Below are 60,612 nucleotides of genomic sequence, written 5' to 3'. Positions count from 1 at the left end.
GAACCCAGCATTAATCTTGTTGACCATCCCCATCAGAGCTCTTGGGTGACCAGGTGCATTGTCAGTGAGCAGTAGTATTTTGAAAGCATTTTTCCCCCCTCTGAGCAGTAGGTCTCAAGAGTGGGCTTAAAATATTCAGTAGTCGTGTTGTAAAGAGATGTGCTGTCACCAGGCTTTGCTGTTCCATTTATGGAGCCCAGGCAGAGGAGATTTCGCATCACCCTCAAGGGCCCTGGGAGTTTCAGAATGGTCACTGAGCACTAGCTCCAACTTTGAGCCAGCAGCTGCATGAGCCCCTAACAGGAGTCCGCCAGTCCTCTGAAGCTCTGAGGCCAGGCATTGACTTCTCTGTAGCCATGAGAGTCCTACATGGCATCCTCTGCCAGTAGGAGGCTGTTCCATCTACACTGGAAATCTGTGTGTAGTGCAGCCACCTTCACGGATCATCTTAGCTACTAGCCCTAGGTGACTTGCTGCAGCTTCTACATCAGCACTGGCTGCTTCCCCTTGCACTTGATGTTATGGAGATAGCTTCTTTCCTCCCATGTCCTGAACCACCTCTACTAGCTTCAAACTGGTCTTCTGCAGCTTCCAGCCTCCCTCGGCCTTCACAGAATTGAAGGGAGTCAGGGCCTTGCTCTGGATGAGCACTTTCAATATCCTTCACAAACTTTTCCTCTGCATTTACAGCTGGGCTGTCTGGCACAACAGACCTGGCTTTGGGCCTGTCTTGGCCATCGACCTATCTTCCTCCCTCAGCTTAATCGCTTCTAGCTGTTGATTTATTTTTTATTTTTTTAGCTGTTGATTTAGAATGAGAAACGTGCAACTCTTCCTTTCACTTGGACACTTGTAGGCCACTGTAGGGGTATTCACTGGGATAACCTCAATACTGCTGTGTGTTAGGGAACAGAGAGTCCTGAGGAAAAGGAGAGAGATGGGGAACGATGGGTTGGAACAGGAGTGAGAACATGCACATATATTAAGTTTGTCATCTTATGCAGGTGTGGTTTGTGGTGTCCCAAGCAATGACAATAGTAACATCAAAGATCACTGATCACAGATCACCATCACAATATAATAATGAGATTAAAGCTTAAAATATTGGGATTATTACCAAAATGTGACTCAGAGACAGGAGGTGATCAATGCTGTTGGGAAGCAATGTATTTGCTTGACGTAAGGTTGGCACACACCTTCAGTCTGTAGAAAATGCAGTAATCTTGGAACGTCATAAAGTGAAGTATGATAAGATGAAACGTGCCTCAATTGCATGGAGTTCCAACACCTCCTAACATTTCGTGAGCTCTGGGATTTAAACTAACTTATCCTTATATCTTAAAATATTGGTAGATTAACAGAAGGTAGCAAGCATCATCGGATGATAATTGGTGTATGTTGGCTTTCCCTTGCCTCAACGTTTAAAATAATGTGCTGTGAATGCTCTGAAGGGAAAGGAGCCTTGCAGTTTCTGCCTTTCTGCCCTCATGCTCTGCTGGTGACCCCATCTCTGCTTTCTGTTCCTGATGCTCTGAAATTCCTGGTGGTACCACTTTCTTTCCAGGTCAAGAACTCCCTTTGGCTCGTCGTCACAGCAGGTCTACTTGTGATAAATCCTCTTAATTCCCTTCACCTAGAATGCCACCTCCTTCCTGCCTCTGGGTGTCTATGAGAAGCCCGCTGTGAGGTGCTGGTTCTGTCTCACTGCATTCAAGAGACTCCCTAGTCTTTTGTTTTCCTTACTTGGATTCTGATGCACCTTGACACAGGTTTCTTCGGCTTATCCTGTTTGGGGTTCACTGAGTTTTCATGAATGACCATTGGCACATTTGGAGAAATTAAAGAAAGACTTTATTTCTTCTTCTTCTCCTCCTCGTCCTTGTCCTCCTCCTCCTCTTCTTTTTCAGATTTTATTTTTAAATAATCTCTACACCTAACATCAGGCTCAAACTCACAACCCCAAGATCAAGGATTACATGCTCTTCCAATGCAATCTGCCAGGTGCCCCTCAGACATTATTTCTTTTTTGTTTTTGTTGGAGTTCAGTTTGCCAACATATAGCATAACACCCAGTGCTCATCCCATCAAGTGCCCCCCTCAGTGCCCATCAACCAGTCATCTCCATCCCCGGTCGACTTCCCTTTCCACCACCCCTTGTTCGTTTCCCAGAGTTAGGAGTCTCTCATGTTCTGTCTCCCTTTCTGATATTTCCCACTCATTTTCTCTCCTTTCCCCTTTATTCCCTTTCACTATTTTTTATATTCCCCAAATGAATGAGACCATATAATGTTTGTCCTTCTCTGATTGACTTATTTCACTCAGCATAATACCCTCCAGTTCCATCCACGTCGAAGCAAATAGTATTTGTCATTTCTAATGGCTAATATTCCATTGTATACATATACCACAGCTTCTTTTTTTAAAGATTTATTTATTTATTTATTCATGAGAGAGAGACAGAGAGAGAGAGAGAGAGAGAGAGAGAGAGAGAGAGAGAGAGAAGCAGAGACACAGGCAGAGGGAGAAGCAGGCTCCATGCCTTGAGCCCGACGCAGAACTCGATCCTGGGTCTCCAGGATCACGCCCTGGGTCAAAGGCAGGCGCCAAACCGCTGAGCCACCCAGGGATCCCATATACCACATCTTCTTTATCCATTCATCTTTTGATAGACACTGAGGCTCCATCCACAGTTTGGCTATTGTGGACATTGCTGCTATAAACATCGGGGGCAGGTGTCCTGGCGTTACACTGCATCTGTATCTTTGGGGTGACTCCCCAGCAGGGCAATTGCTGGGTTGTAGGGCAGATCTATTTTTAACTCTTTGAGGAACCTCCACACAGTTTTCCGGAGTGGCTGCACCAGTTCACATTCCCTCCAACAGTGCAAGAGGATTACCCTTTCTCCACCTCCTCTCCAACATTTGTTGTTTCCTACCTTGTTAATTTTCCCCATTCTCACTGGTGTGAGATGGTATCTCATTGTGGTTTTGATTTGTATTTCCCTGATGGCCAGGGATGTGGAGCATTATCTCATGTGCTTGTTGGCCATGTGTATGTCTTCCTCTGTGAGATTTCTGTTCATGTCTTTTGCCCATTTCATGATTGGATTGTTTGTTTCTTTGCTGTTGAGTTTAATAAGTTCTTTATAGATCTTGGAAACTAGCCCTTTATCTGATACGTCATTTGCAAATATCTTCTCCCATTCTGTAGGTTGTCTCTTAGTTTTGTTGACTATTTATTTTGCGGGCAGAAGCTTCTTATCTTTTTTTTTTTTATAAATTAATTTTTATTGTGTTCAATTTACCAACAACAGAATTAACACCCAGTGCTCATCACCCGTCAAGTGTACCCCTCAGTGCCCGTCACCCATTCACGAACCCCACCCCCCACCCTCCTCCCCCTCCACTCTACCCCTAGTTACATTTCCCAAGTTGGAAGTCTTATGTTCTGTCTCCCTTTTCTGATATTTTCTCACTAGTTCATTTTTGCTTTTGTTTCCCTTGCCTTCATAGATGTATCTTGCAAGAAGTTGCTGTGGCCAAGTTCAAAAAGGGTGTTGCCTGTGTTCTCCTCTAGGATTTTGATAGAATCTTGTCTCACATTTAGATCTTTCATTCATTTTGAGTTTATCTTTGTATATGGTGTAAGAGAATGGTCTAGTTTCATTCTTCTGCATGTGGATGTCCAATTTTCCCAGCACCATTTATTGAAGAGAGACTGTCTTTTTTCCAGTGGATAGTCTTTCCTGCTTTGTCGAATATTAGTTGACCATAAAGTTGAGGGTCCACTTCTGGATTCTCTATTCTGTTCCATTGACCTATGTGTCTGTTTTTGTGCCAGTACCACACTGTCTTGATGACCACAGCTTTGTAGTACAACCTGAAATCTGGCATTGTGATGCCCCTAGCTCTGGCTTTCTTTTTTAATATTCCCCTGGCTATTCGGGGTCTTCTCTGATTCCACATAAATCTTAAGATGGTTTGTTCCAACTCTCTGAAGAAAGTCCATGGTATTTTGATAGGGATTGCATTAAACGTGTAAATTGCCCTGGGTAACATTGACATTTTCACAATATTAATTTTTCCAGTCCATGAGCATGGAATATTTTTCCACCTCTTTGTGTCTTCCTCAATTTCTTTCAGAAGTGTTCTGTAGTTTTTAGGGTATAGATCCTTTACCTCTTTGGTTAGGTTTATTCCTAGGTATCTTATGCTTTTCGGTGCAATTGTAAATGGGATTGACTCCTTAATTTCTCTTTCTTCAGTCTCATTGTTAGTGTATAGAAATGCCACCAATTTCTGGGCATTGGTTTTGTATCCTGCCACATTGCTGAATTGCTGTATGAGTTCTAGCAATCTTGGGGTGGAGTCTTTTGGGTTTTCTAGGTACAGTATCATGTCATCTGTGAAGAGGGAGAGTTTGACTTCTTCTTTGCCAGTTTGAATGCTTTTTTTTTCCTTTTTGTTGTCTGATTGCTGAGGCTGGGACTTCTAGTACTATGTTGAATAGCAGTGGTGAGAGTGGACATCCCTGTCGTGTTCCTGATCTTAGGGGAAAGGCTCCCAGTGTTTCCCCATTGAGAATGATATTTGCTGTGGGCTTTTCGTAGATGGCTTTTAAGATGCTGAGGAATTTTCCCTCTATCCCTACACTCTGAAGAGTTTTGATCAGGAATGGATGCCGTATTTTGTCAAATGCTTTCTCTGCATCTATTTAGAGGATCGTATGGTTCTTGTTTTTTCTCTTGTTGATATGATCTATCACGTTGATTGTTTTATGAGTGTTGAACCAACCTTGCATCCCGGGGATAAATCCCACTTGGTCATGGTGAATAATCTTCTTAATGTACTGTTGGATCCTATTGGCTAGTATCTTGTTGAGAATTTTTGCATCCATGTTCATGAGGGATATTGGCCTATAATTCTCCTTTTTGGTTGGGTCTTTGTCTGGTTTTGGAATTAAGGTGATGCTGGCCTCATAGAACGAGTTTGGAAGTACTCCATCTCTTTCTATCTTTCTGAACAGTTTTAGTAGAATAGGTATGGTTTCTTCTTTAAACGTTTGACAGAATTCCCCTGGGAAGCCATCTGGCCCTGGACTTTTGTGTCAGACATTATTTCTTGGTTTGTTTTTCAGTCCTGTCCTCTTGTCTGCTTCTAGGACTGTGATCACATGGAGGGTAGATCTCCTGTTAACACTCCAAGGGGCCCATCTCCTTCCCTAATGTGTTCCATCCCATTGCCAGTACTTTCTATTATTCGTCTTTCATCATCTTTGTGCTCTCCATGCTGTCATCAAGTCCAGCCATCCATGGAGCCTTTTATTCTGATTACTGTATTTTTTCCCATCTAAAATGTCCATTTTTGCTCTTCTTTATATATCTTCTATTTCTTTTTTTTTGCTGAGATCTTCTATTTTCCCCTCCTCCACTTCCTTCTTTTTAGATTTATCTGAAGCACGTGTTTGTGTCTAACGGCTTCTTGCAACATTCTATTATGGCCACTTTATAGTCCTTCTCAGGTAACAGCACCTGTGGCATCTGAGAGCTAGCTCTGTGCACAGTGCTCTTTCCTCACTCCACAGGTGATTTTCCTGGTTCTTGTTATGATGAATGATTTTTTAAAAAATTGAAACCTGGGCATTAAACATTATTTATTCATTTATTTGATATAGCGAGAGAGAGCAAGAGAGAGTGAGACAGAGCTTGGGGGATGGGCAGAGGAAGAGGGAGAAACAGACTCCCCGCTGAGCAGGAAGCCTGATGCAGGACTCAATCCCAGGATCCTGGATCATATCCTAAGCCAAAGGCAGATGCTTAACCGATTGAGCCACCCAAGTGCCCTGAAACCTGGGCATTTGGATATATTTTGAGGGTCTGGATCCTATTTAAATCTTCTATCACAGAAGTCTTTCTCACACATTGCTGGGGTACTGACTCATTACTGCCAGGTGGAAGGCACAGTCCAGGTCCCCATGTGCCCTCCTGTGACACCTGCTGTGTTATTCCTGGGGTCTTCATGGTTTTAGCTGGGCAGCCACCTTTGTTCTGCTTTTTGGAGTATTCTTATGTTTCTTGTTCATATGATGTAGGAATTTCAGCTGTGCTTTATGTAGGGAAACATACATCCACTTCCTTTTGGCCCCACATTGAACATCTGAAATGCAATAGATTTTTGTATTTTTTAAAAAAGATTTTATTTATTTATTGATGAGAGACACACAGAGAGAGGCAGAGACATAGGCAGAGGAAGAAGCATGCTCCCTGTAGGGAGCCTGATGTGGGACTCGATCCCAGGACCCTGGGATCATGACCTGAGCCAAAGGCAGATGCTCAACCACTGAGCCATCCAGGTGCCCAATCACGTTTTGTATATTGATGGTATTTCCAGTGGCATGGTGTAAATCCTTTTCAGATTAGAGTAATAACAGATCTTTATATCATTTTGGATAGTTCATGCACACAATTTTGTCATCCATGAATAGTCAATACCATTTTATTCTATCCATTCAGTGCTTATCACATTTTTCCCCTTTTATTTAATTGGTTGGTTCTTCTTGTCAGGTTTTCATGTCAATTTCTGTTTTTCTGGCCTGATTAAATGTGCTAGGGAAGTGTTCTTTCTTTCTTTATTCTCAAGGGAAGCCTGTGAAAGTTTGGTACGTGTATGTGTGTATGTGTGTTCACATAATCATGTGTGCAGGTGTGTCTGTGTGTCTGCACATGTTCATGTGTTCATAAGGCCTGTATGTTCATTGTGTGCTCATGTGTTCCTGTGAGTGTATTCACATGTGTTTGTATGTATGTGTCAGTGTATTCCACATGTTCACGGGTGCAAGTATGTCATGTGTCTGCATGTGTTTGTGTGTTCATATGGGTCTCTGTGTTCACATGTGTGTTCATTTGTGCAAGTATGTCTGTGTGTCCATATGTGTTCACATGCTCATGTGTGTATACGGGTCTTGTGTTCATGTGAGTGTGTTCACATGCATGTGTGTGTTCACATGTATTCATGTACTTGTATGCATGTGTCAGTGTGTGCTCACATGTTCATGCATGAAGATGTGTCTCAGTGTTCACGTATGTTCATATGTTTGTGTGTATATAGATGTGTCTGTTCTTGTGTATGTAAGTGTATCCTTGTGCGTCCATGTGTGTTTATCTGTGTTCCTGTGTTCTGCATATGTAGGTGTGCTCATGTATGTGCATGTGTGTTTGCGTGTTTGTGTGTTTTCACATATTCATGTGTATGTGGCTGTGCCCATGTGTCTGTGTGTGTGTGTATTTCATGAGTGCATCAGTATTTGGAGGCATTCACCAGTGGAATTTTCTAGACTCAGTTCACTTTGTCAGAAAAACTTTAATTACATATTCACCATGTTTTTATACATACAGCAATTCTTATTTTTCTATTTATTCCTGTGACCATCATTTTGGTAATGTAGATTTCTTTTTATTTATTTATTTTATTTTATTTTTTTATTTTCATTTTTAATTTTTAAATTATTTATTTTTTGGTAACGTATATTTCTGTTTCATCTACATTTTCTAATATTTTGTCATAAAATTGTTCATAATATAACAATCAATAACAAATGAACATAATACATTCTGTTATTGATTTAAAGTCTGTAGGCTGAGATGCCATACTGATAATGGTGATGTAAGCCTTCTCTCTTTATGTTCCTTGGGTGTTGTAGCTAGGATTTATACATGTGATTAATATTTGCAAAAATGAAGATTTTAGGTTTATTGATTCTTCTCTATTTTTTGTTTGTCCTAATTAGTAGCCTCATTGTGTATCACTATAATTTCCCTCCTCTTACCTTCATTTGGAATAATTTGCTATTTTTTCCCCTAAATTCTTGGTATGATACCTTGGGTCATTGATTTGGTTCTTAATTTTCCCATTTCATAGGTTTGATGTGTAACATTTACATTATCCCTCAGTGTAAACATTCTCTCATTTCCATTTTGGTTTTCTCATTAAATTCCTGGGTTATTGAGAAGTCCACTGCTTTAATTTCCATAGTGTAGGGATATTAGCTATCTTTGAGGGCAGAATTGGGTGACTTGCAAAGGGTCCCAGGAGTTCCTAGTGGTCTGTGTGAGGAGTCCAGGCTGGCTGGTAGCACCCACTATGGGCAGGTCCTGTGCCTTCCTTGGGTCCGTGGAGTCTGGGTCCTTCCTGGGCTAGTGAATGGCCAGAGCAGCATACACGCTGGGCTCTGCTGAGGGCTCCCCTGACTGGGAGGGAGAGGATGCACTTGTCTTCTGTCTGAGGGTCAAGTGGTTCAGCTGAGCGTAGGTCACATCTGGGGGGGTGTCAGATGCAGCAGCCTGCAGCAGGGGAGAGTGAGAGGGGAGGTTGGCATTGGGGTGGGGGGAAGCCAGGGAGATCAGAGAAGACAGGGCCCACCTGACTGTCCATCCACCTATCTTCCTCTGCTTGTCTGTCCTCTGAGTCCTGCAATCCTCCTGAAAGGGAGGAAGGAGGAGTGGCCAGGACCTGCCTGGGACTTGATCATGAGTAGCTCACCTGGGCATACATGTCTCCCTGGGGTTCTTCATCCTGTGTGTTCTTCTGCAGACAGACAGTGAGGGGGAGGTTTGTCTCCTTGAATTCACTCCATCACTTCAGTCAATTTGCCACACTGTGGCCAGAGTAATGCTTTCAAACTTTCAGGCAGATTAGGTCACTTTCCTGCTGGACTCTGCAGGGACTTCCTGAGCCTTGAAGCATGTGATGTTTTCTTTCTATGGCTCTGGTTCTATTCCTGACACCTTTTCTTGCCCATTTGGCACCAGCCATATGACCCATGTTCCTGAAAAACCATGTTGTTGCCTCAGGACCTTTGCACTTGCTACTCCTATATCTTGTTTTATATTTCTTAGCCTCACTTTGTGCTTGAGGATGCCGCAGCTTCTTTGCATACTGTCTGACACCCACAAGGAGAGCTCACTGAGTATGGTTCAGTTTTGCTTACTGTTGAGCTTGCAACACTAGGTGGGGCCTGGTAATATTAGACTGCTTGTGCTCCTCTGCTGAGTGAATGAATGAAGGAGGCCTAGAGACTTGTGGGTGATTCACTTCTTCATGCACCCTGTTGAGATCTGGGTATGCATCCCAACAACAAGAAGTCAGACAGTGGATGGGTAGCCAGACATGGGGAGGAGGGCCCAGGAGGTCACAGCGGGATGACCTAAGTGCCCAAGAAGGGAGAGGGTACACGTGGGACAGAGCTGAGACAGGGTGGTGTGAGGACAGAGAAGCATGTATCGGATTAAGTTTGGCACCAAGAGGACCCTATGGTCCAGATGGGAGCGGGGGTCTCACCCGATGGTCCAGCTCGACCCCTTCCTCAGGCCATGTGTCTTGCACAGCAGCATCTGTGGAGTAGAAAGGGGTGTGTGTCTTGGCGGGTTCCCTGAGCTCTCTCAAGGGGTGCAGGCCCTGACCTGCTCCCAGACGAGGAGGCTGTGACCCAGGGGATCCAGGGGTGAGGTTAGGTGCTAAGGTCATGCATGTGGGAATTGAGTCCTCACCCCTTACCCCAAACCTTCCCAGCCCACCCCCAAGGCAGCCCCTTCCTCTCACAGAGGGTTTCCTCCTGGGTGGTAGCAGCTGGGCCGGAGCTGGGGAGGAGACATGGTGTCAGAGGGCATGCAGGGGGCGGGTGGATGGGAGTCTAGGGGTCTGTGGGCAGGAGTTACCTGTCCTGCAGGCCTCTGTCCTTGGGCTCTGGGTCTGCATCCCCTGCCGGACATTAGGAATCAGGATCCCTCAGGAATGGGAGGTTACAACCTCCTGCCTCCATGTGATACCAGGGAAAGGAGCCCTTCACCCGCATTGCCTGTGTGTTTCTCCATCTCCCAAGATTGAAAAGAGGGGAGCACCTTCTATTGGCACATGGGAGCCAACCTGGGTGTTTTCTGTCTAGACTCTCTGACTTGAGATTCTGTAGAAGTGTCCTACATCGGCCTTTCCCACCTCTCTGGGTTCCCTCTGGCCGCTGCCCTGAGTCCACCCTGGGTCAGCCCACAGAGCACCACTACCCCTGGGGTGCCTCAGCCCCTTCTTACTCGACTTCCTGCATTTGCCCCGATGTTGCTGTCGGACCAGGAGGAGGATAAGGAGGCAGAGCATCAGGATGAAGGCCACCGAGGCCCCGATGAGGATGTAGAGGTACCAGCTAGGACCTTGGGCAGGAGCTATACCATGAATGAGCCAGTGATTCCATTTTACTGAGCACCTACTGTGTGCCAGGCACCTGCTGGGCTCTGTGCTTGCACCTGTGATTCTGACAACAATCATGCAGCAGGGGATTGCCGTCCCTCCCACCTGCTCCACAGACTGTAAACTGAGGCACAGAGGGGTCAATCACGTGTCCCAGGTCGTCCAGTGTGGAGGTGGCAGGGCTGGGACAGGAAGTTGGGATGAAGGTGCTCTACTCATGCCTCCCCTGTGAGGTCACCACTCCGAGGCTCTGGGCTCCTCATCTGGGGCAGGATCTGTCCCAGCATCTTCATCCTGAGCTGAGGGTCCTTCCAGACCTCAACACCCCCAGCCATCAACTTCCCTCCCCCCTCCCCCTACAATATCACTGTCACTGCTGCAGAGGGACAGACACCTCCCCTAGAATCATGACTTGGGTAACTTCCCCATGAGCCCTCCTCTCCCAGGAGGTCAGAGCCATGGTTAGAACCGAGGACAAATCTAATCTGGGCCATGACTCTCTCTTTTACACTTGGGGAAACTGAGGCCCACACATGGGAGGGGCATGTCCAAGACAAGGAATGTAGAGGGTCATGAAGTGAGGGTGTAACTCAGCCCTGATCCCCATGACCCACCCACCACCTCCTGACAGAGACCCTCACTTACCCTTAGAGCCTCCTGGGGTCAGTAGAGGGTCAGGGGAGGGCCTGTGTGCTTCCACTGCACCTGCTGCCCCTCCCCCAGATGGGTCCCCACCCCTCCCTATCCCATGAACACCCAGCCTCCTCCACCAGCCGAGACCCCAGGTGCTCATCGGCCCCCTTTCATCTCTGAGAGACTGGAACCAAAGCCCCTGGACGGATGCCCCTGTGACTCACCAGCTGTTGGGCTGGATATTGTGGGTGGGGGGCCATGGTGTCCAGAGGATCCTGGGCAAAAAGACAGGAGAGGGGGCAGGAGCTTCCCTTAAAGACCCTGTCTATGCTCACACCCCTCCTCTTCATTTACCCTGAGGTCCCCAGGTACTCCTCTGCCTCCACGTGGAAAATTCTGGTGATGGGGGTGAGGGAAGGGGCAGGAGTGGGAGGACAGTGTGAAGGGTGGACTCCCTCAGAGCCCCTCTCCTCCATCCCAGCCCCATGCTCTTGTGGGCACAGGGCCCTGAGGACAATGTGGCATATGAAGGAGACAGGGTCGGGGCCCTCACCTGAGACCAGGATCTTCACGGGGACACTTGGGTGTGACAACAAGTAGGGGGAGGTGTTGAATGAGCCATAGCACCTGTAGGTGCCTCTGTGGGCTGAGGTCACAGGACTCATGGAGAATTCCGCCTGGTACAGCCCAGAAGAGTATTTTGATCTAAGACGCAGTGGGGGATTGGCTGCCCCTTCCTTGGACAGAAGGAAAATATCCACAGAGCTCAGTGACTGACACAGCAGGGTCACATTCTCTCCTGGGGCCACAGTGGGTCCTGGCTGCACCCGGAGGGAGGGCATGTAGGGGAACTGTCCTAGAGAGAGGAAGGGTGGGTGAGGGGCTGTCCAGCCCTAGTTCTGACCTGAATCTCTCTGTGTCCTCTGAGTCTCTCCCATCCTCATCCCATATTTCTGTCTCTTCCCTCCCTGGAGACCCCACCTCCCAGGTTGGCCACCATCACCTGGGCTTCCCTCACAGGGACCTGTGTAGAGTCTGGGGCTTTCCCTGCACTGTGGCCCCTCACCTGCGACCAGGATGTCCAGGGGGCCACTGGAGGCTGACCACTGGGAGGAGAGGTTGTGTCCACCGTAGCATGTGTACCGGCCCCTGTGGAAGGGTCTCACTGGGCCCAGGGTGAAGTCTGCCCCAGAGAGCCCAGCCTGGGACTGCCGGCCATGACGATGAAGAAGGTCACGTGCCCCCTCCTTGGACAGAGCAAATCTGTCATAGCTGACATCAGAGAGACACTGGAGGGTCAGATTCTGTCCAGAGGTCACAACAGGGCTCTGCTGGATCCGGAGGGAGGGCTTCCCCAACACACCTAGGAAAGACCAGCCGTGGATTGTAGGGGCTGATTACCTCAAACCTCCCTTCTCCTGTCCTAATCCCCAGGTCTTATGTCCCTCACCCTCGGAGTCTCTGACCTGTGACCTCTGTGGTCCCCTGACCCCACTCTCACATCTGGGGCTTCCCTGGTAGGTTAGTCCCTGAAACTTGTTTGGTGCCTCAAACCATGGATGGGACGAAAACCAGGCTTTCTCACCTGAGATCAACAGCTCCAAGGGGTCACTGGGGAGTGACCACTGCTGGGGGGTGTTGCTGTAATAACCATAGCATCTGAATGTCCACATGAGGCTGGGGATCACAGGCCCCACAGGGAACAGGGCCCAGAACCCCATACTAGGTGCTTGCTGGGAGTTCCGGGTCCAGAACAGCTGGCGTTGTCCTTCCTTCATCAGGACGAACCTGTGGAATCCTGTCCATGATACACACTGGAGGGTCACATTCCCTCCTGAGGGCACGATAGGGCTGGGAAGGACTGAGAGGCTGGGTTTGCTGTGCATCCCTAGGAGAGGGGAGGCGCTGTGTTAAATGGGGCTCAGATCCCCCCACATGATCCCCAGGGATGGGCTGTGAGAGGGCAACACCCTGAGAGCAGACCCTCTTCCTGAGGGCAGAGCCTGGGCTGGAGACCTGAGTGGGCTCACACCTGTCACCACCAGCTCCAGGGGGTCACTGGGATTAGACCAGGCAGTGGTGCTTCTATAGTAACAGTGATATTGTCCTGCATATACATCTGTCATGTGTGTGATGGAGAACTTGGCCTTGTCTTTGAGCTCCAGTGCAGGCTGTCTGTTCCAGGTCCCTGAGTGTCTTTCTTTATACAGGAAGTACTCCTGGGCCTTCAGGCTCCCCTGACACCAGATGGTCACAGGTGCCTCCCAGGGGACCACAGAGCCTGGCTCAGCCCAGATGGTGGGTTTGGGGAGGGTCCCTGGAAGGAAACAGAGGCTGCGTCACAAGACCCTCCCCACCCCCAATTTCCAAACCCCCAGAGGGGGACCCTCTGTCAGCCCAGAGCTGCTGATCTCTTTCCTCCCTGCCTGGTGGGTGTTCTCTGTCCCCAGTGAGGAGGTGGGAGTGGGATCCCTGGGGACAGACTCACCTGCCTGCACTTGGGTCCTGGAGCCCACACTCAGCCCTGGAAGAGAGTCCCTGTGAGAGGTTTGCCCCAAATCCTGAACAGAACACCTCCTCTCCATGAGCCTTCTGAGCCTGGGATCTCTGACAGGCCAGGGCCTGGCTGTGGGGCAGGTCCCTCCCAGAGTAAGGCATTCCCTCCCCCCCCTTGGCTCTCACCTAGACAGAGCAGAACTGTGAGGGTGGGGGTCATGGCCGTCTCCTGTCTCTGGCCCAGCTGTAAAGATGGAGGGACCTCGGTGCCTGCAGGACAGATAGACACACAGGGTGTGGCCACTCAGAGCCCAGTCCTCACTGTCACGGGGTTATCACATCATCAGCCCTACAGGAAGGGGAACAGCCAGTCCCCAGAGGCCTAGCCTGGCTCTGGTGTCCTTGAGGCCACTGCAGTGGATCCCGAGTCTTCCTGAGATGTCCTGTCCTGGTGAGGAGATCAGAGCAGGTCCTTCCCTCCCAGAGCCTCCCTCATGGGGTCTCCTCCATCTTCAGCACATCCCTGGGGTCCTCACCATGGACGGGGTCCTGAGGCTGAGGTGCTGCTGGGGACATGGGTTCCTGCTGTGCTATGGAGCTCATGTCAGCACAGACAGATGTGTGACATCTCTGCGTAAGTCAGGTGAGGTCACTGAGACAATGAGCCCTGAGGAGAAATACAGGCAAATAAGGAAGGAAATACAACACCTCTCCTGTCTCCCGAGCATGGTATTTCTTTCTCTCACAACTTCCATGGACTTCTCAATTTTCCTGTGACTTCCTCCACATCCCCTTCCTCGGAACACACCTCCAAGTCTATCCAGCTCATTAATACCCCTTGTTCCTGGGGCAGAGCCATTCTCGCATAGGGGGTCCTGTGTGTAGGTGTTAGGGGACATTTATTTGGGTTATGGCTCTGATTTTGAAGGAAGTGGACCTTCTTCTTTTTTTTTTTTAAGATGGACCTTCTTTGAAACAATTCTGCATCATCCACTGTCTGCATGACCTTGGGCAGTAATATCCTTGCTCTGAGCCTCAGTTCCCCATCTGTAGGATGTTGTCCTGAACTGCACCCCCAGTGTGGTTGTGGCAATTTGGTGTCAGGTCCCAGAAGGGATGGGTTGCAGTGAGTTTCCAGATCAGGTAAGACCAGCATGGGCTGGTTCCTGATATGCTGATGGGATCCCATGGCAGACTCTGCAGTCCAGTGGCTGTTTCGTGTGCCCACTGGAGACCTTGTCTGCTCAGAATCCCAGGACTGCCACTTACAGTATGTGTGGAGTATGCAGTCACAGACACATGCAGAGAAGCAGGAAATGAAATTTGCAGATAGAGGTGGAACCCAGCAGGGAATAGGGAACTCAGCTGAGTCCTCATTGGTTTCTGGGACCTCGGAGGAGTTGAAGGGAGGGTGTTTCTACACTTATGGATGCAAAGGGGGATCCCAGGGTCTTTTCTGTGGGAAGGGCTCCAGGAGAAGATTAGGCTGCATCCTCTTGAGAGAGAAGGAGGGCTTTGGGGTAGATTCCTGAACCACCAGATGTAGCTTCCTCTCCAGGACTGGAGTCATACTTGCACAAAGAGATAAGAAAAGGTTTCCAAGCACCTTACCATAGAGAGAGCCTGGGAGGAAGGCATTTGCAGAACTACATGTTCTTAGGTAGTTGACTATGTTCACTCTTAGTAAGCAGAATGCCAAAAGTTGTAGTTCAGGTAGAACAGATACCGAGGGAGTGCCTGGGTGGGTAGTCCTTTTAAGCAACTGCCTCTTGTTATTGGCTCCGGTCACGATCTCAGGGGTTGGGATCAAGCCTCACATCAAGCTGTACGACAGACTCTGTGCTAAGCTCAGAGACTGCTTGTCCCTCTGCCTTTACTCCAGCCTATCTCTCTCTGAAAGAAGGAAAGAAAGAAAGAAAGAAGGAAAGAAAGAAGGAAAGAAAGAAGGAAAGAAAGAAAGAAAGAAAGAAAAGAAAGAAAGAAAGAAGAAAGAAAGAAAGAAAGAAAGAAAGAAAGAAAGAAAGAAAGAAAGAAAGAAAAAGAACAGTAACCCAGGATGGATAAGATGAGGTGCAGGATGAGGGACAAATGGCTAAAACATAAGTATTGGAAGATATCACAGACAGACACACCTGCACGCACATGCATACACTACACACGTGTGCACACACATGTACATAGACACACGGGTGTACACACATAGAGAGGAGCACTCAGAGTACAGGTGATGCGTGACTAGAGCTCCTGAAGGGAGAGGGTAATGAGCACTTGTTCAGAAATGTAAATACAAAAAAAAAAAAGAAATGTAAATACACATATTAAATTTGAGTGCGATTCTCTAAAATGAGAAATGACATGACTTCCAACGTGCTTGGTGTAATTCAGTGAAACAGTATTGTCTCAGCCTTATTGAGCTAAAAAGGACAAATAGCAATGGTATAGATTTCAGGTACATAACGCGGTGTTCTGATATACGTATACGTTGTGTAGTGATTCACCACAAGGAAGCTAATTAATATGTCCATGACCTCACATGGTGAACATTTGTGTGTGTGTGTGTGCATGTGCGCGCGTGTGTGTCTCTGTATGTAAGCATGCATCTGTGTGTGGAAGGAACATCTTAGACACATCTTCTGAAAAATATTCCATGCTCATGGACTGGAAGAATTAATTTTGTGAAAATGTCAATGTTACCCAGGGCAATTTACACATTCAAGGCAATCCCTATCAAAATACCATGGGCTTTCTTCAGAGAGTTGGAACAAGTCATCTTAAGATTTGTGTGGAATCAGAGAAGACCCCGAATAGCCAGGGGAATATTAAAAAAGAAAACCATAGCTCAGGACATCACAATGCCAGATTTCAGGTTGTACTACAAAGCTGTGGTCATCAAGACAGTGTGGTACTGGCACAAAAACAGACACATAGGTCAATGGAACAGAATAGAGAATCCAGAAGTGGACCCTCAACTTTATGGTCAACTAATATTCGACAAAGCAGGAAAGACTATCCACCGGAAAAAGGACAGTCTCTCTTCAATAAATGGTGCTGGGAAAATTGGACAGCCACATGCAGAAGAATGAAACTAGACCATTCTCTTACACCATATACAAAGATAAACTCAAAATGAATGAAAGATCTAAATGTGAGACAAGATTCTATCAAAATCCTAGAGGAGAACACAGGCAACACCCTTTTTGAACTTGGCCACAGCAACTTCTTGCAAGATACATCTATGAAGGCAAGGGAAACAAAAGCAAAAATGAACTATTGGGACTTCATCAAGATAAGAAGCTTCTGCACAGCAAAATAAATAGTCAACAAAACTAAGAGACAACCTACAGAATGGGAGAAGATATTTGCAAATGACGTATCAGATAAAGGGCTAGTTTCCAAGATCTATAAAGAACTTATTAAACTCAACAGCAAAGAAACAAACAATCCAATCATGAAATGGGCAAAAGACATGAACAGAAATCTCACAGAGGAAGACATACACATGGCCAACAAGCACATGAGAAAATACTCCACATCATTGACCATCAGGGAAATACAAATCAAAACCACAATGAGATACCACCTCACACCAGTGAGAATGGGGAAAATTAACAAGGCAGGAAACAACAAATGTTGGAGAGGAGGTGGAGAAAGGGTAATCCTCTTGCACTGTTGGTGGGAATGTGAACTGGTGCAGCCACTCTGGAAAACTGTGTGGAGGTTCCTCAAAGAGTTAAAAACAGATCTGCTCTACGACCCAGCAATTGCACTGCTGGGGATTTACCCCAAAGATACAGATGCAGTGAAACGCCGGAACACCTGCACCCTGATGTTTATAGCAGCGATGTCCACAATAGCCAAACTGTGGAAGGAGCCTCGGTGTCTATTGAAAGATGAATGGATAAAGAGGCTGTAGTCTATGTACACAATGGAATATTCCTCAGCCATTAGAAATGACAAATACCCACCATTTGCTTCAACATGGATGGAACTGGAGGGTATTATGCTGAGTGAAGTAAGTCAATCAGAGAAGGACAAACATTACATGGTCTCATCCATTTGGGGAATATAAAAATTAGTGAAAGGGAATAAAGGTGAAAGGAGAGAAAGTGAGTGGGAAATATCAGTGAGGGAGACAGAACATGAGAGATACCTGACTCAGGGAAATGAACAAGGGGTAGTGGAAAGGGAGGTGGGCAGGGGTTGGAGTGACTGGGTGATGGGCACCGAGGGGGGCACTTGACGGGATGAGCGCTGGGTGTTATGCTATATGTTGGCAAATTTGACTCTAATAAAAATATACAAATAAAAAAAAGACACATCTTCTAAGTGAGTGTGCAGTATACAGTCGGGTCTTGTCTGCTGCAGGCACATCCCTGTGTGTTACATCTCCAGAACTTACTCTTCTGCATGGCTAAGACTTCATATCCTTTGACTCACATCTCCCCATCTCCCCCTTGCCCAGCCCCTGAAACTACTATTCGACTCTGCATCCAGGAGTTTGCCTATTTTAGATTTCACATATCAGTGAGATCGCCCTGCCCTTGTCCTTGCATGTCTTGCTCATGTCACTAGGCATAACGTCGTCCTGGTTCACCCATGTTGTCCCAAATGACAGGACTTCCTTTTTCAAGGTGGAATAATATTCCATTCACATACATACCATATTTTCTTTATCCAGTCATCTGTAGACCGACATTGAGGTTGTTTCCATATGTTGGCTGTTGTGAATAATGCTTCAATGACCCTGGGGTGCAGAAGTCTCTTTGAGTACTGATTTCATTTACTGTGGACATAGAATCAGACATAGGATCTCTGGAATATGGATCATAGGGTTGCTTTATGTTTCATTGTTTGAGGAGAGTCCATCTGGCCTTCCACAATGGCTGCACCAATTTTCATTCCCACCAGTTGTATACAAAGGGTCCAATTCCTCTCCATTGTTGCCAATGCTTGTTATAACTTGTAATTCCAATAAAAGCCATGCTGGCAGGTGGGAACTGGTGTCTCCCTGTGGTTCTGACTTGCATTTCCTTGATGATGTGTGATGGCTGAGCACCATTTATACATACCAGTCACTTGGATGTCTTCATCTGAGAAATTCCTGTTCAGGTGCTCTGCTCATTTTCATGTGGGTTAGGGTTAGGATTATCACTATTATTGAACTGAGTTGTGTGAGTTCCTTATATATGTGAAAGCTATCCCTTATCGCATGAGTGGTTTGCAAGTATTTTTTTTAAACTTTCTTTTTTTTTAATTTATTTATGATAGTCACAGAGAGAGAGAGAGAGAGAGAGAGAGAGAGAGAGAGGCAGAGACACAGGCAGAGGGAGAAGCAGGCTCCATGCACCGGAAGCCCGATGTGGGATTCGATCCCGGGTCTCCAGGATCGCGCCCTGGGCCAAAGGCAGGCGCCAAACCGCTGCGCCACCCAGGGGTCCCGGTTTGCAAGTATTTTATTCTATTCTCTAAGTTGCCATTTCACCCAGTTGACGATTCCTTGGCCAAGCAGATGTTCAGTTTGATAATCCCACTTGTCTCTTTTTGCCTTTGATGCCTACGTTTCTGGTGTCATATCCAAAAAGTATCATTGCCCACATCGATGTCAAGAAGCTTTTCCCGTGTGTTTTCTTTTAGTAGTTTTATGGTTTCAGGCCTTACCTTTACATTTTTAATCCACGTGAGCTGATTTTTGTGATGTGGCTTGTGGACATCCAGTTTTCCCAACACCATTTATTCAAGAGCCTGTCCTCTGTCAGTCGTACTCCTGGTCCCTTTGTGTTAGATGAGTTCTCAGAGGTTCTTTAAGCCAATTACTTTGAATTGTCAGGCAGACCCCTGAGTGGCTCAGTAGGTTGAACATTGGACAATTGATCTCAGGGCAGTGAGTTCCAGCCCCCTGTTGGGCTCAGTACTGGGCACAGAGCCTACATTTCAAAAAATTAAAAAAAAATCAGAGCAATATGAATTGTAAGGCAGTTCACAGATCTCCACTGTTTTCATGGTCAGCTAATGCAGATGTGATTTTTCCTATGGCAGTGTCGCAGTTCCCTGGTTCTTTGTGTTTTTTGTAGCTTGGCTTTGGTGTCTATACATCAAAAGAAGTGATCACCTCTTCCAATCTTTATAGAATATTTAAGAAAAGGATGGTTGTCACCAGAAAGTTTGATGAAGGTCATATTAGCTGCTATAGTAGATGGAAATGAGACTAAATAAAATTAAATAAGTAGATAATTAAGCACAATAATTGAAGGCAAAGTGTGAGTGTCAGCTGGTATTCAAAGTGACGTATGTGGATTTATCACAGGAAGCTCGCACACCCCTCATGAGTTACAATCAGGCTTAAACAGGAGACGGAATGCAAACATTACCTTTGCCTCCACTTTCACAGGAGCTGGGGAGGAAGAGTTTCCAGAAAGCTGATCCAGGAAATCAGGGTCATGTCCTCAGTCCCAGCATGGTTGTGTGAGTGTGTGTGCATGTACATGTGCATGAGTGTGTGTGTCCCTGGACACTGTCCCAGTCTTGTTGGAGGGAGGCCGAAGGGCAGCTGAGGTTGGACCATCACATCTGCACTGACCGGGAACAGCCTTGGGTTCATTTGGAAGAGTGTGGAGTTCATCCTAAGGATGGCATGGACCATGGATGGACTCTGGGCAGGGAAGGGACAGATGTTGAGGGGAAGTTGCAGAGATGGGTGTGTGTGTGGTAAAGTGGAGAAGGGGGTGGCCCTGGAGCTCAGAAGCCCAGGAAGGTGGTGGATGCAGTTGCATGGGTCAGCTGTGTCCAGGTGTGCACTCAGACTGGGCTGTAGGGTGGACAGGACAGGGGCGATGGAGGCTGAGTGTTTTCTTCCAGGTGGTTGGCTGTGAGGTGTCAGAGACAGGGATGGAGGACAGCATCCCTCTTCCCAAGGCTTGGCTGCCTGGAGATACCAATAGTATAGTCCCCAGAGAAGCCATGAAGAAGGTTGATAGGATGGAATGGGCTAGGGTTGTGAGTATTCCTCTGCTCCTACGGGAAGGCAGAAACCTCCTTCTGACCCGCAGATCAGTTCTCTGTTCTCACAAGCAGTGCCCTGCCTGACATACTCCCTCCTATGGGTAGGAGGACCTCTGGCTCTACCATCTCGAGACAAACCATCTTGTTCAATCTTCCTCCTCGGAGCAGATGTTGATGCTGGACATAGCTCTGCACTCAACTGTACAGATGCTCCGGGGTTCAGAGGAGAGAGTTCCTCACCAGAGCTCCCCCTTGATGACAGTGATGCATATTGGAAAGTGGACCAGGAGAGGAAGTAGTCTGCAGATCACCTCCAGTCAGCAATGGTGGTGCCACATTTTGCGTGTAAAGTGTATATATAATGAAGAGTGTTAAGGTCTCTTCCTGATTGTACAGTACCTGATTTCTCCACCATTTAAAAATTAAAAAATATTTATTTAGGGATTCCTGGGTGGCTCAGCTGGTGAAAAGCCTGTCTTTGGCTCAGGTCATGATCCCAGAGTCCTAAGATCCAGCCCCACATCTAGCTTCTTGCTCAGAGGGGAGTCTACTTCTCCCTCTGCCTCTACTGCAGTTCATGCCCGTGCTCTCTCCTCCTCTCTCAATGAAAAATAATATCTTTAAAAACCTTATTTATTTGTTTATAAATTTTTCAAGAAGGCTCCTTGCCTAAAGGGGCTCAAACCCAGACCCAAGATCAACAGTCTCATGCCCCGCCAACTGAGCCAGCCTCAAAACCCCCTACATGTTCAAGCAGTTTTTGTCTCTTGCGTTATAAACCTATTCTTTAGGTGGGTGCACTTTGAGAAGTCTTATGCTTTCCTGCAGATGAAACTCTTTGGTCGTGCACACCACTCTGTTCCTTCGATTATATTGTTTGCTGTGAGATATACCTCTTCTGATATTCATGTGACTGCTCAAGCTCTCCTATGTCCCCCACTGTAGAGTTAGTGTTTTCTCGTCCTGCACTCCATCCTTTGGATGGAGTATTTTCACTGCCCTTCATTGTGGTGGAGCCTATGTTCCTTTCTGATGTCCATCCTGTTCCTTGATTTTATAAGTAAACTGGACGTAGTTGGCTGACAGTTGAGACCCCTGTCAATGAGATGCATCATATGTGTTCTCATCCTGTTTTGTACATCTCCATCACCTGGACAGTATTCCAGAAATAGTCTCCAGGGTAGTTAGAGATTCATGATGCAAAGCCTCGTCACACCCAGAATGTCAATCAAAGACAGTGCATGATTTGTGGAAGCTAACTAAGCAGACAGCTGAATGAGACTCAGATATTTCAGCAGGTTCCTGATGCATGAGCAACATAAGCTTACTATTTCATGCCCCAATTTTGTGAATAACTAACTGATAGAGCAAGGACAAGATTCAGATTGGAATAAATCTGGACTGGTTACCCACGCTCACCAGGATGAACTCTGAATGCCTGACTCAGAAGGGAGGACCATCTCATGAGAAATAAATGGAGATCCTTGGAGGATTTTCCAAAGCCGTGGCAGAAAGTCAGCAATGACCATGAGGACATACTCTCTGGGGACAGTGCAGTGTATGTTGTGTGGATCTGCTCTGCTATATAGATCTTAGGCTATTTTGCAGGTTAGGGTTTATGTTAGTGTTTTCAGACAAGAGCCCCTGAGTGAACACCCCAGTTTGTTTTTAAGTGATATGGAGATAACAGACTCTGCTCATCGTTGTGTAATTTGAACAGTGCTGGTCCCAGGGTAGAAAGGAGAAGTCCCTCTTTACATAGGATCCACATCTAGAGTGAGAATACATGTCTGGTGAGGAGAGTTTTCTTAAGGATGATAACCAACCCCAGAGGTTTTAACTTTCTGCTTCTGTGCTGCTGAAACTGGCCCTCCTATTTGGATCAGGCAGTCTCAAAGAAGTGTTGCCAGAATGGAAATACAGGCAAATCGTCACTGGAAAAGAGTGGGGAGGCCAGAAGGGGGAGCCCCCACACTGCACCCTCCAGGGCAAGAATGGCCAGTCACAGACCCCACAGAAGAATCATCCACAGCACAGAAGCCTCTGTTACAGGCCCCAACAGAGAATGCCCCAAGAGCTCAACACCAGGTGGAAGGAGCATTTGCACTCCACTGGGGAATTCCTTTTAATATTCCTGTCCTGGAGCAGCTTGGGTGGCTCAGTGGTTAAGTGTCACTTTTGGCGTGATCCTGGAGACCCGGGATTGAGTCCCATTTCGGGCTCTCTGCATGGAGCCTGCTTCTCCCTCTGCCTGTGTCTCTGCCTCTCTCTCTATCTCTGTTTCTCATGAATGAATAAATAAAATCTTAAAAAAAATTCCTATCCTGTAGGTGGTCTGCTCCATGGATTCCTCTGTAGATAGCTTCTGACATAATTGTAGTTCCTCATTCACAATGATTCAAATACCAATGTTGACTTGTAGTTTTTTATTTTTTTTAAGATTTTTTAAAAATTTTATTTACTCATGAGAGATACAGAGCAAGAGAGAGAGGCAGAGACACAGGCAGAGGGAGAAGCAGGCTCCACGCAGGGAGCCCGATGCGGGACTCGATCCTGGATCTCCAGGATCGCGCTGTGGGCTGCAGGCGGCGCTAAACCGCTGCGCCACCGGGGCTGCCCGACTTGTAGTTTTTTCTTATGTGTGTAGTCACTGATTTACCTTTTAAAGGATTGTGCTCTTGCAAAATATATGAAAGGGACGGAGAGTTGGCTGTAAGTTGTGCACACCTGTGTCTTAGCCTGCTCCCCCCACCAACAGAGAACGCGAGGACCCACGCACAGAGTTGCCTCCCAGGCCAGCCAACACTGCAGTGCCCAGGGCAGCACACATGCTTTTAATGTCTCATGGTGTGGCCTCAGTTCAACCCCACTGTGGTTCTGAGCACAACGCAGGAAAGCAGAGAAATGTGGTAAGAAAATATGACTCTTCTCCTGGCCCCTGATGGCGGGTCTTCTTCCTACCTAAGAGCCCCCCTTATGGAGTTCTCTTTTATTCTTGCAACAGTGCCCACTCATCTAGTTGTGAGTGGACCTCAATGCCAACGTGTGACGTATTTGCTATGGTGGTTCAAGAGCAACTTCTGTGGCTACCTCAGGTCAGGGAAGACCCAGGCTTGCTCCATTCTACTGGAGTCCCATCTCACTAAAGTGTATGGGGAATAGACATAGGTTACAGGCAGATGTGTGTTCTTTTCAGGAAGAACTGTCCTTAGGAGTCACCAAAGGAAAGTCCCTGAGAGTATTGTCTGTGTTCCAGATGGTGGTTTCCACCCTGATCAAAATCTTGCAAAATTGCCTTATACCACCAACTGGATTACCTGGGATTTTTCCCTTCTTTGCCTTACAGAGTCAAACTTAATTCTGCCTCCTTAAATAATAAACATCTGTTCTTAAACTCTGTATGGACCCAAATAACCTTACACACATGTTTCTTCAGATTCCTTTACATTTATTCAATGTCATGATTGAAAATTGATCTGTATTACCTTTTGTAGTTCCAATTTGTGGATTTTTACTGCCATACCATATCCACCGCATACATATGCTACAGATATTCATTCTTTGTGGTTGTGATTTCTGTGGTTTGTTTCTAAAATGACCAGCATCCCTGTCAGTATTCTCACTAGTATATTATTGTTCATAGACACACATTGCGATATGGAATTCATAGCTGTGGGCCCCAGCTGCCTGTCTCTCCCTTTTAGCTGATGATTGTTTTCTACTCCCCAGATTGGCTGAAGCCATTTCTAGGACTCCCAGAAATGTAATGGGGCTCTGACTACACAATAAGAGCATCTGCAGCTGCTTTTTGTCGTTAATTTTCTCTTTTGTCTACACAGTGGATGTACCAGGATTGGGCATCACAGATTTCCTGACACTGTGGCATAACACTGAGGTAGAAGTGACCACAACCTTGAAAATAGAAAGACATAAATATACACATTGGTGGGTGTTATCAGCAGGTGTACTGTAGTTGGTTCTTATTCTCTTGGGGAGACCACCCCAATCATCACCTCCTAACTCTGCATTCAGGGAATTCACACAGCCATCTAAAGTGGGCTATGAAGGGGTAGTTTCATGAAAAATCAGGAAGTACAACAGGATTTTTGAACAAATGGTAATTTCTTGAAGCCTGTTTACAAACTCAGCATCTGGCTCTCACTTCAAACACCAGTGTGTTCATTCCCAGTGATGATATTTCTGGAGAATTGATATGATTTATCATGTGATGAACCAGGAATGTCTTGAGAGGTCCAGATAGTGTTTTACAGAATGGTTTTCCATATATCTGTTCCAAATGGGACTTGGGAGGAGGGGCAAGATGGCAGAAGAGTAGGGTCCCCCAAGTCACCTGTCCCCACCAAATTACCTAGATAACCTTCAAATCATCCTGAAAATCTACGAATTCGGCCTGAGATTTAAAGAGAGAACAGCTGGAATGCTACAGTGAGAAGAGTTCACGCTTCTATCAAGGTAGGAAGACCGGGAAAAAAGAAATAAAGAAACAAAAGGCATCCAAGGGGGAGGGGCCCCGCGAGGAGCCGAGCTAAGGCCCAGGCGAGTGCCCCCAGGACAGGAAAGCTCCCTCCCGGAGAAGCAGGAGCTGCACCAACCTTCCTGGCAGAAAGGCTCTCGCAGGGAGTTAGAGCAGGACCCCAGGAGGGGCGGGGATGCCCTCAGGCTCCCTGGGACACTAATAGACACCTGCGCCCCGGAGAGAGTGCGCGGAGCTCCCTAAGGGCTGCAGCGGGCACGGCTGGACCTGGAGCAGCTCCGACCGGCTCAGGCGGCGGCTCCGCGGAGGGGGCTGCCCGGCCGGGAGCACGAATCCAACAGCGCAGGCTCCGGAGCACAGGGCGCCGGGGACACAGCCCAGGATCCGGCCTCCCCCCCGGACAGGCAGAGGCCGGGAGGGCCCAGGACCGCAAGGACGCTCCTGCCCCGAGCTGAGCAGATCAGCGGCCCCGCCCCCGGAGGCTCCAGGCCCTGCAGACGGAGAGCTCTGTAGTTCCTGTGGGAGCTGAATCCTGGGCTCCAGAGCTGGCCGCTGCCACTGTGGTTGTTCCTCCTGGGGCCTCACGGGGTAAACAACCCCCACTGAGCCCTGCACCAGGCAGGGGGCAGAGCAGCTCCCCCAAGTGCAAATGGGACTTGGTGTTCTACCATTTATTTAGTTATTTAAAACAGAATCTGTTTTCTGAGCCAAAGAGCGCACACACCAGGGAATGCGGTAAATAAAATAGAGAAAGTTACATTTCATGAAAGTGGAGCAGAGCATGAAGTGGACCCAGAGATATCCTGGAGGATGTAGTCTCATGTCATAGGTTGAGGAAAGATGGAAGCCAGTCCAGAAAAAGTCAAGGAAATGCCAGGAAGGAGAAATGCTGGGGAGTGAAATGACTACAGTTTATTTGCATATGAGGCACTACAGCACCAATCCAGACTTTTTCTGCGCCCAAACCATGTTTATACACAGAATATTCTCAGCAGACTGTTTCTCTAGCTTATGCCCAGATTTTCTTCCAGAACCTCTTGATATCCTCAATTCATTTCCAATGTTCTACCTCACTGAACAGTCGGTCTTGTCTCACTTACAGTTAAGTCCTGGCTGCACCTTGGGGTCTTCTCTGACTATGCTGAGCTTGAAAGAGCAGCACCCCAAGAACCATCAGGACCAAGGCGGACATGCCGAACCGGATGAGATTCTGCACCGTATAATCTTGGCTGTTTGAGGCTAGAGGTTGTGGACAAGGAAGTTGTGGTGGTTAGGGAAGACTGCAAGTACCCTGGGATCCCTGCATGTCCATCCTCTTGCATTTATTGCACCATGTGATCCTGTGAGCCCATTGCCCCACACAGAAATCCTCATCACTCATCCATTTGTGAGTCTGACTTGTGATGTGATGATCTGACGGTATCAGCTAGTCCTGAGAGTCAGAAATAGAGCTTGTGGTTGAGGAGACAGGAAGGCTTAAGAGTCCCTTCTCTCATGTCCAGGGAGTCCCTGAAACTAGCTAATGCCATCTCAGTCCCTTTAGTCAGTAACTCCAGCTTCTCACCATCCATCTAATTAGGAGGGGAAAAGAATCATCAGAGGCTACATTTCGTCCTTGGAATGAGGATCCTGGAGGATGGAGGGGTTGGGTCTATCTTTTCATTCCTGCACATCACCCAACCAACTCCTTCTGGTCCCTGGCTTGTGATTATATATTTACACTTCACTTTCCATCTTCAACTATTACATTCAGAAGAGGTAAAAGGTACCAAGAGAGAGGAATTTCCTGAAGCTTCTTCCAGAGAAGTCAGGAACATCAAATTTCAGGTCTGAATTAGTCTTTTAACTCTGGGATAATTCAGAATTTAACGGGGAGAACAAAGTCTCAGATCTGAAGAGAATTTTGTCAATGTCTTAATCAAGAATGGATGATCAACTTAGCTGCAGGTATGACTTACAGAGATTCCCCAGCCTCATGACCTGGAAATGGGAGGCACCCTTTCCTCTGGCTCTACATATCGGGGTCCTGTTTCCACAGGTGCCATTGTAGTCTTCCTTTCTAGATATCAGCACCAAGGACAGAGACAGAGGCCACACCTCTGTGCACCTTGATTTGGCTCCTTCATGCTTTTTCTTTTTATAAAAAAATCTCATTTTATTTTATTTAAGATTGTATTCATCCATTCATGAGAGACACACACACACACAGGGAGAGAGAAGCAGAGAGAGAAGTAGTCTCCATGCAGGGAGCCTTATGTGGGACTCAATCCCTGGTCTCCAGATCAGACCCTGGGCTGAAGGCGGCGCTAAACTGCTGAGCCACCTGGACTGCCCTCCTTCGTGCTTTTCCTCTCCCACTGACAACCAATGGATCCCCCATGAGCTCAGTGCTGCTGCAGATGTGATGCCCCACCCTTCAAGCGCCCTCTCCTGGCCCCAGGTCCTGTGGAACCACTGCACTGTAAACATATAAAGTGCAGAGAATCAGCAAAGTTCAGCCTAGGCCTGGGAAGGCTGTGTTTCCTGCAGGCTAAGAAGACTTTAACCCAGCAGACATGAAGATTGTCCATGGGGTGAGGGCCTGCAGTCTCCAAATGCTGCTTGGAACAAGAAGCAGGCTGTGGGGCTGTGGTGGCTTTCTCTGTTCTCCTCACCCCACCGTACCTCCTCACAGTTCCTTTATAGTCTTCAGTCCCCTCCCCACACTCGCCTGGCTCTGCCTCTTTTCCTCTGGTGTAGGTAAGACATGAACATGGCATGGACTCTGTTTTTTTTTTTATTCCTGATAAGAGGTATCATCCAGTGGTTGGGCTCCTTAATTCCCTCTTCCATCCCAGCCCAGATCTATGCAAGGACAGGCCAATGACCCGAGCATCTTGGCCATCAAAGGACAAATGAGTGGACCTCTCACCTGAGACAAGGAGCTCCAGGGAGTCACTGGGACTTGACAACAGGTAGGGGGAGGAGTTGCGTGAGCTGTAGCACCTGTAGGTCCCCTGGTGGTCTGAGGTCACAGGATTCAGGGTGAAGTTGACCTCATACAGTGTAGCTGTATCCTGCAGATGAAGGTGCTGGGGAGGAGCAAGGGACCCCTCCTTGGACAGGTGGAAGGTATTGAACCAGATCTCAGAGCGACACCGCAGGGTCACATTCTCTCCCCAGGATACTGAAGGCCCAGGCTGGGCTGAGAGGGATGGTTTTGGGTATATTCCTGGGGAAAAGGAAGGTCGTGACGTGTAGAGGCCTGCCTCCACACACGCTCTTGACCCAGCTGGGGGACCACCTTCATCTCTCCAGAGACTCTGAGACCCCTCTCAGCTCCTCTTGTCTCTCTGAGTGGATGTCCTTCATCTCCATGACCCTCACCGGCCATTTTTCAGCCCCTGTCCCTAGAACATGGCCCCATCTCAGCCTGTGCTCCTGACCCTCTCCCCGGACCCCATCACCCAGGGGTGACAGTGGCCCCTGAGCCTTCAGCAGACAGGACATGGGGCAGGGGGCACCTCACCTGTGATCAGGATGTCCAGAGGGGCACTGGGTGCTGACCATGTGGAGGAGAGGTTGTGTCCACTGTAGCACCTGTACCGGCCCCCGTGGGTGTGGCTCACAGTGTCCAGGGGGAAGTCGGGGCTGGGTTGACCATCCAGATGCTGGGCCGGTCTGAGCTCCTCATCCTTGGTCAGAGCGAATCTATTAAAGCCAGCTTCTGAGCGACACTGCAGGGTCAGGTTGTCTCCAGAATGAACCAGTGAGCCCGGCTGGGCCATGAGTGAGGGCTCCCTGTAGGCACCTGCATGGAAGGGCACAGTGGCACTGAGGGGACCCAGACCCTGCATTGGGCCCAAGGCCTACATGAAGCTACCATGGGTCCCTCCCAAGGCCATCAACCTGTAGTTCTGGCCCTAGGAGGCCAGTGTTACCCACCCTGCATCACTCCCAGGGCTCCATTGGGCATATGGCTTAGGTCAGTCATATGGGCCCAGGAGAAAGATGGGGTACAGCAGGGGCTGCCTCACCTGTGACCTGAAGGTGTAGGGGGTCACTGGGGTGTGACCATGAATACGGGTACAACTGTTCAGAAATGTAGCATCTGTAGGTCCCCCCATGGGAGGTGTTCACAGGGCCCACAGGGAAGAGTGCCCGGTACCTCTCACGAAGGATCGTCAATTCCAGGCGTTGGGGCACATCAGCTCCCTGCTCCTTCAGCAGATGGAATGAGTACCTTGGGTAACGTGAACTACAGGAGAGGGACATGTTCACTCCTGAGGCCACCACAGGGCCTGGGTTAGCTGAGAGGGTGGGTGCCTCAAATACTCCTGAGAGAGAAGGAGGGAGCTATGTTACAGCGGACAGTCAACCCATGTACTCCATGTACTCTGTGCTGTGAGCAAGGGGTCCCCTGAGACCACATTCCATTCTCTTCAGCCTGGAGGAGGGGCCCCAGAGGTCGGGTCAGCACCTGCCCTTACCTGTCACCACCAGGGTCAGGAAGTCACTCAGCTGTGACAAGCTCTTCCTGCTCTGATATGCACACTGGTATCGCCCTGCCTCATGTGTGCTCATGAATTCAATGGAGTAACTGGCTTTGGTTTTGGAATCCTGGGAGATCTCCATGGAAAAATGTCTAGAGACCCTCTCTTTAAACAGGTAATAGCCATCAGCCTGCAGAGACGTCTGACACCAGAGGGTCACAGGGCTCCCCTTGGTGGCCATGAAGCCTGGGTCAGCCCAAATAGAGGGCTTGGGGAGGGTCCCTGGAAAGGAATCAGATGCATAGTTGCAAAGGTGCCATTCACGCCTTATTTTCCCCCCTGCCAACCCAAGGCCCCTCCCACACTGGTCATCATAATCCCTGACCCTCTGCCCCCAGCTATCCTGGGGTTATGGGCAAAAGTAGGATGTCTGGGGAGGACTCACCTGCCTGCACCTGGTCCCATGGTCCCCAACACAGCCCTGGAAGAGAGTGCCTGTGAATGGGTCCCTCCACCCACACGTAGTTGCTCCAGGCCTGGGTGGGCCCCTGGGCACTGGGGTCACATTTGGGGCTCAGGACACTCCTCCCCCCGAAGTTCTGCCCCCCTGGCAGATCTTCCCTGACCTGGGTTTCTCAGGAACCAGGACCTGGGACAGGGAGAAGACAACCCCATCCCTTCTCTCTTCCAGAGATCTTACCCAGGCAAAGAAGGGCAGTGAAGTTCAGGGTTCTGGCTCTGCCTTCCATGGTCCCCAGAGGTTCAGACAGCTTATAAAGTCCCCAGAGCCTGCAGGATGGACAGATGCATGGGGTGTAACATGGCCCAGGCCCTTTTTCAGTCACAGGGCCCTCATGACCAGCCTCACAGGAAGGGGAACAGCCCACTCAGGGTCTTGCTCTTCTCTCCCTGAAGGGTGGCCCAACAGCAGCAGGCCTTGGAGCCTTGCAGACCAGATGTGAGTTTCCCCAGACCCCATTCCCTCTGCCTCTTCCTCATGGAGCCCACGTCCAGAGAGTGGCCATCGTACCAGGTCTCCAGGCTGGGGCAGTAGAGCAGGGTCTGGGAGCCAGTCCAATGTCAGTTCCAGTTCTGCCCCTGCCTATCACAGAATCTGCATGACCCGGGTGAAACACTTCCTTTTCCTGAGTTTCTGTAAATGCAAATTTTCTTCCTTCCTTCCATGAGGCTGCTGATCAAGCAGTGTTTAGCGAGCAGTGACCACATCTAGTCATGTCCCCACGCACTGGAGATTCATTGTTGAGGTGACAGACTCTTTCCCTGAACTCCTGGGGGCTGTGATTAGTGACAACAGACAATACAAACGATTGACAATGGGAAATTGGCCATTGGTTTGGTAAGCTATAGAGAAGGAGAGAAAGCAAAGACAGTGTCTCAGACACAGGTAGCCATCTAGCAAGCTTAGTCACAGGATTGTGGGGGACCCTCTAGGGTGAAGAGTCCAAGACAAGATGGGGCGAGCATAAGAGTGTTGAGGGGTAGTGTCTTTGGGCTGGCTGGTGAACTCTCCCAGAACTGTGTCCTCAGGGAGAGGGGGATATGCTGGTGTTCCTGGATTTTACCTTCAGGAAGCAGGAAAATTGTCAGGAAGGTCATATGTGAGCAGATTACTGCATTGAGGAGCTGACCACTGTGGAGCACAGGTTTTGTAGGAGGAAGGTGTGTACACTCTGCAGTGATCAATCTCTTATTTCCAAATGAAATCTTAACGCTCTGACTTTAATCTGATGAGTATGTGATGAGGTGGTTGGCCCCTAAGTGGTGCTTCTGGGTTCTTTTGAGACATTCACATAATCCCTGTAACACAAATACTATCACAGTTGGTGGGAAGAGCCAGTGAGAGGATTCTGTAGTTTTCATGGCCTGAGAGGTTTGAAAGGAGTCTGCTCTGTTCAGACTGGTTCTGCGAGATACATAGTTTGTATGTGTGTCTGGGGAGGGGAGGGTGTGAACTGGGATGATTTTGCTTTTGGGGAGGAGCAGGCCCTGCTGGGCTGGAGAAATTAGTTCAGTCGGGTCGTCAGCACGTGGATGGGCAGGTGTAGATATTGGGAGTAATTAGAGGAAGGTGGAGAAAGGTGGGCAGGTTTTGTGCAGGGAGAAGCAGTGACAGGTAGCGTTGGAGCCATGAGAGTAATCAGGTCTCAGGAACTGAGTTCCTGCAGGAGGGTCAAGGGATGAGGCTGATGTGATGGCTCCAAAAGGATGTCTCCAGTCTTCCACTGAGCCTGACTGTGGTGATGGTCGCATTCATGGAACGAGGGCTCCTGGGCAGAACTGTGTGGAGTCGTCATCGTGTGTCATGTAGAAGGGTGTGAAGCACGGAGAGCTCTCTCATGCCCTGCCTTGGTTGACCAGAGGAGCCAGTGGGGCTATCCAGGATGAGAGACCCCCTGAGACAGATGGGAAATATGTTACAGACCGTTAACTGTCTCCCAGAGAGAACTACCATCTCTGACCTCTGAGCCTGGGTTTGTGGTTTGTTTCTCTCACTCACTTCCTCTTTCTGACTCTCTGTTTCTGTGACTGCAGCACCTTCTCTCCAGAAAAACCTGAGTCATTCCTGCCTCCTCTCTGCATCTTGTCCCACAGCCATTAGCTCTTCTCGATTCTGTTTCCATGCTTTGTGCAAAGCACTAGCAGGAAGCAGTTAATGCTTGTTTATCCATCATCGTTGGTGGACCTGGATTGTTGCCGCCTTTTGTTTCTTGTTAGTTGTTCTGTGAACATACTTGCTTAAGTGTCTGCTTGATTTCCTGGGTGCAATTCTTTCCCTTGTGATAAGAGCACTTAACATGAGATCTACCCTCTTTACAGATTCTGTGTCAGGATTGTATGTTTTGCTGTAGGCACGTAGTTGTATGTGATTCTCTAGAATTGTCTATCTTGCAGAACTACAACTTACTCCTAGCAGTGGAATATCTTGGTTATGTGGTCAATCTCGCTTTAAGTTTTTAGGATCTGTCAAACCTCTTTCCAAAGGGGAGCTGGTTCTGCCCCATGACCTCGACACGATTCCCTCTCCATGGGGTCCAAGCAAAGACCAGATCCTTGAGTATGACGTAGGTACCAATCAAGTGTAATTCTAAAGTCACCCTCTGAGAGGGTTGACCCTCCTCTCTGGAATAACTCTCAAGTCTATATTGGTGGGTTGCATCCCAGTTCTGATCCTAGCTTCATGATATGTTCAGTAACTGACATAAATCCTCCTTAAATGATTTTTTTAGAAAGATTTTATTTTTTAAATTATGAGATATACACAGAGAGAGGCAGAGATGTAAGCAGAGGAAGAAATAGGCTCCCTGTGGAGAACCTGAAATGAGTATAGGTCCCAGGCCCAGGATCACAACCTGAGCCAAAGGCAGACGTTAATGACTGAGCCAGTCAGGCATCACTCTCCTTTTTATTCTTTCTTTTTAAATCAATTTTAATTTTAATTTTTTGTATTTTTTTACTGGAGTTCAATTTGCCAACATATACTATAACACCCAGTGCTCATCCCATCAAGTCCTTCTTAAATTCTTTTTTTTTAAAGTCCTTCTTAAATTCTTAACTACATATTGTATTTACTAACTTGCATGGAAACTAGAGATATACTGTCTACCCATGAAGACAAAAGGACCCATGACTCACCCAGTGCTTGGGAGGAACAACACGCCCACATTCCAGAAGATTCTTGCACAAAACCATCCAATATGGCTTTATTTGTAACCACCAACACGGATTTCATGAAATTCTTTTCTTTCCTTTTTTTTTTCTGGGTTTCCATTAGATACATTCCTAAGTAATACATGATGTCTTTTTTACCTTTGGTGAGTGGAATATTCATAAACACATGGTTTTTCACCTACATTTTCACTATCATGTTTGAACATAAATGGACATGAGCATTTGCAATTTTTTTCAGTGTGTTTTTATAGACATAGTGTATATGGTATTGTATATCCTACATAGAATACATAGTTTCCACTTTTCCTCTTTTATAGTTTGTGCATGTAATCTAAAAATGATTTTTGGTCAATATGCATAACTCACGTGAATGTTCTTGTGATGGATCCTGGTGCATATGCACACATTTTCTCTAAAGTTTATATTTAAAGATCACAGCTGTGTGTCTCACTGTAACTAGAATAGTATAATCCCCTCTCTCAGTTTCATGTAACTTGCATCCTACAAGAAATGCATTAGGTGTGTGTGCTCACGCCCCCTTCCATGAATGATATTACACTTTTCTGTTTACACCTTATCTGGATGTGATGGAACTTCAGGTGTGATTTACTGATCCTGTGGCATAAGTGGAAGTAGAAAGAATCATCCCACGTAAGATGCAGGGAATCCCTGGTGTACTTTGGGGCTACCAGTGTGGCATTAAAGTGTCCTATGTTGGCTTGTATTTGCACATCACTCCCCATCAGGGACCTTACAGTGGCTCCTTGTGGTTGCCAATGAAGGGAGGCGATGCACCAGAGATACTGGCCAGTGCCAAGAATCAGTGTTTTGCACAGTGGGTTTCTCAGAGGCAGTACAACCCTGTCATCTGGTGGAAGTGAAGGATAGTGGATGCATAGAGGGTGTTGGAGCATTTTGTGGATTTTTAATGCCAATTTGTGAATCATTAAAACAACCTGCATTATCTGACCTGAAGATATAGAGACCTCTTCGTGTACCTCAAGTGTGTAGTGATTAGAAGTGGAGAAAAATGTGTTACCTGAAATTGTCCCAGAGCATACAGTGTATGGAGATGTGGACTAAAATCTGCCATGTGGGTATAAGCTGGACTCACTGAAATGGGGAAAGACAAGAGCCAGTAAAGACAACTCAGCAATGGTAGAGAAGGTGCGTCCAGTTTAATGACAGAAGGGTGCATCCATTGCCCCTGCACATGAGCCATGACTCCTCCACTTCACAATGACCTGCTGTCAGTTTACACAGAACATGCCCTACATGCTCCTCTAGAACCTTCTGGGCACAGGAGATGTATTTCCCAGGCTCTGCGACTTTGATTGTTGCGTTGTTCACTCTTGTGTTTACCTGCTGGCTGCATCTTGGGTTCTTCTCTGACTGTACCAGGACTCAAAGAGGAGAATCCCGAGGACCACCAGCATCACAGTAGCCATGCCCATTCGGATGAGATTCTCCACTGTGTAATCCTTGGGGTCAGAGGCTAAGAATGAGGACAGAAAGATCACAGAAGTCAGGGCAGACTCAAATCATTTGGGATCTTGGATGTCCACCCAGGGTACCTGCCTCCCCTTGACAAGACTTCACCCTCCACACCAGCCCTATAACTGAGTTTTCTGCTAGTTACCACTGCTGGGATCTGACTTGGTTTGTGATGAGCTGATGTTGTCAGATGCTTCTGAGAACCATAAAACCATGAGGAAAAATGAGGTCCTGATGAGACTCAAATTTGTGCCCTGACTGAGTGTTCTTGTACCTTCCTGCATTTCTCATGATATAACTTTATAGACTGTAATGAACCCTTTCTCTGCTATAGAAAGATGCCTCTGTTCTCATTGGATTCTTTCAGTCTCCCAGTGTTTTGTGAATTCAGACTTTGCTTCTGAGTCCCTTTGGACTCTTCCTGCATCCCTTAGCTCAGAATTTAGTGGTAAAATCATCTCTCAGTACAGAAGTATTTGGGCTCTTCTATTCTCTGTGTTCATTCTGAGAATGAAAGCTACTTCCTTTTGATAGGAGACCTTGTATTTTTCAACGCTTTAGGATCCAGTGTCCATGGATAAGGGGTTGGTCTTAAACATACAGGAAATAAATAGGTATTTTTGAATGTATTGAGAGAAAGAGAATTCAATGCATACATTGTAAATGTGTTAGTTATTTGACATATCATAGGTAGGAAGGAGGCAGGTCTGTTCTGAACAATGTCAGAGTGAAGGTTGCTTTTGGAGAAGACATTTAAGTTGATTCCTGAATTGGAGAAGGAGGCTGAGGGGAGTGACCTGAAGACCGAGACTAGCTGCATTACAGGCTGCAGGAAGAGCAGGTCCCTAGGAAGATCTAAACATGCTTTTCAGTATGGAATGAAGTCACATCTGTGGGTACAGGAGTATCCAGAGGAAAATAGGAAACTGGGATATATGAGCCTGCTGCAATGGAGACAGGCCAGATGTGACAGGATAGATGAGGGAACTCCATTATCATCTTCATCAGCATCACCATCACCACTGTCAACATCACCACCATCACCATCACCATCATCACCACCACCACCACATCATCATCCTCACTATCATTATCATCACCACCACCATCATTATCATCATCATTGTCCTCTTCCTCATCTCATTTTCTCTGTCACTCACGAAGAACTCTGAAAACTGCTATAAGATTTCAAGGAAGAACACAAGTCACTTGATTTTTATCTTCAAAGACAACCTCTCTCACCTCCAATCCTTAAGGAACAGAGAAAATCGTCATTGTTATAAAAGTGATGAGCACAAACTTAGGTAATCCCACAAAAAAAATCCCACAAACAAATTTAACCCATTTTCAGATAAAAAACAAAAAGATAAAAGAGTATATATGAATTCTAATTATAAATCTCCATGTGAAAATTCAAAATAAGCTTATATATTCAGAAAGTATGAATAAAGTATAGACATTATTCATTGAGTTAATATCCAAATGTTTGATACCAAGAAGTCTTTTAAATGTATCTCACTAGGGCTACAAATTTATTTATTTATTTATTTATTTATTTATTTATTTATTTATTTATTTAACTTAAAATGTTCTAGTAGCCACATTGACAAAGTAAAAAGAAACAGGTGAATTAATCTTAATATATCTTTGATTCAACCCAATACACCCCAAACATCATTTTAACATGCAATCAATACAAAACGTACTAAGGGAAATTCTGCACACATCCCTCCTCCCCACCCCAAGTCTTTACACTCCAGAGTGTTTCTTGCATTTACAATGCGGCTCAGCTTGGACTGGCTCAGTAACAGCCTGAGGACAGTGTAGCTCTGGGCTGTCCTGGGAGAGGGGCTCACTAACATCCCCAGGAGGCAGTGGGCGGCCAACCCGAAACTAGAATCAATCTTTCTCAGCCCCAAAAAGTGGCTCCCGGGGATCCCCAGCATCTTCTCACGGACTTGTTCAAAGAGGTGGGAAGGAAATGAGGTGGCCTGTGAGACTACCTGTGGGGCCACTTGGCTGAGCGGACCTACTCCCTCGGCCCCTCCCCCACCCCTCCCCTCTGGGTTCCAGGGAAGCAGGGGCCGCCCCAGATACTGGGGAAGCTTCTGGCAAATACCAGCTGAGTCACAGCTTCTGCGCGTCTGTGAGAGCCCCTGGCTGCCCCAGCTCTCCAAAGAGAGGAATGTCTCCCACCTGTGACCCCAGACACCTTGCTCTGATTGGCTTTCATTTTCCTTGGTTCCTTCATCACCTTGCCCTTCCCTCCCTCTCTTACTCCTCTCCCTCCTCTCCTCTGGAGATTGTGAGCGAATGACAAGGGGACGCAGTAGTGCTGGGTGGCTAGAGCCTCTGGAGCCGCCCTTGAAGGGAGCTAAGGAGGATGCCACCAGCACCTAGTGGAGCCTTTGCTGGGGGCTGGGAGTCAGCTTTTCCTCCCTTGGCCATGGAAGCCCAGAGCACGGGGCAGGTGGGCTTCCACCCAGCTCCCCGGAAGTGTGAGAGCCCAGCTTCCTTTGAGTTGCTGGCATTGTTTTGGTTGGGTACATACACATTTTACTTGTTTAATTTTATACCCGATGTGGGGGCTCAAGGACAGGTCCTGATGATAGAAATCCAATGACTGGATGAGCCTTCAAGAGGCAGGCAGAGCTGACCCACCGGGGTTCCTATGCCAGGCTGGGCCCTGGTGCCCAAAACGGGGCAGTGGCTACAAATTTGAAAGAATAAGTCAGGAAATGTACAAGCCCAGAAAAAATTCCATTCCTAATTCGTATTAAGAAGAGCATATTTTTTTCCTAATAAAATCTGAACATAACAGAAAAATGGACTGAAATAGGTCAGTATTGCTACATACATAAAAATACAGGGTTTAAAAATGAGTTTAACTTAAAATAATTCAGTAATTTGGGTATCACTTTAGATGTTTTCTTAAAACAACACTTAGCTTTGTGTTAACATCTTGTCATTATTATATATATTTTTTGCCTTAAATAAGACTGGTGCATAATTTGGAAATAAACAGGTAAGTTTCAATGTTTTTGCAGTTGATATAATGATTATCAGTAAATTAAAGGAGATCAGTTGCAAAGCAATGGGAAGGTGGAGAATCAAAACTAAGTTAATAGAATAAAATGAATATAACTGGGGATCACTGGGTGGTTCAGCGGTTTAGCGTCTGCCTTTGGCTCGGAATGTGATCCTGGAATCCTGAGATCAAGTCCCACATTGGGCTCCCTGTATGGAGCCTGCTTTTCCCTCTGCCTGTGTCTCTGCCTCTCTCTCTCTCTCTCTCTCTCTCTCTCTCTCTCTCTCTGTCTCTCATGAATAAATAAATAAAATCTTTTTAAAAAAAGAATATAACTAAATCAATATCACTGTATTAGAACAGATTATTAGAACTTAACTGTTTTTTAGAAAGTATAAAGAAATAAAAAATCATACTTATAAGTCAAGTAGTTGAACAATTTTAAGCTTTGAGAGTAGACAATTTCATGAGTGAAACTGCAGAGCATATCTGCATCCTTTATGAACCACATTTGTAAGCATGTTTTATGAAAAACACTTTATTTTTTAAAAAATATTTTATTTATTTATTCATAGAGACACAGCTAGAGAGAGAGAGGCAGAGACACAGGCAGAGGGAGAAGCAGGCTCCATGCGGGGAGCCCCACATGGGATTCGATCCCAGGTCTTCAGGATCACGCCCGGGGCTGAAGGCGGCGCTAAACCACTGAGCCACCGGGACTGCCAGAAAAACACTTTATAATCACAAATTATTCTCTATAAAGAATATATGCATTTCATATAAACCCAATGAAATTGGAGATTTTAAAGTCCTAAATCCTCATAATGTAAATTTGTATTTTGTATCTGCAAGGCTCACTTCGAACGTTCTGAGAAGCAGTCAGGGTGGTTGACACTGGACAGGTTTCCACACACAATGCAGAGCAGACACGAATTGCACACAGACACACTGCACAGCATCCAAGGGGACTCCTGTGTGCTCTGTCTGTGTGAACCTACCTTTGATGTCAGGTGGGCACTGAGGGGCATGGAGGCCCCCAGGGGAGCACAGGGGGCTGTGGAGCGGTGCCCATAGGCAGGGAGGCATCTCTCTAGGAATGTGTCTGGTAAGGGCTCCACCTGCACTCTCAGAAAACCCCACCTTGGTCTCAGCAGCTCCAGGCCTGATGTGAGAGGGCTCAGAGACCTCCTCAGGTGTGGGTGAGGGGCTCCATACTCAGGGTCTTTGGAAATTGGGAGGGAATGTGGACCATCATTACAACTGTCCCAGACTCCCCTCCTCCATCATTCCATATCCTGCCTGTGCTCTGAGTCAGGCCTGGACACCAAGTGCTGCAAAACTGCCCCTCTTCATCCTCAATCGCACACGTTCTCCAAACCTGGCCTAGGAGTTGAGGTGTGCTGACAAGGGGCAGGTGGCTTTTAGAAGATTGCACGGTTTTGTACGGGATGAGGAGGAGCTGAGATGCTCAATCAGCGGGCATTTCCTAATCTGTGCTGTCTCCATCCTACTGAGAATACTTCTTGTTCTGCTAAGACCCCGGCCAGAGGGACAAAATCATATGCATCTGCATTTCCCTGGGCTTCTTACCCCTTCCCAGGTCCTGGGAGAGGCCGGGCAGTGAAGGTGAGAAATGATCTTAGTGCAGGCCGCCCCCTTTTCAGACTGGGAATGCCTTTCTCAGAAGTTCCACCTCCCAGGAGACAGAAGCACCTGCAGACTGTCCCATATCATTGAACCTGCCCCTCCCGGGAGCATCTACCCCGCCTCTGCCCCTGACTAGTAGCCAGTGCCCAGCATCTGAGGGAGAGACACTAGGAAATCATGGGGGGGGGGGTTTGCTCTGCCTTGTCACCTGTCTGATCTCATTTACTCTCAGGGTCCTGGTGTTTAGGCCCCTGCCTCTTCCTCCTCAGCCCTGTGTAGATTGCTTAGATGTGGATTCCCAGGCGGGGCAGGTGTCCCACCTATTTCCACACTCTCTGCGTGGACCCTCCTCTGTGGAACCGCTGCTTGGGATCCCTTAATTGTATCCTGTCTCAGACTTCCTGTAGACAGGGCACTGAGCTGACCTTTTCTGCTTAGAGAGGACAGGGACAACAGGGACTCCTCACCTAGGACCAGGGACCTGCCCCAAATCACTATCTCAGGGAGCACCGAGACACCCTCTCCTGGTGAGCACCCCTCCATACCTCATAATCCAAGGACAGGGAGGTGAGGAGGTAGGCTCCTGAGCTCCCCACTTCAGCCTGGCTGCTCTTCCCCCAGCTGGGGCCCCAGTCTGTCCCTCTGCCATCCTCTTCCGCCGGCCTCAGAGCTCCTGGAGCCCTGTGGTGGCCTGCCATCCCTGCCTGACTCCCAGCCCTCCTCTTGAGAGACTGGGAGAAATGATAACTCCCAGAACAGAAGCCCCTGTAACTCACCAGCTGGTGAGCTGGGTCCTGGGGAGTGTGGATGGGGGCTGAATCTCTAGAGAATCCTGGGGTAAAGGACAGTACTGGTGGGGGGCTGGAGCTTCTCCTAGAGACCCTGTCTCTGCTCACACTCTTCTCCTTCATCTGCCCTGTGGCCCAGCCTAGAGCCGTGGAGACATGTGGACCCTAGGTATCTCTGCTGGACTCTCAGCCCCCCTGAGACACAAGATTGTTTGAGTATCTGAGGGGGCATTAGATCCTCTGATGGGGCTCTCAAACTGACCAGGAGTAGTGTGTGCTCCTTCTGAGCAAAGGGACCCCTGTGGCACCCTGATGACAAGTGGTCTTGTGGATGGATTTTTGGGCTGACCTAGGAGTCTGCATCTTACCCAAACTTCTCTTATACTTGCCCCCTGAACCCCTGAAGATCTTCTGGCTGTCCACCCCGGAGAAGGTCAAATTGTGGGCAGGGGTGTGAGGGCCCCTGTTGGCTTTCTTTGAGTTGAGGGATAGATCTCCCTTTGAATGACCTTCCTTCAGAGCCCCCCTTTTCCCAACCCAGCCCAGGTAACCATTGAGGAAAGACCTGAATAGATCAACAGGACATAGAGGGGACAGGGTTGGGCTTCTCACCTGAGACCAACAGCTCCAGGGGGTCACTGGAGAGTGACCACACTTGGGGGGTGTTGCTGTAATAACCATAGCATCTGAACGACCACTTGAGGCTGGGGTCCACGGGGCCCACAGGGAACAGGCCCTGGAACACCTCACTGGGGGCTCGCTGGGAGTCCTGAGTCCAGGACGTTTGGTCTTCTCCTTCCTTCATCAGGACGAACCTGTGGAATCCTGTCTGTGAACCACACTGGAGGGTCACATTCCCTCCTGAGGGCACAACAGGGCTGGGTAGGGCTGAGAGGTTGGGTTTGCCATGGAATCCTAGGAGAGGGGAGGGGCTGTGTTAAATGGGGCTCAGATCCCCCCACATGATCCCCAGGCCTTGGCTGTGAGACGGCAACACTCTAAGAGCAGATCTTCTTCCTGAGGTCTGGGACCCTGAGTGGGCTCTCACCTGTCACCACCAGCTCTAAGGGGTCACTGTAATCTGACTGGTCAGTGGCGCTTCTATAGTAGCAGCAATATCGTCCTGCATATTGCTCTGTCATGTACATGATGGAGAACTTGGCCTTGTCCTTGGGTTCCAGTGCAGGCTGTCTCTCCCAAGGCCATAACTTCCCCTCTTTATGCAGGAGGTACTCCTGGGCCTTCAGGCTCCCCTGACACCTGATGGCCACAGGCATCCCCCACCGGATCACAGAACCTGGCTCAGTCCAGATGGTGGGTTTGGGGAGGGTCCCTGGAAGGAAACAGAGACTGGGTCACAAGATCCTCCCCACACCCAATTCCCAACTCAGCCCCAAACCCCCAGGTATCCCCCCTCTGTCAGCCCAGAGCTGCTGATCTCCATGCCTCCTGCCTGGTTGGTGGTTCCTGTTCCCAATGAGGAGGTGGGAGTGGGACCCCTGGGGACAGACTCACCTGCCTGCACTCGGGTCCTGGAGCTCACACTCAGCCCTGGAAGAGAGGTTTGCCCTGAATTCTGAGCAGAATCCCTTCTCATAAGCCTCCTGAGCCTGGGATCTTTGACAGACAAGGACCTGGCTGTGGGGTGGGTCCCTCCTAGACTAGGGGGTCCCGTCCTCTCCTCAGATCTCACCTAGACAGAGCATGGCCATCATGGTTGGGGTCATGGTGTCTTCTGTCTCTGGTTCAGCTGTGCAGATGGAGGAAACTCAGTGCCCACAGGACAGACAGACACACAGGGTGTGTCCCCTTGGGGACCAGTCTTCCTCATCATGGGGTTGTCACGTCAGCAACCCTACAAGAAGGAAAACACCCTGTTTTCCGGGGCCTAGCCTGGGTCTGAGGTCCATGATGGTGCAGCAAGTGGACTCTGACATGTCCTGTCCATGTGAGGAGACCTGCATATGTTCTTTCCTCCCAGAATCTCCTCCATAGGGTATCCTTCAACCTCAGCATATCTCTAGGGTCCTCACCATGGATGGGGTCCCCTGCCCCAGAGATGCTGCAGAAGACATGGGTTCCTGCTGTGCTGTGGCACTCATGTCAGCACAGACACATCTGTAACATCTCTGCTTGTTCAGGTCAAGGTCACTGTGGCAAAAAGCCTAGAAGAGAAATATAGGAAAGGAAACACATCCTCTCTCCTGGCCCCAGAGCAGGGTATTTCTTTCTATCACAGCCTGCATGGACTTCTCTATTTTCCTGGATTTTTCTATCACCTCCCATTCATGAGAATATGGCTGTGAATCCCTTTGAATCATCAATGTCCCATGTGATTGGGGGCAGAACTGTCCTCCCTGTTTTAAGTCCTACTTGTAAACTGTAGAGAGCAATGGGTATGTTAAAGTCCTGATTTGTTGGGGAAAATTGATGTATATTAAAATATTTTTTACTACCTATGACCCATGTGAATTGAACAGTAATGTAATCAGATATTTTCCCTCATTTTATTTTTATTTTTTATTTTATTTTAGAGAGAGAGAGCATGAGAGTTGTGTGAGGGCAGAAGGAGAAGAAGAGAGAGACTCCCAAGTGGGCTCCATGCCCAGCCCAGCAGGAGTTGGATGTGGGGCTGTACGTTGTGACTTCAAGATCATGGCCTCAGCTGAAAGCAAGAGTCAGACGTTTAACCTACTGAGCCACCCAGATGCCTCCCTTCCTACATTTTTAAAAGTTATTTTACATCTAAGTATGTGGGAGACTAAATGTGATGTTCTTCTCTTTAAGTATTCTTGTTGGGTGTTCATGCTAGCCCCTGAAAATGTGTGGGAATGTGTTTGTTCTATAAAAATATCTATACAAATGGTGTTTGTCAACCATAATTGTTTGGAGGAACTCACAGTAAAATATGCTGGACCTGGAGTTAGTTTTATAGGATGATTTTAATCTTTAGATATAGTTTAAGAGCCCAAAGATGATTCAGGTTTTCTACTTATTTTTGAGCTGGTTTTAGAATTGTTCTTGTGAAATTCACCCATTTATCCAAATTGGATAAAGTTCTTCATAAGGTTCACTTAAATCTCTTGTGAAAGGATTCTAAGATGGAACTGGAGGACATGAAATGCAGAATTTCCTGCTTGTATACTTAGCAGATGATGTTCAAGATCAGAGAGACTGATTTCTTGTAATTGCCTGATTTTACAGAAATTGAAACCTACCCCTTGACCCAGGAGCATCCATCCATCAAGGACTTTGCCCCAGACTCAAGACAAGAAATTGCTGCTTGGTCTCAAGCTGAGCTCCCTACTCCTTTAATTCCTCCCTAGAGGCATAGCTTGCTCCAAACCCTCAACAGACTTTATTTAGGTGACACCATAAAAGCCTGTGAGATTTGTATTTCATTACTGATGTGGGTTGTGGGTGTCTTTCTTTATTTCATTTTGAGTGTTGGTAGGATTTTATGCATTCTGGGAATACTCAATAATAAATATTTTTGGGTTTATTAATGTTATTGGACTGGGTGCTTATGTTCTCTTGCAAATTCGTGTGTTGAGGTCTTAACCCTCAGCCTGGTTATATTTGGTAATTAGGATTAAATGAAGTTCTAAGAGAGGTCTTGTATAAGTGTTCAGCTAATGTGAATCATCTATTTCTTATTCAAAGGGGAGGGTGAATTTGAAATGTGTTCAAATGATAAATTTAAATACCAATAATTAACAATAGGTTAACTACCAAATATGAGAAATGCACATATAACCACCAAATTGGTTGTCGGAATTATATAAAGGAAGTGAATGCTGAGCACCCAAGACTATTCTGGGTGTTGGAAGTGAAAGTAAGAGAATGCAGATGTGAATGCATGAAGAACCAATGCTTAAATAAAATGTTGATTATAATTTACAGGGGGATTCATTTCGTACTAACATTGAAAGATCAACTGACCAATCACAGATTGGATCAGAGCGTGCTCCTCAGAAAAAAAACAGATATACACTAACGATGAAATCTCATGAGAACAAAATTATTAAAGGGGATTTTATTTATTTTTTGGTATATTTCTTTTATTGGAGTTCCATTTGCCAACATATAGTGTAACACCCAGGGCTCATCCTGTTAAGTGCCTCCCTCAGTGCCCGTCACCCAGTCACCCCATCCCGCCACTCACCTCCCCTTCCACTACCCCTTGTTCATTTCCCAGAGTTAGGAGTCTGTCATGTTCTCTCACTCTCTCTGATATTTCTTGAGGGGGATTTTAAATTAGAAAAGGTTGGGATGCCTGGATGGCTCAGTGGTTGAGCGCCCACCTTTGGCCCAGGGCATGATCCTAGAGTCTTAAGATCGAGTCCCACATTGGGCGCCCTACATGGAGCCTGGTTCTCTCTCTGTCTGTGTCTCTGACTCTCTCTGTGTGTGTCTCTCATGAATGAATAAATAAAATCTTAAAAAAATAAATTAGAAAACATTGTTATTTTTATTTAAAATATTAGCTGATAGTCGTATAGATATTCAACAAAACTAAATGTAAAGCCACAATGTTTTCTTTTTTAAAATATTATTTTTTATGATTTTATTTATTTATTCATGAGAGACACACACACACACACAGAGGCAGAGACACAGAGGGAGAAGCAGGCTCCATGCAGGGAGCCCGACGTGGTACTCGATTCTGGGTCTCCAGGATCACACCCTAGGCCAAAGGCAGGCGCTAAACCGCTGAGCCACCCAGGCTGCCCCACAATGTTTTCATAAGGAAAAATAACTTAGTTTAAAATTATATTGAGGGATCCCTGGGTGGCGCAGCGGTTTGGCGCCTGCCTTTGGCCCAGGGCGAGATCCTGGAGACCCGGGATTAAATCCCACGTCAGGCTCCCGGTGCATGGAGCCTGCTTCTCCCTCTGCCTATGTCTCTGCCTCTCTCTCTCTCTCACTGTGTGCCTATCATAAATAAAAATAAAAAAAATTAAAATTATATTGACATCGCAGGGACATGTATGTATGTAATCACATATCCTTGAAATATATGCAGCATAAGGCTGTACATAAGCAGAGATTCAAATTCATATCTCCACAAGATTATAACCTTAACAAGTCTATTAATAAGATAGCTGAAGTGCACAGAAGCTGATTTTTATACAATAAATGCTTAATCGAATGAGTACAAATGTTAGAAAGCTTTTCATTACTTATATTACATAAATATGAAGGGAGTGATATGTGATACATTATATATAAAATGAAGGAACAAACAAATACTATGGTGTCACGTATATATCAACCAGGGGGGAATGCACATCTTAAGGCCCATATTGTCCCTAAAATGTTAAGCATTATTAGGCAAAATTAGAAGGACCTCCAATTACTTCCATTGCTCTCATAGGCAATGTGTCCCCTGGAAAAGCAACAATGTAATTAGCAATGAGCAATAGGAAGATCATGAAGGACTCTGATGACTGTGTGAAGGGGTCAAAATAGTAAGACATGCAATATGGTTTCAATTTATGAAGCATTCAGAAAAGGGAAGAAGAAAATGGATCATGAACACCTGGAGAATGTCATAATTAAAGCAGATACAGATAGCAGGATGTGAGAATAAGGGTTTCTACCATCATGGCCCTGATCATCCACGTTGACAAACAAAATTGCAGATACCTGTGCCTCATCTCTGAAGTAGCCCCACGTCTACACCGAGAACCTCCATCCCAGTTTAGATTCTGAGGAAGATGGGTCCTGACACAGAAACCTAGTTTTATTTCCTAATCACACACCCCAGGACACTGAAGTGTCTGTTCAGAGACCCAGCTTCTCCCCTGGGATGTGGCTCATTGTCTGAGCAGACTCGGGCAAAGCTCAGCAGGTAGAAAATGTATGCCATGAATAGGACCAGAAGCTGCTGCTATAGGAAGGTATAAACCCAAACCTGCTGTGTGGGTCATACCCTCATGAAACAGGCATGAGGGAAGATGAGGGACAGTCAAGGGCATCCAACAATGGCAGGAGGGACAGCATCACACATCATGGAGGATGAGTCCTGGACAGGGAACAGCCCAGATACTTCCTGGCCCCTAAACCATGTTTCCCTCTCTGTGTTCTCAGCAGACAGCTCAGCTAACAGGAGCTCCACGCTCTCTTCCAGATCCCCCTAGGCACATTACTTTCATGTCCAAAGCTCTGCCACAGGGAAGGGTGGGTTTGCTCCCTGTGTTTACCTCCTGGCTGCACCTGGGGTCCTTCTCTGGCTCTGCTGAGCCTCTAGTTGCAGAATGCCGAGAAACACCAGGACGAAGATAGCCATGCCCAAGTGGATGAGATTCTCCACTGTGCATGTAATCCTTGAGGTCAGAGGTTAGGATTAGGACAGAGAGGTCCCAGAGGTCAGGGTGGGCCCACATCACCCGGGATCCAGATGTCCTCCCAGGATATCTACCTCTCCCCGACAAGAAGGACTTCACCCTCCACACCAGCCCGAGAACTGAGACTTTCTCCTACTCACCAGTGCTGGGGTCTGACATATTTTGGGTGGGCTCACAGTGTCAGCTACTCCTGAGGGGAAATGGAAGCACATGGTGAGGAACTGGAGACCCCCATCCAGCCTGCCCTCTGCTCTGTGTTCTATATCCCTCCACTTGTCATCATCTCGTTTCTCTACAGTTCCTAAACTAGCCCTTCACTGCACTAGAGGGGTTCCTCTGCTCTCCCCAGTGGATGCCCTCAGTCTCCTTCTTTTCCTTGATTTCAGACTTGGCTTCTGAGTCAGTCTGGATAGATTCTGGCTGTGCCTCAGGTGCTCAGGGTTGCAGAGAACTAAGCCTCCCAACACAGAAATCATGTCCTTCTATGTTTACTGTTCAGTCTGGGACATAAGACCTCCTAGCTCACAACCCTGCAGATGAGAGTGCTCAGTGATTCAGTAGCCAAGAATCCAGCATCCAAGGAAGAGGCATTAGTGTCAGGGGCTCCTGTCAGGAGGACAGAGGGGCCAATGTGTGGAGTAGAGTCCCATGTCGTTCCATGTCAACCAGCTCCCTTCCTTCGGGTTCTGCATTTTAATCTGTACCGAGTTTTTTTTTATTGGAGTTCAATTTGCCAACATATAGCATAACACCCAGTGCTCATCCCGTCAAGTGACCCCCTCAGTGCCCGTCACCCAGTCACCCCAACCCCCTGCCCACCTCCCCTTCCACTACGCCTTGTTCGTTTCCCAGAGTTAGGAGTCTCTCCTGTTCTGTCACCCTCACTGATATTTTCTTTTTAACAATTTTAAAAAAGATTCTTTTATTTATTCATGAGACATAGAGATAGAGATAGAGAGAGAGAGAGAGAGAGAGAGAGAGAAGAGAGAGAGAGAGAAGCAGGCTCCATGCAGGGAGTCCATGCGGGACTCCATCCCGGGACTCCAGGACCACGTCCTGGGCCAAAGGCAGGCGCTAAACTGTTGAGCCACCCAGGGATCCCCCTCACTGATATTTTCACTCATTTTCTCTCATTCCCCCTTTATTCACTTTCACTATTTTTATATTCCCCGAATAAATGAGACCATAAAATATTTGTCCTTCTCTGATTGACTTATTTCACTCAGCATAATACCCTCCAGTTCCATCCATGACGAAGCAAATGGTGGGCATTTGTCATTTCTTTTCTTTTTTTAAATAATAAATGTATTTTTTATTGGTGTTCAATTTGCCAACATACAGAACAACACCCAGTGCTCATCCTGTCAAGTGCCCCCCTCAGTGCCCACTCCCCAGTCACCCCCACCCCCCGCCCTCCTCCCCTTCCACCACCCCTTGTTCATTTCCCAGAGTTAGGAGTCTTCCATGTTCTGTCTCCTTTTCTGATATTTCCTACCCATTTCTTCTCCTTTCCCCTCTATTCCCTTTCACTATTATTTATATTCCCCAAATGAATGAGACCATATAATGTTTGTCCTTCTCCGATTGACTTATTTCACTCAGCATAATACCCTCCAGTTCCATCCACATCGAAGCAAATGGTGGGTATTTGTCATTTCTAATGGCTGAGGAATATTCCATTGTATACATAAACCACATCTTCTTTATCCATTCATCTTTCGATGGACACCGAGGCTCCATCCACAGTTTGGCTATTGTGGACATCGCTGCTATAAACATCGGGGTGCAGGTGTCCCGGCGTTTAACTGCATCTGTATATTTGGGGTAAATCCCCAGCAGTGCAATTGCTGGGTGGTAGGGCAGATCTATTTTTAACTCTTTGAGGAACCTCCACCCAGTTCTCCAGAGTGGCTGCACCAGTTCACATTCCCACCAACAGTGCAAGAGGGCTCCCCTTTCTCCACATCCTCTCCAACATTTGTTGTTTCCTGTCTTGTTAATTTTCCCCCTTCTCACTGGTGTGAGGTGGTATCTCATTGTGGTTTTGATTTGTATTTCCCTGATGGCCAGGGATGCAGAGCGTTTCTCATGTGCTTTTTGGCCATGTGTATGTCTTCCTCTGTGAAATTTCTGTTCGTGTCTTTTTCCCATTTCATGACTGGATTGTTTCTTTGCTGTTGAGTTTCATAAGTTCTTTATAGATCTTGGATACTAGCCCTTTATCTGATACGTCATTTGCAAATATCTTCTCCCATTCTGTAGGTTGTCTTTTAGTTTTGTTGACTATTTTGCTGTGCAGAAGCTTTTTATCTTGAAGAAGTCCCTATTTAATTCATTTTTGCTTTTGGTTCCCTTGCCTTCATGGATGTATCCTGCAAGAAGTTGCTGTGGCCAAGTTCAAAAAGGGTGTTGCCTGTGTTCTCCTCTAGGATTTCGATGGATTCTTGTCTCACATTTATTTATTTATTTATTTTTATAAATTAATTTTATTGGTGTTCAATTTACCAACATACAGAATAACACCCAGTGCTCATCCCGTCAAGTGTACCCCTCAGTGCCCATCACCCATTCACCCCCACCCCCCGCCCTCCTCCCCCTCCACCACCCCTAGTTCATTTCCCAGAGTTAGAAGTCTTTATGTTCTGTCTCCCTTTCTGATATTTCCCACACATTTCTTCTCCTTCCCTTATATTCCCTTTCACTATTATTCATATTCCCCAAATGAATGAGAACATACACTGTTTGTCCTTCTCCGGTTACTGTGGCCAAGTTCAAAAAGGGTGTTGCCTGAGTTCTCCTCTGGAATTTTGATGGAATCTTGTCTCACATTTAGATCTTTCATCTATTTTGAGTTTATCTTTGTGTATGGTGCAAGAGTGGTCCAGTTTCATTCTTCTGCATGTGGATGTCCAATTTTCCCAGCACCATTTATTGAAGAGAGACTGTCCTTTTCCAGTGGATAGTCTTTCCTGCTTTGTCGAATATTAGTTGACCATAAAGTTGAGGGTCCATTTCTAGATTTTCTATTCTGTTCTATTGACCTATGTGTCTGTTTTTGTGCCAGTACCACACTGTCTTGATGACCACAGCTTTGTAGTACAACCTGAAATCTGGCATTGTGATGCCCCTAGCTCTGGTTTTCTTTTTTAATATTCCCCTGGCTATTCGGGGTCTTCTCTGATTCCACACAAACCTTAAGATGATTTGTTCCAACTCTCTGAAGAAAGCCCATGGTATTTTGATAGGGATTGCATTAAACGTGTAAATTGCCCTGGGTAACATTGACATTTTCACAATATTAATTTTTCCAGTCCATGAGCATGTAATATTTTTCCATCTTTTTGTGTCTTCCTCAATTTCTTTCAGAAGTGTTCTGTAGTTTTTAGGGTATAGAACCTTTACCTCTTTGGTTAGGTTTATTCCTAGGTATCTTATGCTTTTGGGTGTAACTGTAAATGGGATTGACTCCTTAATTTCTCTTTCTTCAGTCTCATTGTTAGTGTATAGAAATGCCACCAATTTCTGGGCATTGGTTTTGTATCCTGCCACATTGCTGAATTGCTGTATGAGTTCTAGCAATCTTGGGGTGGAGTCTTTTGGGTTTTCTAGGTACAGTATCATGTCATCTGTGAAGAGGGAGAGTTTGACTTCTTCTTTGCCAATTTGAATGCCTTTTATTTCTTTTTGTTGTCCGATTGCTGAGGCTAGGACTTCTAGTACTATGTTGAATAGTGATGGTTAGAGTGGACATCCCCTCTTGTTCCTGATCTTAGGGGAAAGGCTCCCAGTGTTTCCCCATTGAGAATGATATTTGCTGTGGGCTTTTCGTAGATGGCTTTTAAGATGCTGAGGAATGTTCCCTCTATCCCTACACTCTGAAGAGTTTTGATCAGGAATGGATGCTGTATTTTGTTAAATGCTTTCTCTGCATCTATTGAGAGGATCATATGGTTCTTGTTTTTTCTCTTGTTGATATGATCTATCACGTTGATTGTTTTATGAGTGTTGAACCAACCTTGCATCCTGGGGATAAATCCCACTTGGTCATGGTGAATAATCTTCTTAATGTATTGTTGGATCCTATTGGCTAGTATTTTGTTGAGAATTTTTGCATCCATGTTCATGAGGGATATTGGTCTATAATTCTCCTTTTTGGTTGGGTCTTTGTCTGGTTTTGGAATTAAGGTGATGCTGGCCTCATAGAACGAGTTTGGAAGTACTCCATCTCTTTCTATCTTTCTGAACAGTTTTAGTAGAATAGGTATGGTTTCTTCTTTAAACGTTTGATAGAATTCAAATTTGTTTTCCTGATGTGATGCTTGAGGACAATTTACTCAGTCCTATGATGTGAGAAAAATGGGTGTGCATTTCAAAATGGAAAAGTGAAATTTCCATGTGTTTGTGGTTATGATAATATTTAACAACATATGAGAACCAGTTGAATGGGAGAGAGTGAGTTCACAGCATATAAACTATGCCCAGACTGAGAGCTCTCTTAGGCATACTGACTCTTTTTCAGACAACTGAGGAGTATGGTATTAAAGTAGGTGAGGAGTTCTTCAGACAGTCTATGAATTGACATTAGTTTATAAATAAACTTCAAAGGCTTTGAAGTTCATATAAGTGATGAATCACTGAATTTTACACCAGAAACCAATATTGCAATTTATAATCTAAAGTTTAAAATAGATGACGATGGATAGATAGATAGATGAGACTCCTATGAAATGTGCTCAGACTCCGTGCTGATCAGACATTCTTCCCCACAAGGAACGTGTGAATCTAATCTAACTCCAGTGGACACAAGAATAGGAAGAGTGTTTCTGAGTCTGACATCTCTGTCACATTAGTTACATCTGTTATAGTGCGTGCAGGCGTCGCTCTAGAAGGTGTGAGAAGCAGGCACCGGGATGCTGGACAAACTTCCACACACAATGCAGAGTGCACACCAAATTCTCAGGGACTCGGGGTACAGCATCCCTGGGGACTCCCATGAGCCAAGAATGGCCCGTCCTCAGGCTCAGGTGGGCACCGAGGGTGATGGGAGCCCCAGAGGGCACAGAGGGAAGCAGAGCAGTGCCCACAGGCAGGGAGGATTCTCTTTAGGAGAGTGTTTATGGAGCTGACACCATGGTTCAGGCTCTCTGATATGGAGGCAGCAGGAGGTTTGTGGGAGGCCTGTGTCTACTCAGGATCATCCTCACTCACCCACCCCTCATGCAGCAGCCTACTCCTTACTTCTGCTGAGACTGAAGAATGGGGGACCCCAGGTGGAGGCTGTAGCTTTTTCCACTCTCTCCTGGGCTGGACCCTCCTCTGTGGAGCCTCCAATGCTCCTACATCTCTTACTGAAGGGCTTTCCTGAGATGTGGGTCCTGAGCTGGTGGAGCTCAGACAGGAAAGGGTGAGGGGGCCCTCACCTGAGACCAGGAGCTCCCAGGGGTCACTGGGATGTGACAATAGCTAGGAGGAGGTGTTGGATGAGCCGTAGCACCTGTAGGTTCCCCCACAGCCTGAGGTCACAGGACTCAGGGAGAATTCAGCCTGGTACAGCCCAGCTTGGTACTTTAAAATGCAGTCAGGGGGCTGGGGGTAGTAGTGGGAGAGATAGGCTGCCCCCTCCTTGAACAGAAGGAAAGTGTTCACAACCCTCCTGTCTGAACCACAAGGTCACATTCTCACCTGGGGCCACCGTGGGCCCGGCTGCCCCCAGAGGGAGGGTGTGTAGGGGAACTGTCCTAGAGAGAGGAAGGGTGGGTGAGGGGTGGTCCAGCCTTGGCCTGACCTGAGTCTGTCTGTATCCTCTGAGTCTCTCCCATCTCCATCTCCTGTCTCTCTCTCTGTCTCCTCCCTCCCTGGGGACCTCACACCCCTGGCTCTGGCCACCACCGCCTGGGATTCCCTCACAGGGACCTGTGCAGAGTCTGGGGCCTTACCTGCACCCATGGCCCCTCATCTGCGATCAGGATGTCTAGGGGGTCACTGGGGGCCAACTACTGGGAGTAGAGGTTGTTCACCATAGCATGGGTACCAGCTCCTGGTCTCACTGGGCCCAGGGGGAAGGAAGTCTGCTCCAGAGAGCCAAGCCTGGGACTGCCGGCCATGACACTGGGAAGGGCCACATGCCCCTCCTTGGACAGAGCAAATCTGTCATAGCCAACATCAGAGAGGCACGGGAGAGTCCAGAGGTCACAACACGGCTCTGCTGGGTCAGGAGAGAGGGCTTCCTTGACACACCTGGGAGAAGACCAGCTGTGGATTGTAGGGGCTGATTCTCCCCAAACCTCCCTTCTTCCATCCTGACCCCAGGTCTCATGTCCCTCACCCTCTGATTCTCTAATCTGTGAGCTCCATGGTCCCCTCACCAACCCCCCTTCATCTGGGGCTCCCTTGGGAGCAAAGACCCCAGTAATCTGTCTGGTGCCTCAAACCATGGATGGGACAAAAATCTGACTTCCTTATTTGAGACCAGCAGCTTAAAGGGGTCACTGGGGAAGGACCCCACTCTGGGGAATGTTGTTATAACCATACCATCTGAACATCCACGTGAAGCTGGGGGTCACAGGGCCCACAGGGAACAGGGTCTGGATCCCCCTACTAGGTGCTCGCTAGGAGTCCTGGGTCCAGGGGCGCTGGCATTGTCCTTCCTTCATCAGGACAAGCCTGTGGAATCCTCTCCATGAATCACACTGGAGGGTCACATTCTCTCCTGAGGGCACAACAGGGCTAGGCAGGACTGAGAGGCTGGGTTTGCCATGCAATCCTAGATGAGAGGAGGGGCTATGTTAAATGGGGCTCAGATCCCCCCACATGATCCCCAGGACTCGGCTGTGAGAGGGTGACACCCTGAGAGCAGACCCCCTTCCTGAGGGCAGCACCTGGGGCTGGGCCCTGAATGAGCTCGCAATATGTCACCACCAGCTCCAGGGAGTCACTGGGCTCTGGCCACTCAGTGGTGCTTCCATAGTAACAGTGATATTGTCCTGCATATACACCTGTCATGTGTGTGATGGAGAACTTAGCCTTGTCCTTGGGCTCTAGTGACTCCTGTCTGTCCCAAGTCACCGATTGTCTCTCTCTATGCAGGTGATACACCTTGGCCTCCAGGCTTCCCTGACACCAGAGGGTCACTGGTGTCCTCCACGGGATCACAGAACCAGGCTCAGCCCAGATGGTGGGTTTGGGGAGGGTCCCTGGAAGGAAACAGAGGCTGGGTCACAAGACCCTCCGCACCCCCGGTTCCCAGCTCAGCCCCAACCCCCCAGGTATCCCCACTCTGTCTGCCCAGAGCTGCTGATCACCAGCCCCTGCCTGATGGGTGGTCCCTGTTCTCAGTGAGGAGGTGGGACTGGGACCCCTGGGGACAGACTCACCTGCCTGCACTCACGTCCTGGAGCTCATACTCAGTCCTGGAAGAGAGGACTTCCTGTGAGAGGTTTGCCCCAAATCCTGAGCTGAACCCCTCCTCTCCATGAGCCTCATGAGCCTGGGATCTTTGGCAGACCAGGACCTGCCTGTGGGGTGGGTCCCTCCCAGACTAGGGTGTCCCCTCCCCTCCTCAGATCTCACTTAAACAGAGCAGGGCCATGAGGGTGGGGGTCATGGTGTCTCCTGTCTTTGGCCTTGGCCCTGCAGATGATAGGATCATGAGGCCCAGAGGATAGGCAGACACACAAGGTGTGGGTACTTGGAGGCCAGTCTTACCCATAATGGGGTTGTCACATTAGCAGGATGTGACTACAGGAAGGGGAACACCCGGTCCCCAGGTCCCCTAGCCTGGCTCTGAGGTCCATGATGGTGCAGCCAGTGATTCCTGAGACTTTCTCAGATGTCCTGTCCAGGTGAGGAGACCAGGGCATGTACTTCCCTCCCAGAGCCTCCTCCATGGGGTTCTTTAACCTTAGCACATCCCTGGGATTCTGATCATGGATGGGGTCCCCAGGCCCAGAAATGCTTAAGGGGACATGGGTTCCTGCTGTGCTGTGGAGCTCATGTCAGCACAGATAGACGTACAATATCTCTGCTCACCTCAGATCTAGGTCACCGTGACAGTGAACCCAAAGAAATGTAGGCAAATAGGGAAAGAAACACAGCCCCTCTCCTGACCCCAGAGCCTGGGCTTTCTTTCTAACACAGCCTCCATGGACTTCTCTTTTTTCCTGTGCCATTGTCCATATCCCCTTTATGGGAACACACCCTTGAGTCCCTCCCAGCTCATCATTGCCCCTTGTTCCTGGGGCAGAGCCATCCTCTCTATCCTGGGGTCCTCCTGTCTGTAAGTTGTATGGAGCACATATTTGGTTTAGAGCTCTGATTTTGAAGAAAAATTTATCCTTTATCTAAATTATCCATTTGTCTATGTGACCCAGGGTGATAACATTCTGTCTACAAGTCTTATTGTCCTGAACCCCACTCCTCAGAGTAGTTGTGGGGGGTCAGTGGTTCCTAGTTCGGTGGTGGGGAGGAATCCATCACTGTTAGTTTTCAGAACAAGTTAAATGGAGTTTGGTACATGGGAGATTATGGGGTCAGACCCATAATTTGGACCCAGTCAAGACTCCTCATGGACTCCACATACCACATAAGTGCTACTGACCATATTTCTGAAGTGTGTAGAGATAGTCATATGCAGGAACAGAGAAATGAGGGTTCCCCAAATCATAGAGAACCACAAGACAGAACAGAGAACAAGGCAGAGCAGCTGCCAATTCCCAGGCCCATCATCAGGCCATCAAGTAGAGGCCTCCACCCATGCAGACACAGAGAGGGACTCCAGGGTCCTCACAGGCAGGCGAGGGGCAGGGCTCCAGGTGAGGTGTGTTTGTGGACATGCACAGGGGTTTCTCTGTTCGCTGACTCAAGCCAGCGCTGAGTCACGTCTGCTATATATGTGTGAAACATTTTTTTTTTTGTGAAACAGTTTTGCTGTAGCTTTTCTCTTACGTGAACTTGAGGCTTGCATCAGACCCATCCCTGCCTAATACAACCCTGAGCAGATGCTGAATTTGAAAGAGTAGACACCACGGATCAGAAGCTGCAATTGTCTCTCAAGTTCAGTCTGACTCCCAGAACAGCCCCAGGAGAAACCCTTCTTGTACGAACGGGTATGTAGGAGGAGAGTGTCCAACAAGAATGGACATGAGAGGGTGGTCCTGATAATGGTAAACAGTGCTATGGACAATAAGCTACTGATAGGAATTACCATATACAAGGAAATAGAATCATTAGGAAAATATGAAAATAAAAGTAAGCATATTAAAATATCTGAGAAAATAAAAGGAAATATTGGATTTTCTTATTTTAATTTTAATTATTTTAATCATTTATTTTTTTGAGATATTGGATTTTTGATGCAAGAATATAGAATAGGTGATTCTTGAAACACTTAAGAAATTTTAGAGATGAAAAATCCAGTAAAATTATTATATTCAAAAAACTCATTCCATTAAAGACAAGACAATAGCTGAAGAGCCATTTACAAAACTGGAATATGGTATTGAGGGGTTTTCAGAAATGCAGCATAGAGAGACCAGGCTGCATGGGAATTTGAGATGCTTGGAGAATAGAACGAGGATGTGTTGTAATTGTCAGAAGGACAGAAGCGAGGGTGATGCCTGCAACAGCTAGAGATACGTAATTGAACATTTTACAGAGACCCGGAGACACCCACTGAGTGTTAGGGTGCATATATTTAAAAATGACAAATGACGTGTGTATCTTGACCCTTTGTTGTAAATGAAGGGAATGGAGATCCGTTTGAGAGGATAAGAGGAACTTTGCCAACAAGGGGGCTTGGTTGGGGCTGCTGAACTAGCCAACATGTAATGGGAGAGCGGTGAGTGGTTTCCTGGCCTCCCCAGCTGTGTGGGTCTGCTGGAGACACCCAGAGTATTGAAGCAGGACCTCCAGACTGGGTAGGGGGAGCAGGAGACAGGGAAAGAGGCAGATAAAAATGTCCAAGGGCATTAAACAGATGTGGTTCCTGTTGACTGTGTTCAGGACCCCAGCAGAAAGCCTGTCACTGAGCTGCTGGGAAATCTGCCCCCCACACCCCGAGCCTCGGCCCAAGGGCACACCCCACCCTCAAGTGTGAAAACTCACACCTCACTGCATGCTGTGGCCAGATCTTTGTGCAGGCTCAGAAAACAAATCCAGGTCTGTGGGCAAGAGAGAAACCACAAACTTGTAGCAAAACAAAGAGAGGTTCCCAGGGACACCTGGGTGGCTCAGCAGCTGAGCACCTGCCTTTGGCCCAGGACATGATCCTGGGCTCCCTACATGAAGCCTGCTTCTCCCTCTGCCTGTGTCTCTGCCTCTCTCTATCTCTGTGTCTCTAATGAATAAATAAATAAATAATATTTTTCTTTTTTTTTTTTTAAAGGAGAGTTTCCAGCAGCCAGCCTGGTGGGTTGCAAGAGCTAGAAAGGAAATGAATTATGTGCATCCGTGCAAAGCTGGAGAAAGTATCAGGTTATAAGTGGGACCAATGAAAAATGTCTCCCACACAAGACAAGTACTAAATATCTGTGGAATGACTGCCACTTCAAATGCCAAAACATGCGAGACTCCAAGGAACGTGAGAAATTGAGGAATCAAAGATACACATCATCACCAAAAGAGAACAGTCCTCTGGTAACCGATTTAAGACTTGGAATTTTGCCATGTGGCTGACCAAGATTTCAAAATAGCTGCATTCATGTTCTGTCTCCCTTTCTGATATTTCCCACTCATTTTTTCTCCTTTCCCCCTTATTCCCCTTCACTATTTTTTATATACCCCAAATGAATGAGACCATATAATGAGACTCCTAACTCTGGGAAATGAACAAGGGGTGGTGGAAAGGGAGGTGGGTGGGGGGGTGGGGGTGACTGGGTGACAGGCACTGAGGGGGACAATAGGAATTACCTACTGGGGATGAGCACTGGGTGTTATGCTATATGCTGGCAAATTGAACTCCAATAAAAATAAATTAAAAAAAAAAGAAATGATAACTGAGAATTTCCTAAACCATATGTCCAGGAAGATACTTAGACATCCAAATTCAAGACTAATTAACACATTGAAAAGAAAACAATGCCAGCAAGAATGATCTGTCTGGGAAACTGATCCTGAGTGATGATGGAGAGATAAAAACTTTGATCTCTTCCCCCCCCCTCCTCCTTCTCCTCCTTTTTCCTCCTCCTTCTCCTCTTCCCTCTGCTCCTCCTCCTCCTCCTCCTTCTGCTCCTCCTCCTCCTGCTCCTCTTCCGCCTTCTCCTCCTCCTCCTTCTTCTTCTCCTTCTCCTTCTCATCTTCCTCCTCCTCCTTCTTATACTGTAGTGTCTTCATCTAACTTTAGCATCAGGATAACCCTGGCCTTGAAGAATGAGTTTGAGAGTTTCCCCCTCCTATGCCGCTTTTGGGCAGAGTTTGAGAAGGATTGGCCTTCATTCGTCTTTGGATGTTCAGGAGAATTTTCCAGCAAAGTCGTCTGCTGTCCTGGACTTATCTGTGTTGAAGAGTCTTTGATGACTGACTTGGTCTCCTTGGTTGTTATTGGTTTCTTCAGATTTCCTATTTCTTACTGATTTAGTCATGGTAGGTTGTGTGTTTCTGGGAATTGATCCATTTTTTGCAGGTTGTCTCATCTGTGGGCACACAGTCATTGGTGGTACTCTCTTACGGTTCTACCTATTTCTGTGATGTCACATATAATGCCTACTCTTTCAGTTCCAATTTTATTTGAGTTTTCTCTCATTTTTCTTTTTAGGTGGTCTAGTTAAAAGTTTGTCCAATTTGGTTTATCTTTTGAAATAACAAACTCTCGGTTTCATTGATCTTTTTTTCTTTTGGGGGGTGGGTGGGTCTCTATTTCATTTATTTCTACTCTCATCTCTCCTTCCTTCCTTCTGCTAACTTTGGTATTACTCTATTTTTTTCTTGTCCCTCAAAGTGCAAAGTTAGCTTGTGTTTTTGAGATCTTTCCAATTTCTTAAGAGATGCATTCATGATGATAAACTTTGCTCTCTGAAAAGCTTTTGCAGCAGCCCCAAAATAAATTTTGGTATGTGTGTTTCTGTTTTTGTCTCTTTAGAGAATTTTTTTTTGATTCTGTTAGTTTTTTTCTTTGATCCGTTGTTGTTCATGAGTGTTTGTTTAGCAACTTTAGCCGCTACAAGGAGACCCTGAGTCCTCATCCAAACAACCACAGGGGCATGAGTGCACACAGTTCCCAGCACCGAGAGTGTGGGAGCTTCTTACAGGAGAAGTAGGAATCTGGAAGGGTAGAAAGCACAGTGCACAGTACTCACATTAATGGGCTAAATTCCTTCTAAGAAAGGAGTGAAACAACATGATGTGTCTGCTGACTTATCTTTCCAGGGATCACTGTTCATCCTGAAAACCAGAACCTGACAAACATAGTCACCTGCATTGTGTGGGAGCACTCGGTGAAGGGGATGAAGGAGGTGGATCATTTCCGAAAGCACCACTTCAGGTGGGGGGTTTAGCTTTTGAAACCCATGAGTGCTCTGCATATTCTGAAACACAGTTATACCATGAGATATGGGAAAAGCACATCTTGGTGTGAATATAAACAAATAAAAGTCAAGGTAAGCTTCCATCTGATTAACACCAGAGCCACGGGGCAGATGGATAAACTGTTACATTGACTCTTAGGAGCAGGGTTTGTAATGTCAGAGATACAAGTGTGACATGAGCAGCTGGGGCTGGGCGCTGCCAAAAACCCACCTGCCACTGCAGAGCCTCAGACGTGAAGCCCGTGCATCCAGAATGTGGCCAGGCTGGGCTTCGGGCACTGGTGCTCAGAGGTATGGGATGAAATGTCAGGGGATGAGGCCAGACAGGAATCCGTCTCCAGAAGGTTGGGAGTCACTGAGAACAGTGTCAGATACAGGGGTCCCCAACAGGTGAGCTCAAACTGGAGCCACAGCAACAGGTCAGTTCTAGAGGCCAGAGGCCTGACGCGGTGTCACCAGCGGGCCGCCAGGGGGCGTCTGCGGGTCACCGCCCCCCCCCCCCCTTCCTGGAGCCTCAAGGGGGAGAGCTCAGTTCACAGCAGATTCTAGTTCCTGGGGTACCCGCCTTCCTGGCCACGGGGCTCTTCCCTCCATCCTCGAAGCCCAACTGGCCGGTGGAGTCCTTGCTGGGTGCCTGGCGCTGGCCCTGATGGTTCAGCTTCCATCTTCCACATTTCAGGAGGCTGTGACTGTCCTGGCGACTGTGCACGGCCCTGGGTGTGGATGAGCACACAGGCTGCCAGGTCCCTGCTTCCCTTCCTCCCGCCTGCTTCCCTCCCTCCCTCCCGAGCGCTGGGACTGCTGGGTCACACAGACATTCTCTTTACTTTCTGAGGAACTTCCCCCCAGTACACCTCCACCCCTGCACGGGGTTCCAATCTCTCCACTTCCTCCAGACACTTGTGACTTTCCCTGAGACTACGTGAAACACATAGAAGCCGTCCTAATGAGAGTGTGGTGCTATGGCACCAAGGTTTTGATCTGCATGTCCTTCCCTGGACTCCCGATGCAACACCAGGAGCAGCCTGCAGAGGGAAGAAGGCAGAGACCATCCTGGAGGAGGAGACACAGGATGTGTGGAGCCCCAGGGCAGGTAGAGTTGGGGCCTCCCTGAGTGAGGCAGGTGTCCGGAGTCAGTGAGCCCCTGGGGTCTGAGGTGGCCGGTTCCTGGTTCCCAGAGGGCAGCCGGGATGCCAGGCTCCAGGAGGGGTGGGGAGGGAGATTCCACCGTGGAGCCCTCCACTGAAATGTGAAAGGGAAGCCCCAGACGCTGGTATCACCCAAGGGAGAGGTGAGCACTGAGGACTGGCCTGAGCTGAGCGTCACAGAGCCTCTGAACCAGGTGGGAGGAGAAGGAAGAGGAGGCAGGGGCTGGAGGGAAGGGAGCCTAGGAACCCCGAGAGGAGGGGCGCCCAGGAAGCAGTGGGTGGGAGGGCTGGCCTGATGGTGCAGGTCAGACCTGGAGACAGAGCTGGGACACACAGAGGGGGCAGACGCTGGAGAGGCAGGAGGCATGGCCGCTGCACCCCTGCACTCACTACCCAGGATGGGCTCCGAGGACGCATGGCCCGAGGGCGGTGCCAGGTCTCCTTGGGCTCCAGCCTGAACCTCAGCGCCCTGGGGGTGTCCCCCCTGAGACCCTGGGGTCGAGGCTCCTGTGGGAGACCTCTTGGCTCCATCCCTGTGCTCCCTGTTGGCTCCTGCTTTGGCTGTACCAAGCTTCTGCCAGAATCACCACCAGGATCAGCAGGACCATACCAGCCAGGC

At 47.5% G+C, this 60,612-nt stretch overlaps 3 protein-coding genes and 1 pseudogene across 6 annotated transcripts; all 4 read right to left on the bottom strand.

Moving 5' to 3' along the window:
* Positions 1-7,552: 7,552 nt before the first annotated feature.
* On the bottom strand, positions 7,553-13,624 carry LOC129500917 (leukocyte immunoglobulin-like receptor subfamily A member 6). 3 transcript variants are annotated; one of them, XM_055311828.1, is made up of 13 exons: positions 13,551-13,624; positions 13,357-13,392; positions 12,901-13,185; positions 12,454-12,756; positions 11,935-12,231; positions 11,422-11,724; positions 11,093-11,143; positions 10,082-10,210; positions 9,713-9,755; positions 9,597-9,634; positions 9,336-9,388; positions 8,538-8,582; positions 7,553-8,338 (listed from the first exon to the last, which is right to left on the bottom strand). In XM_055311828.1, the coding sequence occupies exons 1-13, from the start codon at positions 13,582-13,584 to the stop codon at positions 8,192-8,194; spliced, it is 1,764 nt and encodes a 587-aa protein (XP_055167803.1). In that variant the 5' UTR covers positions 13,585-13,624; the 3' UTR covers positions 7,553-8,191. The 3 variants fall into 3 exon arrangements, 2 of the variants coding, with proteins under 2 accessions (XP_055167803.1, XP_055167804.1); XR_008662615.1 differs by having other exon boundaries at positions 8,297-8,338; positions 8,538-8,823; XM_055311829.1 differs by lacking the exon at positions 7,553-8,338 and having other exon boundaries at positions 8,444-8,823.
* A 12,140-nt stretch (positions 13,625-25,764) lies between these two features.
* LOC129500923 (leukocyte immunoglobulin-like receptor subfamily A member 6) lies at positions 25,765-30,408 on the bottom strand. Its single transcript, XM_055311841.1, has 8 exons — positions 30,361-30,408; positions 30,031-30,119; positions 29,776-29,811; positions 29,328-29,612; positions 28,875-29,174; positions 28,367-28,648; positions 27,770-28,069; positions 25,765-26,097 (listed from the first exon to the last, which is right to left on the bottom strand). Exons 2-8 carry the CDS (start codon positions 30,077-30,079, stop codon positions 25,961-25,963), a joined length of 1,389 nt encoding a protein of 462 aa, XP_055167816.1. The 5' UTR covers positions 30,080-30,119; positions 30,361-30,408; the 3' UTR covers positions 25,765-25,960.
* A 3,851-nt stretch (positions 30,409-34,259) lies between these two features.
* Positions 34,260-41,722, bottom strand: LILRA5 (leukocyte immunoglobulin like receptor A5). 2 transcript variants are annotated; one of them, XM_055311852.1, is made up of 6 exons: positions 41,671-41,722; positions 41,493-41,528; positions 41,026-41,310; positions 40,590-40,892; positions 34,660-34,710; positions 34,260-34,515 (listed from the first exon to the last, which is right to left on the bottom strand). In XM_055311852.1, the coding sequence occupies exons 1-6, from the start codon at positions 41,702-41,704 to the stop codon at positions 34,379-34,381; spliced, it is 846 nt and encodes a 281-aa protein (XP_055167827.1). In that variant the 5' UTR covers positions 41,705-41,722; the 3' UTR covers positions 34,260-34,378. The 2 variants fall into 2 exon arrangements, with proteins under 2 accessions (XP_055167827.1, XP_055167828.1); XM_055311853.1 differs by lacking the exon at positions 41,493-41,528 and having other exon boundaries at positions 41,671-41,704.
* Positions 41,723-51,186: 9,464 nt separating this feature from the next.
* On the bottom strand, positions 51,187-53,933 carry LOC129500075 (leukocyte immunoglobulin-like receptor subfamily A member 6; annotated as a pseudogene).
* Between the last annotated feature and the right edge of the window lie 6,679 nt (positions 53,934-60,612).

Source organism: Nyctereutes procyonoides, unplaced genomic scaffold (genome assembly GCF_905146905.1).
Source record: "Nyctereutes procyonoides isolate TBG_1078 unplaced genomic scaffold, NYPRO_anot_genome, whole genome shotgun sequence".
Lineage (NCBI taxonomy): Eukaryota > Metazoa > Chordata > Mammalia > Carnivora > Canidae > Nyctereutes > Nyctereutes procyonoides.
This window is presented reverse-complemented; position numbering and strand designations above follow the sequence as displayed.

Coding starts and splice junctions, on each gene's coding strand:
- LOC129500917 (XM_055311828.1), bottom strand. CDS start 13,584: ATGACCCCCACCCTCACAGTTCTGCTCTGTCTAG. Junction 13,393..13,550: donor CACAGTTCTGCTCTGTCTAG/GTGAGAGCCAAG, acceptor ACTCTCTTCCAG/GGCTGAGTGTGGGCTCCAGG. Junction 13,186..13,356: donor CAGGACCCAAGTGCAGGCAG/GTGAGTCTGTCC, acceptor GTTTCCTTCCAG/GGACCCTCCCCAAACCCACC.
- LOC129500923 (XM_055311841.1), bottom strand. CDS start 30,079: ATGGAAGGCAGAGCCAGAACCCTGAACTTCACTGCCCTTCTTTGCCTG. Junction 28,070..28,366: donor TCTGGACATCCTGATCACAG/GTGAGGTGCCCC, acceptor CCTTTTCCCCAG/GAATATACCCAAAACCATCC. Junction 26,098..27,769: donor CCTGGAGCTCCTTGTCTCAG/GTGAGAGGTCCA, acceptor CACAACCTCTAG/CCTCAAACAGCCAAGATTAT.
- LILRA5 (XM_055311852.1), bottom strand. CDS start 41,704: ATGACCCCAACCATGATGGCCATGCTCTGTCTAG. Junction 34,711..40,589: donor CCTGGAGCTGTTGGTCTCAG/GTGAGAAGCCCA, acceptor TATGGTTCTCAG/AAGCATCTGACAACATCAGC. Junction 34,516..34,659: donor CAAGTCAGATCCCAGCAGTG/GTAACTAGCAGA, acceptor CCTCATTCTTAG/CCTCTGACCCCAAGGATTAC.